Source organism: Mytilus galloprovincialis, chromosome 7 (assembly GCF_965363235.1).
Source record: "Mytilus galloprovincialis chromosome 7, xbMytGall1.hap1.1, whole genome shotgun sequence".
Classification (NCBI taxonomy): Eukaryota; Metazoa; Mollusca; class Bivalvia; order Mytilida; family Mytilidae; genus Mytilus; species Mytilus galloprovincialis.
The window spans coordinates 82142699-82209894 of record NC_134844.1 but is presented as its reverse complement, the minus strand read 5'-3'; the positions used below and the strand labels follow the sequence as shown (position 1 = coordinate 82209894).

General features: G+C 30.8%; 1 long non-coding RNA gene across 1 annotated transcript; it reads right to left on the bottom strand.

The window, feature by feature from the left end:
• Positions 1 to 11057: 11057 nt before the first annotated feature.
• Positions 11058 to 61673, bottom strand: LOC143083797 (uncharacterized). The gene is made up of 4 exons (XR_012980882.1): positions 61489 to 61673; positions 42294 to 42428; positions 14123 to 14254; positions 11058 to 12398 (listed from the first exon to the last, which is right to left on the bottom strand). It is a non-coding gene; the product is annotated as an uncharacterized LOC143083797 (long non-coding RNA).
• Between the last annotated feature and the right edge of the window lie 5523 nt (positions 61674 to 67196).

The window sequence follows — 67196 nt, the reverse complement described above, 5'->3', positions numbered from 1 at the left end:
ATAAGTATTTATAACATACATTTTGGGATTTTAATCAATTTTACGTGAGCGTTAAAATATTAAATGAATATTTACCATAAGATATCACAACAAAACTTTACCTTCCTTTTACAAAAAAATATAAATCTCTAATCTTCTACACAAACAAATAACATAATGGTAAATCTATTGATTCTAGCCTTATATACCTTAAATATTGAAGTACACCAAAATAGCAGTTCCTGATAACTGCCGCAGACATGTTCATGTGCGAGAAAGAAAAATAATTTCGTTTTGGATGTCTAAACTAGAAACGTCTTACCTGAAGGGTAGTATTGAGTATTTGATAAATTTCACATAAAGACATTGCATTTATATTAGAAAGATATATGATAAGTATTGCATAGGCCTGATATCGGATGTATCATATACATAATACAGTTCAATTTGTGGTAATGTTCTTTCCGATGAATTGTTATCATCAATTGAGTTAAGAAGAAAATTCTGTAATACTTTCTTTTTTTAAAACATTCGTATTGAAAAATGTTGGGACCGCCAAAAAAAGAAACATTTAATTCGACACTGAAAATATCGATAGATTCTTTTACGCCGTTCAAACATGATTGAAAGGGAGCCATATGAATTAGTCAAGTTAAATATATTTTGTTTATTTTATAATGATTTTTTTGTCTTTAGAGAATCTGATTTTATGAACAATCTTTGATTATATCTTTACGTATTTGTATCTTTTTCTCGACTAAATATGATCTGAAAAGTAAAATTACAAATACTGAACTATACTAGTCAACAAAAGAAACAATACAAGACTTTTTTTCAAATTAAAGATAAAGTTTTCCGTTTATAGGACCAATATTGAAAGTAGTAATACTTAATCATTATGGAAATATAAATCCGTTTAAAAAAAATATGTTTTTGCTTTCGTGACGTTTTTTGGCGATTTTTTTTTTTTTACAAAATTTACATAAAACGACAATTTGAAAAACAGAAGTTCCAACTAATGATGCCAACCTCTCATTTAAAGGTAAAGACAATGTTTGACATCAAATTGTTTTTAAAAATCATACAGTTTCTTCGTTTATTTGTTACGCAAAGTTCGGCCCCACGAGAAATCGTTAAAATGTATACATTATCAACTGATTTACCATAGACAGTATGTGTAAAGTGATATTCAAAAAGCGGTCACAATCTTAAAACTAATCCGAAAGGTTCCAACTTTACTGTGTGATGTTTTCATATCTAAAGCATTGATTTGAGACAAAAATAAAAAAAAAATTTGAAAAAACAATATTTTAACCCATTAGTTACAAAATAAAATACAACTTGATAAGCATATTGAATAGTTTTAAACAAATTTGAAATTTTATTTAGTACTTAGAAAATTACGTGTCGATTTGTCTTCAACTTTCCGCAAAACTAATTGGCACCCTATAATCGTTCACACGGAATTTAGATACTTTCCGACAAGTTTTGATTTTCATTAACACATGTGCATACATTGCAAATGAAAGCTTTTTAAAATTGTGTATCTCATTTTGTTTTATATTTAATACTTTTTGATAAATTTTATTTCAAAGTCGTGTATCGTTTCTTTTGTTGACTAGTATATAAGGAAAATTCAAATCGGAAATTATCTTATCAAGTAGCAAAATCAAAAGCTCAAACATATTAAATGAATGGAAAGCAACTTTTATATTCCTAACTAGGTATGAGCATTTCCTTAAGTAGAAAATAGTTGAGTATATCTGGTTTAAAAGTTAGCTAAACCTCTCACTTGTATGACAGTTGCATAAAATTTCATTATATAACAACAATTTGTGAACAAATCAAATACTCAAATAAACAACAATGACAGAAATAGAGGTACAACAGTCAATAATGTGTATATAATCCTTATCGCTATAAAAACTAACAATAATGTCAAAGCATATAGACATAACACATAAGCAAAAAAAATTAAGAAAAGACACATTAAAGGAATGTGTAAGTACCCAGCCACGCCAAAAGGGCATTACCAAAAATGGACTTCTAGTATAATCAATAAAGGTTGATAATTTACAAATAAAAGAACACTATAACATGTAATTAAGAGGATAAACAACGGTAGGACCTAGAATGTATACTTAAAAACCATCATGCATTATTTGTGAAATTGATTTATCAATGAAGTCTTAGTATCTTAAGCTTAAATGAATGTTTTTTTTTCAGAACAGGACGAGACGTTCTTTTACATAACCCTGATTCATAAACTTTTTGCTGGCATATTGCTACTAAAGGGGGATGATTGATATTTTTTTGTTAAAAGATTACCAAAATCGATGTATACATATAAAACTGAGACGGAGCAAACTGTGCATGTTGTTTTAATTTCTACTTCTGGAGGATACATTAATTTAACCCAATCAGAAAAGTTTGGGTTGTAAATGGAAAGAACATCATCAATATATCTGAATGTGACATTAAATCATCTTGCTTCGATGGTCTTTTTTTTTTACATGTGTCTGACGGAACTTCCACTCATATGAAAATATGAAAAGGTCGACAAGGAGAAACGTACAGTTCGTTCCCATAGGAATGCTCATAATTTGTTTAAAAAAATATACATCTAAATTCAACAAATATGTTGTCAATAAGAAACTCCATCATACTGATCACTTGTTTTTCTGTGTAGAATATTATACCCTGTTTTTCGCTATTAACAAAATAGCCGTATAGTATCCCACATGCTTTCATTTTTACATTAAAAAGCATTGTAGATTATTTCTTTTAGAAAATTTTTCAAGAACACACGAAGTTTTTATATGGTTGATACACTAGTCTATTGTTAAAGACCATAAGACAACCGTATTCTGTTTTTAAATTTGGTCGACCCATGGCAAAGATACTTGCCGTAAATTTTAAATGATGTTTAAAAGAAATAAAAATTAGTGTCTTAACATAGCCATCTATGCTGAAACTACAGGTAACAGCAAATATGTCTTGTTCTTAAAGATATCTTATAGGGTCACACGTGAAAAGAAGTTATATATTGTGGCTATCACAAATAAACATATATTTGGTCATCTGTGACTCAGGTTTGATAAAACGTTTCACTAAATCATGGTGATCCGTTAACATTTTGAAGTGATGATTTCAGCCTTACTATAAACAACCCTTTGTCTTTCTTTTCAAAACCATGCCGATTGTTTCTGATACGTTGTAAATATTAAAACTTTTTTGGTCTTATTTATTTCTTAAACGCTGTCTTTGTTCAAGCATGAATTCAATACTTCCGTCTGTTTACCTTTGAGAGAATGACGGATTTGTGGTTGACATATATATTCCCTTTCGTGAATGATTTAAGTGTAAACTTTGTTGTAAATTTAAAGTTTTTTAGAAGACAAACAATATACTGATTTTTGCATAAAAAAAAAACAAATAATGTTTGAATAGATAAAGGCAACAGTATGCCCTGTTCGAAAGTTATAAATCGAGTGAGATAAAAACAAATCCGGGTTACAAACTAAAACCTAGAGAAATACATACCCTATGAGAGGGAAAAAAGAAACAACAGAAACACGTGCACCAAAAAACCTAACGACAATGTAACATACACAGATACAAACTATATAATAACAACTGCCATTTTCCTGACTTGGTACAGGATATTTTAAGAACAAAATGGTGGGTTGGACTTGGTTTTTAGGTTAGCCAAACCTCGTGCCTTTATGGCAATGTTAAATATAATATATTGGTCTCGAAGAAATGATAAAACATTAGGAACCTCGACTTGTCTTCTTGAAATTGATAGAAATCGTTTGTTCATTATATGTTTTAGATTTCGAATGTGCATCATGAACAAACACGCTTGGTCCATTCACAGGTATTTAGTTTCGGTTCATCTGGGACAATATACCTAATGCGCCTCCAATTGGGTAACACAAAAGTTGTGTGGAAACAAAAAATCTCTGTGTAGTGGTATTTGACATGTTTCAATTTTGAATAAGTGACTGAGCTTAACCATTTGTGTTGATCTGGAAACCTTAGAATAAATAAATAAAATAGAAAATACTATGGAGTTATTATATGTACTCAAAGTATTTAATTTTCAAAGAAATTATTGTGTGAAAAAGGGACTTCTTACCATGAAGAGTCGCATCACCAAACGATTTTCGGGGTATACTAATTTACAGGAAAGTAAATCACACTTCGTACCCTGAAATTTTAACCGCATATGTTAAAATGTCTCAGCTTTGAAACAAGCTATCATACATATACAAGTTTACGATATGGGCTGAGCTACAGAAGAAAACGTTACCATTACCGCTTATTGAGAAACAATTGCGCATATTGCCCCATCTAGCTTTTATAGTCCACACCTGATTCCATCAGTATCATGAAGTTCTTTATCCAGTAGATGGGTAGCTGAATTCGATAGTTTAGGCCTTTGTCTATCAGCTCTCACATTGTTTCAGTCTCTTTTATAACGTGGCCAACAGGATTGTATTGACATTGGGACGATTAAAGAGCAATTTGATTGCATAATCATCTTTTGGTTAAAACTCTTGATTACAATGGGTTTTGATATAGGCATATGCAACGACAGATGCATTTATATTTTTGAAATTATGAGGTTTCGTATTGCAAGGAGAACATTATGTTTCTAAATGTTTTATATTGAATGAACGAACTACTATGAACATATTTCGCTTCATTAACTTATAAGCATACGATTGACGACTTCACGCTTAAATCTATGACAAACGGGACGATTTCAACTTCCCTATTATCAATTACTCATTTCTCAGCAGTAACATACCCTGGCCGTTCGTATGGTGTTTACATATATCACACTGGTATTAAAGAGATAATCATAACCGCAATTACGACTATCCCATTATGCCGTCGGCAGATATAGGTAAAATCTTTACAGTCATTTTTCTCAAATGTAGCATGTTTTTGTAAATAGTTACTCAGCTGCAATGTTTTTCTATACCATTACATCATATTTGAATCGTAACGGTGCACTGGAATTGTCTAAGCGCTTTGAAAATTGCCGTTGAAAAATTCGGGATGATAATCGTAACTCTAAGGCATTTTTCTTCTTTTCCGGATAATAGTAACTGAAACATAATAAATGTGTCTTTCAGCATTTCAATGGTATTATGTGTGTTAAAAATACAAATTTCCAGTTTAACGATGACATTAACGCATATAAAAACAAATAAAGAAACTTACAGGTTAACATCTAGGACAAATTTTCTTATATATCTCTATTTATAACTTACAACGATATGCATAACCTTTTAATATATACATGTACCTGTAAAAGATATGGAAAATGAAGGAGCTGTCGAGTCAGTTACTGTGGTTAGCAGATATTTTTAGTTTTTTTCAAAATTTTTCAATGTTGTGTGCGCGTTTATTTATTTTTTTTTTGGGGGGGGGGGAGAAAAAGGGTTGATTAGCTATATCCCATATCCAACAAGTGCAATCCTTTCAATTCATTGCTCAAAATGAAAGTCACGTACAAAGTATACCACATTTTCATATGTCATATGTTTTGGCTCCAATTTCACGTTTATACTAAAATTCTGCGCGAAATGAACAAAAGATTCCATTAATAACTTTTAACTGCATCATCGGATTTCACAGTTGATACTTTTATCGGTAGATATGAGTGTTCATATTTCCCTTTTCCTTATATTTCAATAAATATAGCCGTCCATATTTTAAACCTTGGATTAACTTTTTTCTATATTATACTGATATAATATATGATTTTAAAAATTAAATTCTAATGTTTTGATCAAATACCCATGCATTTTAGGACGTTTCTTTAAACAATGTGGATGGTAAAGGATCTAGAATAGTTACCAGTTTATTGTTACTATTGTTTATAATAATTGTTACTTTTGTTTTTGGTTTTTATTAGCCTTACCCTTAGTCTTACGAAGCATTTGACGGACTGTAAAAAAACACAAATATATATGATATATATGTATATTGATAAATTACATCAGAAGGCATAACATGTAGACCATCACAGTCGGAACTGGTTTAATAACAAAGATTTTTATAGATTTTAAAACAAATATTTTGTGCTTCAGAAAAATGCATGACAATTAGGTAAGGCTAATTTTTGTTTTCATTTAATAGCAAAGTACTAATTATATGACAAGTATGCAAGTACAAAAATGTTCCTTCAATATTTTTCTCTACAATATCTTCCATGCGCCAAGGCTCCGTGTTGAAGGCTGTACATTGACCTATAATGGTTTACGTTAATTTATAAATTGTTATTTGGATGGAGAGTTGTCTCATTGGCACTCACACCACATCTTCTTATATCTATATATATATGCCGCATACTTTTCATATATCAAGTATTTATGAAATTTTTAATTAGTTTGTTTCTAATATGGCGGAATATGCGTTATTTTTTTTTCAACGATGCAGTCATTCTTTGAATAAGTATTTCTAGTAAGAAAATTTAAAGCCACATCAATTTTATTTCTTGATTTTCGGGCTTTTGGCCAAACTATAAAAGAACACAAATCCATGTTTGCCAATTAACCCCACGTTAGAATGTGCTTAACTTCCCGGGGGCAGAAATAACACATATAGCCACCTGTAATACATGAATTAAAACAATATTTACTATATTTACTTTATTTTTATTCAGGATAAATTACTGTTTGTTTACCGTCTTAATCAGAAATCTGATGGAGGGTGACACATGCGTTTCGCCTGACAATTATTGCCATATATCATAAGTTCCTTTAAAATTGTTTCTTCGCTCATTCTCATATTTTGTTACATCCCTAGTTCTTGGAAAATTCCGTATGTTAACATAGTTCGTGTTTTCCCCATTTCCAAATTCCTTCAAGCTTGTTCACCCTTCCAGTTTTATGATATACTAGTATGTAGCTGTTTTCATTAGAACTATTAATAATATATGCATAAAAAGAAATGTCAAAAGATGTTGGAATGTTTCGTAATTAATTCATCGCCATAATTTCATCATATGCTATCAGATATACGTTTTTATTGTCATTTTTATAATATCAATAAAATACTTTCCAGTTACGATTATCTTTTCCTTTTTTAATACCATAATTACGATTATCTTTTTTCCGAGTTACGATTATCATCCCGAATTTTTCAACGGCAATTTTCAAAGCGCTTAAACAATTTCAGTGCACCGTTACGATTCAAAAATGATGTAATGGTATGGAAAAACCTTGCAGTTGAGTAACTATTGACAAAAACATGTTCATTTGAGAAAAATGACTGTAAAGATTTTACCTATATCTGTCGTCGCCATATTGGGATAGTCGTAATTGCAGTTACGATTATCTCTTGAATACCAGTGTATCAGTTGATACATTATGCTCGTAGTTAACTTCCTGTTAAACGAACACTTGTTTCATTTTTCGTGTCACATTTTTCTCATGGAACCACAATACAAAGATTTCAGACATTTGGTTTCAGGGTTTATATAAGTCAGCTATACCGTGTGATGGGTTTTCAGATTCATCACTCAAATTCCTCTTTACCGAAATGTTTAGGCGGGAGTATCATCAATACGCAGTAACTCACAGTTTTCTTGTTATGATATTAAAATGAGCTGGAAATATTACAGAAATTGTCCATTGACTCCTCCAAGAGTCTTGCTTAGTTCGTGTCCCCTAAATTAAAATTCGACAACATTTTGTGAAAGTTATCATGGAAGGTTGTCAATAAGTTGGTTATTAATGAAAATATGACGTGCCAAATGCATCTTAGTTTTTTTTCGATCCAGGAACATTTTTCACTGTTACACTTAACAATATTGTTGCTATACGTTAAGAAATATCCAGGGATTGATGAAAATAAAAGCGCCAAAAGCTTAACTCATCAGAAGTTATCTTCCAATGGACAATAATCGGGTCTATTTGCCACGTAAGCGATTGAAGGCCTTAGTTATTTATTGCTGTATTTTTGTTTGTTGATTTTCAATGTTTGTTGATTTGAATTTTGAATTGCTAATATTGTGATTCAAATACCACTTGCTTACGATGTTGTACGATGTTGTTTTTCTTTCATACACAACATCCACTACTTCATTTGGTTTTTAGTGTCTCATTGCCATTCATATAGAATTTTCATCAAAAAAATAATCGAAATGCTGCTTTAAATTAGAAAGAGCCTAGTGGTGATATAGGTTAGCATTAAAATAGGTGAACTGGGTGCATTGAGAAGTAACGCCTGGTATCTTGTGAGGTTGAATTACATGAATTTGTACGGGCTGATAAATATGATATAAAGTTAAGAATTCAAAGAGGGCATGGCAAACCATTTTTCACAAACCTATTGAAATGAAAAACCACACATTATCAAGTAAGACAACACACGCAACAATTGATATGTATCGGCATAAAATGTCAGGAAATAACAAAGACCACGTGACACATATCAAGTTTTCAAAGTTACAGAGAAATATCAAGAAATTGTAATGGAATGGAATAAAAAAGCAATAAAAAGTTGCATTAAAATACGTTTTTATTTATGTCGTTAAGAAGAAATAATTAAGTCCTTTCAATTTGATTACAAAATCAATTATTCTCAGATATCACAGTACACATAAATATCAGCATTCTCTCTACAAAATGTTGATAAAATGAATGATTAAGTATTATGACTGAAAAAATATATATATTACTAAAACTATTTCAACAGATATGCATGGAATAAAAAAAGGAGGGGAGTGGTTGTGATTCTTAATAATAATTAACTAAAACCCTATTTTGAGCAAACCTTTTGCATACATGAGAAGATTTATAACTAACAGTCATAATTGATACTAATTGATAAGTTCTTAGTCGTCAAAAGGTTTAAGCTTACAGACAACTAACAAATCCTTCATAAACATGTTGGTAAAATTTTATCAAAGAACAAACTCTGACCCGCAAATGTTTGTCGCAGAATACCCGTGTCGAAGTATATTTTCGGTTGAAATTTATAGATCTATATTTTTTTAATTATTGTAGATTTTAAATGGTTGCAAGGTAAAAGTGAAGAATTCAAATTGAAATTGTAGTGCCTAAAGGACCATTTATTATACTGAAAAACATATATTTATTTTTTATTTATATCTATACAAAATTGTTCTTTGACAATTATGGAGCAGATTTTGTGGATTATTTCTATATGTGAAAAAATGTAAATAATATAAGGCTTTTAAAATCAAAATTAAAAATCTCGAATTTAAAACAAAATTAAAAGGCCCTGTGTTGTATCAAAACAACCATGTTTGATAATATAACAGCAATATTCATTCTGATAATAACAAAACATTGTATAACAACAAAATTATAATTGATACTTAAACTAATAACCAATAAACTTAATAATGCTTGCATTTCAGTAGGAAGTCTTAATTTTTACATATTTAAGATATACCATGAACAGATCAAAGTGTATGGTATTCTTTAAAATCATATATTACATTAACAGTGAAAACGAGATATATATATATGCATGACAGAATTAATCTTAGAACTTAAAAAGACAGTGTAATTTAAATAAATACGTGAAGCAATATAAAACATTAATAATATACATCGTAATCGCAGATTCATAAAAAAAAAAACATTGATAAAAGTTTGTACAATTATAGACTAGCAAATTGGTAAAATATGTTTGTATTTTTCCGCAATTAGATTGATTAAAATGAAATGTAGTGTCTCTAAAACTTTCAAGATTAGACCTAATGACTGTTGTGAGAAGTAAAATTACAAAACAAATGAACTCCGAGGAAAACTCAAATCCCTAATCATATGGCAAAATCAAATAGTCGTATTCGTTCACCAAAGCGTCAATATAGAATCGATTCTTCATTGTTTAGTAAATATACAATGTGTACATTATAATAATATTTAACTTTTTCTGTCGATAGTCCGTACATTATACTTAACTCTCTCTGTGATTCACTCATACAGTAACAGTCACTAAGATCGAAAGGAAATTTCGTAAAATAGCGATAATATACGTTATGCAAAATCCTTCAATAATCGTGGGTATTTTTGTTGGTTAATTTGTTTAAGGATTTTTTTTCTTTCTTTATTAAAACCGACCCACCAAAGCATGGGGTTAAATTGCACGAAAAGATTATTATGGCATATTCAGAGCAACTTTCTGATATACCAAGTGATTATATTTCTCATTCTCCATATGCAATGTATTGTTCAACATATAAATTAATGTACTTCCAATGGAAAAAAGAGGGGGCCCCACTGTAGATTATGACACTCAGAAAACATATAAACCTTGCTTTTTATCCTGTGGGATCATCTACTCGAACATCGGTTACTAAAGGCAGTATGATAGTACTGTAACCTTTAAACTATAGATTGAAATACAATCAAACCTTAAGTAGAACTATATTAGAGATTGTGGAAAGAATATAGTGTTCTAAAGATTGATTTTAAAACAGATACTGCACATGTTAACATTAAAAGATCTGAGACAAATCCCACAGAATAGATTCTACAGGACTAACAAAAAAAAATCATAACTTCAAAAGTCAAGCATAATGTCTTCAACAATGTTTACCATAAGCTAAGCTCTAACTCTAGAACTTTTATATTGTATGAAAGGATTAAACAACAGATAGACTTAACAGATATTATAGAAAATGTACCATCTTTACCAAACAACCATCATAATTGGAAAATATTTATATATAACAAAACACAACCATATCGTAAGGGACGACCATTTGATTTCTTGGGTGGAGGTGCAGAATTTTTTTTTTTACCATTTTTACCTGTTGCTAGTATGGCTTATCTATTTCGCCGTACGATACTTTATTTCCATTCTCGTTAACAAATACATCCTGCTATTTTAGTGGACAGAATATTCTTTGACATTTTGTATTCTGCAAAATATTTTTCGTTTATTGCCGATTCAAGCAAGAATATTCATTCCAAAATCCTCTTGTACCCCCTTCCCCCTCCTTAAGAAAATCAAAGGAACTATGAAACCCAGTTTGATCTTCCAACACGGCATGAAAACACTATTATTAAGAAAATAAAACATAGAAATAATCAATTTTAATATTTTTAAAAGAATCATTTAGTTCAATATAAATTAAATTGTCGTTTTCTTTTTGAAGGGTTCGTGATAAGGCTTCTAAAGATTAAATAGACTATCTATTAGGCAAATTATCTGCCAAATTCAGGAAATCTTTAATTGATTTGTATTTGAATTATCTTGTCTGCAAAAAGGATTTTATGCTAATATATCAACTATGACAACGATAATATTTGAAGCATAACTTGTTAGTATATTTATATAAAGTATGTAGCTCAAGAATAAAATGTTTAACCACATTCATTTTAACAATAAAACATCTAACCGGTAGCTTAATTGTGTATATAAACTAAAACTTCACGGATGTGTTGTTGGAGAGTAGATTCCAAACAATAACATTTTATACTTAATTTAATTAGTTGTTTCTCTTGACATATTTACTTAAATTTGTTCAAAATTAGTGATAAACCATTATACAGTTTATCTACTAATATTCAATATTTTTCTTGTAACAAAGTATGAAGAATATCTGAAGTGGCGAATCGGCGAGAAAATATCATGAAATACAAGAAAATATCAGTGAATCATATAACAGAGCAATTTTATAATTATGTGTCATTCTAAGAGAACTTTAACTGAAGTACTCATAACTTGCATCAATATCAAAACAGATTTAAGCGTCGAATTAAGAGTATTTCATGAACATTCATCTCCTAAATAGCTGATTTATTCTTGCATTTGTTGGATTATCCAATACAAGTTAGTTACATAACATAGACTCCCGCATTTTAAGTAGTTATATCACATGCGATCTTACAAAAGTAATCGTCAAAGGTACGGTCGAATAATTACATATACACACATTAAGAAACATGTGGAAAGTTAGTCTATTGTATGTCTTACTTCGATCCTGTCAGTCAAAACTATTAAATGAAATCATACGTCACTAAATTAAAGCAAGTTGTACACTCCAATCAATAACGAGATGCCATTTTTTTGTTTTTAAAAAAATATATAGAAGGAATCCTTTTTAGATGCTTAAATATATGCCAATGTTCTATAAAGCCTTAAAATGTTCTTCGATATCTGATCTGAAGTTAGATCTTAACACCATGCACTGCCAGTAGCCAAGAATTAAGGACATTTGAAGAATAAAAAGCTCTTCCTTTAAAGTTTAAAATCCAGGTCTTTTGAACTACCAGATATTTTTTAACTGTAATCTGTACGTCATTTGGATTTTGTTCCCATGTTTTAATTGATTTCATGTTGATTTAAGCAGTTGAGCATTTATGAAATGATGAAGCCAATTATTGTTTCGAATTCTTTTTTCTGTATACAACCATCATCTGAAAGAGAAAACCGACAATGACACATATTACCAATCGCTGTCGTTGTTATAGAATGCTTGTACGGGATCAGAACGATTTCGAATCCCGTACTTTATAAAAGAATGAATGTGTATAAAAAACTACTGAAAATTAAAGTATATTGATAAGAACACCACCACAAATTAAAATAATTTAAATACTGAATAAAATAGATGCATTATGTGCCTGTTCCAATTCGGGTGGCTGTAATTGAGTGGTTCCTGTTTGTTGCTGTATATCATATATAATTTTGTTAATTATTTAGTACATAAATAATACCGTTCGTTATCTCGTGTTAATTGTTTTACATTAGTTTTGTTATTCCGGTTCTTTGCAGTTTATTAATCTACTGTGAACATTATTTATCAATGTCACAACCTGGTAAACCTCGGTAACAAACTTGAAAGTTAGTAACTTGTTAGTCAACAATCAATCAATGAAATATCATTTTTCGGATACACATTATAAATTTGTAATAAACGCGAAAAAAAACCCGTGCATACAGGACTTATTGAATATTTGCATGCATTGGATCAATAATTTTGACAACATTCAAATTACAAGAAATCCTTTAATAGTAATACGACATAGATGTTAAGTATTAAGTAACTTCGCAGATAGACAAATATCACTGAAATAAAAGTGTCTGTATTCACCTCAGAAACTAAAAAAACCTTTAAATAGACTTATTAAGAAAGGATATAGTTACGATACTGTAGTCAGGTCATTAAAGATTGCAAATTTTGGCGTTAAAATTGATTCACTTATAGGGTCTTTGCATCAGAACTAAACACATTTATTCAAAAACCAGTTGTTGGCACGGCACGGGTTATGTTTTTCTCATATATGTATGATGGTATGATACTAAACCCCTAACGGGAAGATTTGTACCTGATATTCATATAATGAAATCATAATCTTTCAATTAGTTTAATTGAAGTCTGGAGGTGGCATGTCAGTTGACTGCTAATAGTCTGTTGTTATTTATGTATTATTGTCATTTTGTTTATTTTCTTTGTTTATATCTTCTGACATCAGACTCGGACTTCTCTTGAACTGAATTTTAATGTGCGTATTGTTATGCGTTTACTTTTCTACATAGGCTAGAGGTATATGAGGAGGGTTGAGATCTCATAAACATGTTTAACCCCGCCGCATTTTTGCGCCTGTCCCAAATCAGGAGCCTCTGGCCTTTGTTAGTCTTGTATTATTTTAAATTTCCTGTGTACTATTTGGAGTTTAGTATGGCGTTTATTATCACTGAACTAGTATATATTTGTATAGGGGCCAGCTGAAGGACGCCTCTGGGTGCTGGAATTTTTTCGCTACATTGAAGACCTGTTGGTGACCTTCTGCTGTTGTCTTTTCTATGGTGGGGTTGTTGTCTCTTTGACACATTCCCCATGTCCACTCTCAATTTTATTTGCTCCCTTTACATGCATGAAATATTCATTAAACAGATACATTTCAAATCAGATGTGTTTACATATTGGTGTATGATCTTTGTTTAATAGTAATAAAATTGCACTTGTAATATTTTGTACAGTTTTATCAGTGTTTAATAACCTTTTCATGACATACAAATATATAAAATCCAATATGTACATGTACCTTACCCATTGGGTAAGGTATAGAATTACTGAAGTTAAAATAAGCAATATTTATATTATATATTTACTGATGATATGCATTTAGATACTTACCATTTCTGTCAAACATTTGAAATAACCTATCTATAAAATTATCTGGTCTGTATCTATAGTAACCATGATGTTTCCGTAATGTTTGTTGTAGCGTATCGTAATTTCGTTTCTTTAATTTTCCTAGCATTGATCCTGAAAAAAGAACTAGAACGTTTGACTAACAAACTATGGGCATTAATATGTAGTAACATGACACTGAAACATAACACAGGAGTTATTCAATAAAACATCCTTTCATGTTGGTGTAATAGGCTTTTTTTCTTTCTTTTGTTTCAACTGAATGTTGTACCGGTTGACTTTTAATTTCTGACATATAGTTTCATTAGCTACGCCACTGTCGAGCTTGAAAACAAATAATTTATCTTAAGCGGCAAAAAATCAACAAAAAAGGGTAAAAGTTGTTTTAAGGAGAAAATGACTCTTTTAGAGAAAAGTGATTTTAAGTAACTGCTCGTTCTAGACAACTGACTTGTGTAATTACAACCGGTTCAACAATATCCGGTCGCCATTCAAACAGTACATTAAGTCTGTGTCAAATATCATTAAATTTGTATTGAAATCAAACAGGTGACCGAGGAGTAGAAAATGATCATTTTATTTCATAGTGAAGTAAATACCGAATTCAATCGTAAAAAGAAATATTGGTAAATTGAAAAACAATGGCCGAACGTCCGGCCTGACGCTGTGACAGAAATATACGTTAAAAGGTCTGCCTGTATCTGTTCAGCATTTGCTGCTGACAATAAAATCATATTTATTCATACTGAGAGGACATTACCTTTATTTTCTCATTTCAAGCGACTAACGTCATATGTTTCAAGTCCATTTATAAATCAACAAAAAAATAAGCTATATTCAAACTTAAATGAAATGAATAGATACTAATAATGTTTATATAATCTGTTTATTCTATTTCGACTCTTCAAACTTCAAGAGTCTATCCTTCACTGAGGTTAATAATATGGCCATCCAAATACTATTTCGATTCCAATCAGCTCTGATAAACATTAATTGTCGAAATCCAGATATGGTATATTTATTTTTGCTCCTTATGTTTGCGGTATACCATATTTTCCACAAGTTTACTGTTTCTGTTTGGTATAAGATTAATAATTAAGATCCATTTTGTTACATCTGGCAAGGAATTATATATTTTAAAGCAATGGAAACGCGGCTCCAGATCAATCGGGATACCCGCAGAGCTTTAATCCATGTCTGACTCAGGCGGAAGTATGATGAACAATATAAAAAAATCATGACGGAGGTCCATTTCCTGTCATATAGATCAGTCTTTTAATTCATGGGGTCATCTTGCTTGAGACGATATAAATGAAAGATAAAGCCGAAATCAAGATTACACTTTTATTCCTTGAAAAAGGAAAGGCCTTAGGTATCATTTTAATGCCTCATTAAACATAGGTTTGTAATATCGTATTGAGTAAATTCTCATTAGAATAGACCCTCTGTCTTGAAACTTGAGGGACTTTCATCCGGATTACAAAACAAAAAATACTGTGTTTTGATTTTTTTCTAAAAACTCGACAACAACGAAGCGCAAAACAAAACAGATGATATCATTATGATACAGTTTGGTCTAAATTACGAATGCTAAATATAATTCAATTTGGTACTATGTAAATTATTTTATTTCGAAACATGTTGAAAATTTGAAGTTGTGCGTCAACAAATACATCGACACTTTGTATTTTGGTATGAGTTAAATAACTACTTGAAATAGTTGTGACATTGACATACAATTTAAAAGCTTAATCTTTTTTCTTTCAAATAGTGTTGGTTTTATGAAAATGGTGATAAAAACGAATTTGCTATGATTTTTCAAAATCCCATGTTTATAGTTCACATTGACGCCATTTTGTTAAGTCAAGTTCGACACCGACGAAGTTGGAAATAACAGACAAGAAATATAATACAAGACTTACGATTGGTATTGATTGTGCCTTTTTATATACGACATGTACGATGTTATTATTTAATTTTTTTGTCAAATACTTTTTTTAGATACTAAATCGTTGTTTGGTATGGTAATGCAGTTTGCCATTATTAAGCGTTGCCACAAATTACCATACGCAACAGCAAAACTGTTCCTTCCTTTTTTCTCGCAGAGCAGTAGTCTATAGGTCGCAAAAGTATTCCTTTGGTGTTAAAATAAATAAAATGCGAATGTGGGAAAGTTTTAACTGTTTCTAAGTAGAAAATTTATTGCATCTCTGCATAATTTAGCATTAATTAACAGGTGAGCTCGACGTTATTAATTTTTAACATCTTAAGTATGTAAGACACAAATTAGCTTATCATTGATACATGATATATTATACCTGCAAATTGGAACATCCCGCATCCCATTGTTTATTATAACACCTGTAATCTAAGTTCTTTTATCTAGATAATATACTGCAGTTGTTTACTTTTTTCTTCCCTTCATAATGGTTTATTACTTCTATCTTAATCAGTCATATTTCACAATTAAAAAGTCATTTAGTTAGTACATTTTTAAAATTTACTTTATTTTGCATGAAAACCATTTAAAACTCGTAAAATATCCGATATCATCTGATTGTGACATACCTTCATGAAATATCAAGATAAAAAAAAACTAGAATAAAAAGTTTTTTATAAGTAACTTTGCATGTGGTTGTATTGTTATATATTTTTTTTCTTGGATAAATTTATTTTTGGTTTCATGATTTATCACCTAGCTACTATACCACGTTCGTACTGCACAACGCAACTTGCACAATGTAAGTACCATTACTCTACAATGAAATATGTATTTCGAATTATCTTCTAAAAAAATAATTATGATTTATTTTACACCAAGCAAATTGAAACAGAATGCCCCTCAGAAGATTTAAGTTCATTATTTTTTATTACAGAAACATGCCTAAGAAGAAAAAAAATATAATTGTTAAGTGAGATAACTAGTGTCAGATTAAATGACCACGTTCGATAACTTCTACCAGATAAGTAATGAGCCAGTTAGAGAGATTGAGTGTAATTAACACCCGGTATAAGCAAGAGATGCATTATAATATTTTCTTTGAAGTCGGCCGCGTTTCCATTCCTTTTAAATATACAATTCCTTGCATCTGGTTATCTGTCTATTTGGAAATTCCCATGGCAGTCGGCAGTCTTGAGGAGTATTGTTGAAACTCTCAGATATATTGTTATGCACAATATTAATTAAATCTTTCTTTTGTATATTGGACAAAATGACTTCTTCTTAACAAATCTTAAATTGTTTGAATATAGGTTTCACTTCTGTGATATTTTTCTGTGCTTAGATAAAATCATATTCTAGTGAAAGACAATGAAGATAGTGGGAGTTATCAAAATTGCAATAAACTTGACGGTTCTGAGAGAACTGTATGGTTCAGTGTTCAAAAGATGTTATTAAGTTCTGAGGGTGTGTAATATTTTGGCATCAGTAATATATTTGACTTTCATAATAGACTGACACTCCTACAGACTCCGATAAAAGGAAATCGTTTCGTATGTCAAATCATAGACTATTACTTTCTGTCACTTTAAACCCTTCACATCAGAAACGAAACATTTACTATGTTCCTGACAGAAATTTCAATTTAAATGCAATTATTAAAAGAAATATCCTATATTATAATTGCTAATAATAGCTTATCGTGACAACAGATGGGAATTAGTAGATACAAGTTGGTAAGAATTGAAAATCAACCGCTTAGCTTTCTTACTTAATATCAGTAATTAATCTATCGTGAATAGATCTTCTATCATATGTTAGCTCTTCCTTGCATGTCCATCTAAGAATGAATAAATATGACAGGGACACACTTGTCTTTCGTTGAATACTCCGTGAATTTAATTTGTTTAAGATTACATAAGGGGCGCCTGTTGGAGTTATGATGACGAGAAAATTGTTAGTAATTGTCGCAGATGATATGTTTATGCAACAATTTGATTAAAACATAAGTGTCGTTATTAAAACATTTACGAAAGTACATATAGGGTTATTAATAATTGACACTTTTCAGAATATCATACAGAAGAGGTAGTATTTCACAATTTATGTCTCTCTATACCTGATTCGTGATTAACAATCAATTAAAAAGACTAGATTATATTTCATACTAAAAATAATGGCATGATTTTGTGAAAAATATCAGAAAAACACAAAGCTTCAAATAAATTTACTCATTTAGTGGATAATTCGGTCGTTTAGACTTTTTGATTTTACATCTGATTATATTTCTTTTTCTTCCATCACATTTGATTCTGAAATATGACTTTTGTTTCGTAGTATGTCGATTAGATCGTTTTAACTTACTAATTTAATCGAACACTTTTCCATATAGGAGTTAAATTTAAATACTCAGGATAATTTGCTATATTTGTCATTTGTTATAAGAGTTATTTTCCTTTTTGTGTTAAAAATGAGTAGTATTTCGAGAAATTGATAAATCTCCAATCAAATAAAACAAAAGCTTTTGATATGAGGTTTTTGGTCAGTAAGCTAGAAATTGAAGTCAATGTACATGTATTTTCTAACTACTGAACTGATCTGGTTATCGAAACTCCTCAGCAATTTCATGCAAATCATAGTCTTTCTTATGAACCAAAAGTAACATTTTGTAAACAAGAAATACCAACAGGTCTTCTTCATTACAAGCCAAAGTATAAAGAAACCATAATTTTTTCTAATAGGTGTAATCTAAAAGCTGTCATATAACACCGGAAATGACAATTTTTATACCGTAAGTAGTCAATTACAACCCTTGTTTTAGGTATAAAGATATAGATATAAAGATAAGAAGATGTGTTACGAATGCCAATAAGACAACTCTTCACAAGAGACCAAATGCCATAGAAGGTCACCGTTCGGTCAGTAATCTATTTCAAACTATATCTGTTTTGAATCAGTATAATAAACAGCAAAAGAAAATACATAGTACACAAAAAAAAGTCATATATATTTTTTGAAAAATAAGATTTCAGACCCAAAACTGAATATTTTACAGAAATTAGCTGATCATATTTTAATCCCCTTTCATGAGTGTGACCTACTGAATTAGACTATTTACCGGATTTGTTATCACATAAGCAACACGACCGGTGCCACATGTGGAGCAGGATCTGCTTACCCTTCCGGAGCACCTGATATCACCCCTAGTTTTTGGTGGGATTCGTGTTGTTTACTCTTTAGTTTTCTATGTTGTGTCTGAGTACTATTGTTTGTCTGTTTGTCTTTTTCATTTTTAGCCATGGCGTTGTCAGTTTATTTTAGATTTATGAGTTTGACTGTCCCTTCGTTATCTTTCGTCCCTCTTTTATTACCGTAAAATTTAGGATGTCAAATACCGTTTTTTTTAAACATGTTATAACATAATAGCGCGGAAATCACTATGTGATTCGTGTAAAATCATCGAAACTTTAAAGAAACTTTTAAGTAAAGGTTATCTTACAATATTGCAATAATATCTTTGAATATAGTTTACTTTGGCAAATGTCGATTTTGTCATCAGAATATTAAAACATAACTATTTTTTTTCAAACGGGGTTTATTTTTCTATAAAGACATAACTCTATCTATGTATAACCTTGTACTTATTTATCAAAATGTTAACTCCTAACTATCTTACTGCATGTTGATACTTTTACTATTGGCATTACACTAGTTGTCTGCTTTGACTGTTTATGACGTTAACATTAGATACCTGATCATACCCGGGATGTGTTTTAGTTGATATGAGACTCTGATGCAAAATTTTGTTTTTCTAATTAATTGTTTTAGTTTCCAGTAACTGCGAGTACTCTCAAATCGTAGTTTCGTGTTAACCTATCCTGTTTATACAATTTGTTATGCTTTTTTATCATTTAAGGGGTACATATTTAGCTTTAATTCTCGTTTCTCTATTTTCAATATATACCAGTTTTGATAAGTGTTTGGTATGACTATAAATTTCCACTTCTGTTCTCGTACTATGATCAACAAAACTATCTTTTTTGTAAAAACATGTTTCTGTATTTAATTACTGTATATCTAACAACAAAACAATTTCATTTACCTGTGTACATTATTATATTTGGCGGCATGTTGTTCAATGTTATGGTTGTTTTTCTGGTTTTGTTTAACATCTGACACCTTATTTCTTTTGATTTTGTATATACATTGTGTCATAGAACAGATTAATTTGTTCAGGATTGTACACTTGTTTGTGTTAATATGTCTTTTGATTGAGTTAAGCTCTTAAAATTGATATTTTACAGTGTGTCTTTCTATATTGTGATGTTACACTATTGTTTCAGGTAAAGGTTAAGGTTGGTATATTTACCTATTTAAATTTTAAACCCGCTGCATTTGTTTGCACCTGTCCTAGGTTGAGATGGTTCATAAGTGTTTCTCATTTTTTTATATAGATTAAACCGTTCGTGTTCCTATTTGTCATTTCCGGGGCCCTTTATAGCTTACTGTTCGGTGTGAACCAAGGCTCTGTGTTGAAGACCGTTCTTTGACCTATACTGATTAACTTTTACAAACTTTGACTTGGATGGAGAGCTGTCTCATTGGAACTCATACCACATCTTTATATATTTACTTACACTATTTTGCTACAAGCAAAGTTTTAGCTATAAAACAACATCAACTAGTTTTAATGTTTATGTTTCATTGGTGAATTGGAACTAGTTTTAATGCTTATGTATCATTGGTGAATTGGTTGACCATTTCAATATTTAAATATGAAACGACAGACTAGTTTTTAGAAATTTCAGTCGGTCTTTATTGTTCCTTCAGTTGGTTGAAAAAGTGGCGTTAAAAAACAAAAAAATGAAGAAAAAAAATAAAGAAAGGAGTAGGTTCAGTAAGACCCTTTTTTGGCCCCAAAATGTAGAAGTTTTAGAAAATTGTGAAAATGTAATCGTTAAGATATTTATTGAAAAGAAGAATACTTCTGCTACATAAATATGGGCTGTTTGTGAAAATACAATGCACATATATCGGGTACTATCATCATTAAGTCATGCTAAATTACTGAAATCTTCACAATTTTAGAATTTTAGTTAAATTTTAGACGGTTTCCGTTTTAAATGAAAGTGGCCGCATTCGATTTCATTCATTATATTGAAATGTAAGTTGCATTTGATGATAATTCACAATATATATGTAACACTCTCAAACGTGTCCTGTCCCCAAAACGTGTCTGATTCCCCCAAACGTGTCTATTCTCCAGAAACGTGTCTGTAATATCCATTATTCCCCAAATTGTTTGATTTTATAACCCCAAAACGTGTCCGATAATTGTTATTTCCCAAAACGTGTCCACTATTAAACGTCAGAACGTCTCACGTCTTTTAGCGCTAATACATGAATAAAATCAATAACGTTTACGGCAATTCTATAATGGGGGACACAGTTGATGAAGCGGTCATTTATTAGTATTAGTTGGTTCAATGCCGGTTGTTATTGCAAATTTAACCTGTAACATATAAATCAACTTTTGACTGAAATTGCTAACATTCCAGTTGCAAGTATTGTGCTCGTTTAGAGCGCACATACATGTACAAACAATTCTAGTTTAGTTGAATTAATCGTTTACTATTTAATTATTTTGTACTAATAAACTCCGATGATGCCTTTTATATTACAGCTAATTTCCTAATGCATGTAGAACAAAACTTTGGTTAGCTTGCTTGCTTGGTTTTTATATTGTACAATCCATAGGATAACACCTTATTAAATTCAAATATAACATATTCAGGTTCAACAATAACTATATATATTGTTTAAAGATGTCAATCTTATTTACAAAGCTTGTATTAACAATTATACAAACAAAGCAAGCAAGCCAAACAAAGTTTTACTTTGCAAGCATTAGGAAATCAGCTGTAATCCGCGAATACTGCACGGCGGGCTTTTAAAAGGATTGACTTCGTTTTTATTCAACAGTTCTGATATTTTAAAAGATATTCAAATCATAAACTGGTTATCAGGTATTTTAATAAATTTTAGGTTTCCAGCATCACTTCTAAAGTGAAGACATGCAAACAAGAGTCATAAGTCAAGCGCCAAATATTTCATGCATTATTTGAACGATATCATATTAACAATCAATACTATACATACGTTTTATTATCATACCAGGGATTTAGGATTGGGCCTAAATTTGTTTACGATTATTCGGGATTAACATTAGTTAAACTTAAAAATCTAAAGAGCCAGTAAAGACCGATTATTTTAAAACTTCACTAAGAAACTATTTGATTCTCTCAAAAAATTGAAAAAAAAAAACTATAAAAATTTCAGATTTCAGACCCAGAACTGAATATTTTAAACAGAATTTAGCTGATCATATTTTAATCCCCTTCCCTTTCATGAATAAATAAAGGTAACAGTAGTATGAATGTGACCTACCGAATTAGACTATTTACCGGATTTGTTATCACATAAGCAACACGACCGGTGCCACATGTGGAGCAGGATCTGCTTACCCTTCCGGAGCACCTGAGATCACCCCTAGTTTTTGGTGGGATTCGTGTTGTTTATTCTTTAGTTTTCTATGTTGTGTCATGTTTACAGTATTGTTTGTCTGTTTGTCTTTTTCATTTTTAGCCATGGCGTTTCAGTTAATTTTAGATTTATGAGTTTGACTGTCCCTTTGGTATCTTTCGTCCCTCTTTTATTACCGTAAAATTTAGAATGTCAAATACCGTTTTTTTTTTTTTAAATATGTTATAACATAATAGCGCGGAAATCACTATGTGATTTTTGTAAAATCATCGAACCTTTAAAGAAACTTATAAGTAAAGGTTATCTTACCAATATTGTAATAATATCTTTGAATATAGTTTACTATGGCAAATGTCGATTTTGTCATCAGAATATTAAAACATAAATATTTTTTTTTTCAAACGGGGTTTATTTTTATATAAAGAGATTACTCTATCTATGTATAACCTTGTACTTATTTATCAAAATGTTAACTCCTGACTATCTTACTGCATGTTGATACTTTTACTATTGGCATTACACAAGTTGTCTGCTCTGACTGTTCATGACCTTTACATACTAAATACCTGGGATGTGTTTTAGTTGATATGAGTCTCTGATGCAAAACTTTGTTTTATAATTAATTGTGTTAGCTTCCAGTAACTGAAATTGTAATAATAGAAAATTGTAATAATAATAATAACTGCGAATAATGGGATAAGGCCTAAATGTGTACAGTTATAAGAATTTACACTTTACGGTTATTTAGAATTTACACTAATCATAACTCGGAATTAAATTATTTCTTTTTGGAGCGGGAAAGGACAGGTGTATTTTTACGGAATATCAGTATAACAATCTTGTATTTCCCTTTATAGTATAGAACAAGTTTGGGGAATTGAGCACGTTTGAAGGATTGGGCACGTTTGGGTGTTTATTAAAAAAAAAATGGACACGTTTAGGCGTTTGCATAATACAAAGGACACGCTTTGGCGCCCTTTTTACAACTAGACATGTTTTGCAGTTCAGTGACGTTGATGTGGACACGTTTGGAAGTATGGGACACGTTGGGGGGGGGGGGGGGGGGGGGGGGGTACACGTTTCTGAGTGTTACATATATGAAGGTTGAGGATGAACACGGATGCGGCCACTTTCATTTTTGACAAAAACTATCTGAAAAGTGACGATTTTTGGCATATTTGATAGATTTTTCATATTTAAGCTTAATTCGGAGCGTTGTTAATGACTTAATCAGTTAAAACCTTTCACATAAACTAATTGAATCAATTGAAATAGACATTCAAGTGTTTAAGAAGTGTCTAAAATCTTTCGTTAGATGAACTTGAAAATTGAGGCCGAAATCGGCCCTTACCAGACCTACTCCTTTTGTTAGACAATTTTTAATCCTTCAGAGTAAAAAGCAATCAACTTTTCTAATTCTAATAGAATACTAAAACAGAACATTGTATTCTTTTCAGACTTCCAGGCGACTTTAAGACGCTAAACGGATTTCAAAATTAAGATTATATATGTCTATTGATGACTATCATTTTACAATTTTTCATACTGTTATGATATTTACGCCAATTTACAATGTGTTTTATGGCCTTGTAAGAGACCAAGGACTGACATTAGAAGATCAGTAAAAAAAATCTTGACATATTATACGGTTATCCCATTTCTGTTCTGTTCTGGTTATTATTGTGTGAATTGCTTAACAAGACACAGTAAATGCTTACTGGAAAATGAGTGTCAACACCAGCGACATATTATATATGAGGTAATGAAATTTTACACATTTCAACATGGAATTTTGATTTATGTGAATTTGTTGAGCGTGCGACTTTTGTCGCAGAAAACTCAATGGAGGGATAGTTACTGGCAGCGGCGTTAACTTATATCTTAAAAACTTTATAGTTTAAAAGGTGGAAGACCTTGATGAATCATACTCTATATATAGACGCCTCATGTTACGAAATTTCCGTCTGTTACATGTCAATTGTCCTTGACCTCATTTTCATGGTTTAAGATATTTTGTAATGTTAATTTCTCTCTTAGTATGATGATTTTGATAACTGTATATGGTATGGGCTTACTCTGCAAGGTCCTCATGCACTTCAGACAGTATTCAGTTGCCCTCGACCTCATTTTATGGATCAGTGAACAAGGTTAAGTTTTGGTGGTCAAGTCCATATCTCAGATACTATAAGCAATAATTAGTCTATTATGTTCGGTGTATGGAAGGACTATAAGGTGTACATGTCCAATTGGCAGGTTTCAGTTGACCTTGACATCATTTTCATGGTTCAGTGGTTGGAGTTCAGTTTTTGTGCGTTAGTCTGTTTCGTTATACTGTATGCAATAGGTCTTATATATTTGTTGTATGGAATCATCGTAAGGTGAATACCTCTAGCTGACAGATGTCATCTGCCTTTCACCTCATTTTCATGGTTCAGTGGTTAAAGTCAAGTTTTGTTTAGTTTTGGGTTTTTTTTTTCTAATACTATAGTATATGTATTAGGTCAACTATTTTTAGTGTATGGAAACATTTTGTGATGTATATGTCAGTCTCGCAGGTTTTATTTGGCTTGACCTCATTTTCAGTTTCATTGCCCAGCATTAAATTTTGGGTTTTGGTCTGTTTTTTTTAAACTATAAGCAATAGGTCAACTAAAATGTATATGTGTTGTATGTAAGAATTGTAAGCTGTACATGTCTGCTTTGCATGGTTCATCCGACCTTGTCCTCATTGTAATGGTTCGTTGATCAATGTTTAGTTTTCTTGGTTATAAAGTCTGTTTCTCAGAAACTATAAGCAATAGGTGAACTATTTTCAGTGTATTGCATGATTGTAAGATAATGTATTTCTTGTTTGGTTTATAATACATTGACCTCATTTTCTTTGACCATGTTAATGTGATAGTTGTAGTCAAGCTTTATATTAACGACTATCAACATGATATCAATTATTAGTAAAAACAAAAGGACATTCAAGCGTATGCACTCTTGTGAAATATGTTGCTGGGGGTTAGAGCTGTTGGTGAGGAGTTCTAACAATTAAACAAAAAATAAAACTGAAGAAAAAAAGGAGACGTATTATGAGTATTATAACAGCACAACAAATACACTAGCTTCCAAATCTTATATCATCAGATCAATGAGAAATATATGAAAAACACAGACCAGACCTGGCATGGTATATTTATATATATACATACAACACGTCTAAACATCAACCCAACAATGTTAGATCGGCATATTTTCTTTAGCAATTTTTTTGTTCTTCCCTCGTCGGGATTCGACAATGTCCCTTTTAAAATTGTTATACGATGATGACTGATGTACCCATATTTTGACTATTTTATTCATTGTGTCTATTTAGTTTACGGCATCTATGTAAATATAACGGAATTTGACGAGACTGTCATCAAAGTGAGAGGGTTAGCGCTATAAAACCAGGTTTAATCCACCATTTTCTACATTTGAAAATGCCTGTACCAAGTCAGGAATATGACAGTTCTTGTCCATTCGTTTTTGATGCGTTTTGTTATTTGATTTTGCCATGTGATTATGGACTTTCCGAATTGATTTTCCTCTAAGTTCAGTATTTTTATGATCGTACTTTTTTTCGTACCCATGCTACTAAGATATCGTGACACCGAATCGCCTGCACTGTAGACGGCGCGCAAGACATATATATATATATATATAATTATATTAAGTGCATGTTTCATCATAATACTTTATTCTGAATGGCTAACTGCACATCACGTGTTATTCCTAGAGCAAGTGCATCACTCAATAAAACTTTTCATTCATGATAACACGTGGTCCCACAAAAAAGTGCACAGGTGAATTAAATAAAACCATTATAAAATTCGTGTTTTCATGATCATACCTAAAAAATGTAATTATAAGTATTGAATGCTTCTTTTTATAACTTCATAGGGTTGTAAAAGCGTTGACCGTGCGCACATTTTTAGTATGAAGCGCTTCCGCGCTTCATACAAAATGTACTTCGGTCAACGCTTTTACACCCCAATAAAGTTACAAAAAGAAGCATTCAATCCTTAAATATATATAAATATATAAACGAGTCTAAATTGAAAACTACGTTCAAACCTATGATTGCGTTGGATAAAAACCGAAATTTTTATACGTGTGCATGTAAAACAAATTTCGTTGTAGAACGGTCTAAAAACAGCACATACAACATTTAGCAAAAGACTAAAAAAGTGAAAAAGTATATTTAAACAAAACGCATTTGACTAACTGATGTTCTTTAACCCTGCTGACTGCCATTGGCGATTGCAATTGATCACAAGATGTAACAAAATGGATCTTAATATACATTTAATACTAAACAGAAAACAATTAACTTGTGGCCACGAGGTTATGCCACAAACATACGGTGTCAATATTTTTTTAGTACACCAGATCCGGATTTCGACAATAAATGTCTCTTCAGTGATGTTAGGGATCGAAACGGTATTTGGAAGGCCATATAAAAAGTACCCTCATTTTTAGAAAAAGTACCCTCATTTTAAGATAGACTCTTAAATTTTAAGAGTCAATATAGGATGAACGGATCATATAAACCGGAGGGAAAATATGATACAAGCCAAAACGAAAAAATATCAACGAGTCTAAATTGAAAACTACGTTCAAACCTATGATTGCGTTGGATAAAAACCGCAATTTTTATACGTGTGCATGTTAAACAAATTTCGTTGTAGAAGGGTCTAAAAACAGCACAAACAACATTTTCCAAAAGACCAAAAAAGTGAAAAAGTATATTTAAACAAAACGCATTTGACTAACGGGTCGAACAACTGATGTTCTTTAACCCTGCTGACTGCCATTGCGATTGCCAAATAAAATTGATCACAAGATGTAACAAAATGGATCTTAATATAAATTTAATACTAAACAGAAAACAATTAACTTGTGGCCACGATGTTATGCCACAAACATACGGTGTCAATATTTTTTTAGTACACCAGATCCGGATTTCGACAATAAATGTCTCTTCAGTGATGTTAGGGATCGAAACGGTATTTGGAAGGCCATATAAAAAGTACCCCCATTTTTAGAAAAAGTACCCTCATTTTAAGATAGACTCTTAAATTTTAAGAGTCAATATAGGATGAACGGATCATATAAACCGGAGGGAAAATATGATACAAGCCAAAACGAAAAAATATAAACGAGTCTAAATTGAAAACTACGTTCAAACCTATGATTGCGTTGGATAAAAACCGAAATTTTTATACGTGTGCATATTAAACAAATTTCGTTGTAGAAGGGTCTAAAAACAGCACAAACAACATTTTCCAAAAGACCGAAAAAATGAAAAAGTATATTTAAACAAAACGCATTTGACTAACGGGTCGAACAACTGATGTTCTTTAACCCTGCTGACTGCCATTGCGATTGCCAAATAAAATTGATCACAAGATGTAACAAAATGGATCTTAATATAAATTTAATAATAAACAGAAAATAATTAACTTGTGGCCACGATGTTATGCCACAAACATACGGTGTCAATATTTTTTTAGTACACCAGATCCGGATTTCGACAATAAATTTCTCTTCAGTGATGTTAGGGATCGAAACGGTATTTGGAAGGCCATATAAAAAGTACCCCCATTTTTAGAAAAAGTACCCTCATTTTAAGATAGACTCTTAAATTTTAAGAGTCAATATAGGATGAAAGGATCATATAAACCGGAGGGAAAATATGATACAAGCCAAAACGAAAAAATATAAACGAGTCTAAATTGAAAACTACGTTCAAACCTATGATTGCGTTGGATAAAAACCGCAATTTTTATACGTGTGCATGTTAAACAAATTTCGTTTAAGAAGGGTCTAAAAACAGCACAAACAACATTTTCCAAAAGACCAAAAAAGTGAAAAAAAGTATTTTTAAACAAAACGCATTTGACTAACAGGTCGAACAACTGATGTTCTTTAACCCTGCTGACTGCCATTGGCAATTGCCAAATAGAATAGATCACAAGATGTAACAAAATGGATCTTAATATAAATTTAATAATAAACAGAAAACAATTAACTTGTGGCCACGATGTTATGCCACAAACATACGGTGTCAATATTTTTTTAGTACACCAGATCCGGATTTCGACGATAAATGTCTCTTATATATATACTTCTCTCCGTATATAAACGGCGCTACTAATTTGACTTCCTTCACCTGCTTTGGGTACACAAAAGGCAAACCTAATACTGGGAAAATGTAGTACTACCGTTTTCCCTAAAGGATCCTACAAATTAATGTCAGATACAGTCACAGAAAATAATTATATTTATATTAAAGTACGTCTGAGCCAGTGACAACTCTACAACAGATTTATCCATCGGATCACCAGCAGTGATGGTGATACATGGCTATGTACATTATGTATATACAACTCGTCTAAAAATCAACCCAACAATGTTAGATCTGTAAATTTGCTTTCGCAAATTTTTTGTTCTTCCCTCGCCGGGATTGGAACTCATGCTACTGAAATATCGTAACACCAAATCGCATGTACTGAATCCGGCGCGCTCGACCACTCGACCACCTTGGCTTCACAATAATAAAGCTTTTGGTGCTCGGTGGTACCTTTCCTCGTTAATTTTAATCCAGCGTTGTTATATAGTACATGATATATAAGGCATGAAGATGGTATTGTTACAGATCAACTGAATTATCTATAGTAAAGGATCCAACAGATTAATGCAAGATACAGTCACAGAAATAATTATACTTATAAGGACGTCTAAACCAGTGACAAATCTACAACAGATTGATCCATCGGATCACCAGCAGTGAGGGTGGTATCCATACCTCATTCCTATCAACAAAAAAGACACTAACTACAGATCTTAGAGCACTCGCAGTTACTGACAGCTCATGTTATCTAAAAGCAAATAGCAATAAAAAAAAACTCATCCAATGGATTAAGTGTAAAGACGTCATAAACAGCATGAAAAAGCACGACATTCTGCATTGCAGGACACTCAGCTACCATAAGTGTTCATAATTGCATAAATATTCATATATTTTTTTATTTTTTTTTATTTATAAAAATAAAAATTTGATGAAGATCATATTCAAAGATATTACTGTATTTTTATGTCGTTAACCTCAATCAGAATTACTTTGTTCAAAGTAATTCGTAAACATTGTTCTTTATTTACGGGCTCTATAAGCAACATGACCGTTAATATACGGAGAGAAGTCACATATAATACTCATGTTAAAGCAGGCTGACATAATCAGTTGACGAGGTATGATGAGCTGTTTTCTACGATGAAAGACAATAAAGTTCGCTGACAATTGCCAATTGTGTTATTTCAAATCTTGCTTTCCTCTTTTAAATCAACATTTCGACTTCGGATATTTTATGTTGGTAAAAAAATTTAACCCCATTTTACTGTGACAAAAACTGACATATGACAATACAGATTGTAATTAAATATATTTGAAAAGTCTTAGCATCATTAAAACTTTTAATACTGAATATCCAGTTGGGACGAAACTTTTCACGAGTAGGAATAAATAATTCACGACATCGCAATTGACATATGTAAAGAAAAGGATCGTCAATAGCCTCAAGGATCTCACACTGGTTTGTAATAGATGTATCTTAATTCATAAAAAAATTTGCAAAGATTACTTGTTCATGACTTACTGTATTTATTCATGAGACTTGGGATGTCCGAACTGAAATTTCTCAATTAGAATTGTTAAATTCAAAATATAATTGCTTTCAGCTTAATAATAGAACACTTAAAAATATTAATATCATCATCCAATCCATTTAGAAACGATGATTGTCTGCAGAGTGATTAGTAAAGGATGAAACTTGTCAAATATTTTGCACTAAGGACAAAGGAGTTCATACCTTGTGGACTTCTTATAACTAACTATTGAGAGATGAGTAAGAGAGTTTAGGATTACCCCTAAAACGTAACTTTGCACTATATATACATTGCAAGAAAATCTGGCTTTCAAAATCATTTTGTTCATATTTTTATCCGAAACTACAATTAAACAGTCAATAATTGGTAACATATCTTTATATAATGTCCACTTTATCATGGTGTGTCAACAAAATGTCATTGCCTCTAGTACATGTAGTAGCAATCTATATTTTATCAGAAATCATCAGAATTGTAGTGATTTTATGTTTCTGAATAGGTTGTTTATGAATCGTGTTGTTAACACTTTAATATATAAGACTAGTTTGTTTATACACTAAAATCTACAATGCTGTTATAACACTTGCGAAAAACTGTTAACTTGCCTTTAATTAATGAAGCATAGACAGTTAGAAACACATGCACAATGAAAAAAAAATCTGGTCAGGAAAAGTTTTCACTTAATCGCAGAGTTTCAATAAATAATTACCTTTATGTTATAATGTCTAATGCAGCCGACTTTAAAAAGCCTAACCTAGCATTTATAAAAAGAACTACTTGTACAGGATTAAAGATTTCGTAGACTTGAATACTTTCAAAAGTTAAATAACAGCCGTTATCAAGTTCTCATCTGTAAATATAATGGTTCAATTAAAGACCATGTATAATAGACAGTACTTTTCATCCTACCGTCTGTTGTAGTTGTTTTGTAAATAGAATGAAAAATAGAAAAATAAAAGATTTAATAATCTGAAAGTTCTAACATCCTTTAATATCAATGGCTTCTGGTGTCATACACTAAGTATTTCAATCATAATGGTTGTTTTTCCTAAATTCTGAAGAACTAAAACACTTATTAGTCTCTCACAAATACTGGCGATTTCTATTAAAGTTTCCGAGGAGATATCTTGAAACCTGTGAAGAGTTTTTTTTCTAATATTCTTTTCTCTCAAGTTGTTGCCAGCTACCTTAGGTTACTTAATAAAGTAATGTGCATAGGCACATGTTGTACGCTCGTACAACGAGACAATTATACACCAGAGTCTAAATGACGTAGATGTGATCAACAGTAAATCAGTCTTAAATAACAGGTATAAAAGGCTCCGACATTACAACAAGTTAATCAATTTAAACGATTTATGACGAAACAATCAGCGAAAAACAAATATGACAGACAGCAACCAACGAGAATTGAGCGCATGTGACTGGGACAGGTGCAGAATGAATGTTGCGTTTTAAACATGTTCTTGAGCGCTTATCCTTTCCTAACGTGGTACAATGGTGTGCAACAGAACAACGTATAAAGTAAATGTAAAAACCAGTTTTAAACGGACACAAAGTCAGTCGATCGGGACCATGTTTTATGTGTTGTCTTTGTTAGTTGTCTGACAGTGATACCCAGTCAGGCGATCGGGACCATGTTTTATGTGTTGTCTTTGTTAGTTGTGCTGACAGTGATACCCAGTCGGGCGATCGGGACCATGTTTAATGTGTTGTCTTTGTTAGTACGTCTTATCTCACAAGTTAAGAATTGTAGTGGTTTATTTGGTCTGTTGTACTGTCCAATATTGTATTATTATTCATATTGTCCATTTGTGTATAATGTAAGCACAAACTTTTGAATCGTTGACAATTATGTGTATATCATTGTGTGATTTATTCACAAAAAGAATTTAAGTAAATAAATAAATGAAAATATGACACTTTTAATCGTTGCATGATATTGACCATATAAATTTCTTTACTAAATCTAGGCGAAGAATTTTTCGACAGAGAATTATAATATTATATAAAATATATCTCTTAATCCTTTTTTGCTGCATGTTATTGCACTTGCACTAGTTCGTCAACATCATGTTGTCTAATTCTGCATTTTTTTAAAATCAACATCTCATTAACAATGCCAACTAACTAATAAATTATACAACTGTATGTTGTGTTTTTTTATATCTATTTATTCTCGTACTGAGGAGCATAATTAACCGTTTAAAACATTTATTGCTCACTGGATCTTTTCCGCTGCGTTTTGTAGAAAAATAACAATTAAGCACAGCAACTTCAATAGATGACGTCTACATTAACAAGTAGGTGTGATGTCGCGAACCCTTGACTAAATTTTCCAATCTCCTACGGATCAATAGGGGATCATCACTTGACGGTGATAAACCAATCACAAAGTGCTTATTTATCCGCGGTTCTACATTAATTAATATAATCTTATGCTACACCTTTATACCAAAATATTTGTTACATACAGCACTTACGTATTATTTGTTGACACAGCTTCATATTAGACTTTGTGTACCATAAAGACCTTACTTATTATCAATGCCACAGTTTTATATCAGACTGTATTCAATATAAAACACTAACTTACAATCGAGTGTTACAGTTGTATACCAGACTGTATTTTACACACAACACTAACTTATATTCGAATGTTACAGTTGTATACCAAAATGTATTTTACATACAACACTAACTAATATTCGAATGTTACAGTTGTATACCAGACTGTATTTTACATACAACACTAACGTATATTCGAATGTTACAGTTGTATATCAGATTGTATTTTATATACAACACTAACTTATATTTGAATGTTACAGTTGTATACCAGACTGTATTATATATAAAACACTAACTTATATTCGAATGTAACAGTTGTTTACCAGACTGTATTTTACATACAACACTAACTTATATCCGAATGTTACAGTTGTATACCAGACTGTATTTTACATACAATACTAACTTATTATGAGTGTTTTCAAATTATTTTTGCTTAATCGGTTACTCAAACAATCATTTTACCGATTTACCGGTAGCTTTAATTCTTAACTAGTATAGAATGCTGCAGATTCGTTCTATACTATGTGTTTTAAAAAAATCTTTACTTATTATCGAATGCTACAACGTCATACTATAAAGCGTGTAACATACAACCCTAATTATCATCGAATGCTACAGCGTTATACCAGAATGCGTTTTATATACAACCGTTACTTATCATCAAATTATCAAAAGAGGGTCGAACGATAACTGAGGGACGGTAAAACTCATAGAATCAATATAAACTGACAAGGCCATAGCTAAAAATGAATGAAAAAACAAACAGACATATGAAAGTTCACAAGATACAATATAGAAACCTAAAGACTAAGCAACACGGACATAAACTTCATGACATGCTTTGTTTTAAATAAAACCCAAACTTAATATTGAATGATACAGCTTCATATCAGATGTTACATACAACTGATACTTCGAATTCTACAGCTTCATACAAGAAGACGTGTTACATACAATCCTTACTTATTGGCAAATGCTGCATCTTCATATCAGACTATTTTAGATATAACCGTTACTAGTTAACGAATTTTACAACTTTATACTAGACTGCGTAAAGAATACAACACTACCAATTATTGAATGATACAGCTTCATACAAGACTGTGTATTACATTCAACCCTTACTTTTTAACGAAGTTACCGACAACCTTTAACCATTATTAATGAAACAGCTTCATACTAGCCCTTGTGTTACATACAACCCTTACTTATTATTGAGTGCTACAGCTTCATACTAGCATATGTGTTATACATACAACCCATACTTCAACTTTGTATTTACGTATTACCTATTGCTACAGCTTCATACTAGCCTTTGTGTTACATACAACCCTTACTTATTAACTATTGATACAGCTTCATACTAGCCTATGTGTTACTTACAACTCTTACTTATTATCTATTGCTACAGATTCATACTAGCCTTTGTGTTTTTGTTACAACTTCATACTATACCTTGTGTTACATACACCCCTTACCTTAAGTTACTATTTGATGGCTATTATTCGTTTGTTTCTCTTTCCTATATTTGCTCCCATTTATCTGTTCATTTATTGTAACCCTGTCGTGTAATGTTGTCATTTTAATGTTTTAATTAACACTGCCATTAAAGTGGGAAGTTTGGCATGCCATAAAACCAGGTTGAACCCACTATTTTTTAATAAAATGCCCTGTACCAAGTCACGAAAATGGACATTGTTATATTATAGTTCGTTTCTGTGTTTGTTACGTTTCGGTGTTGTGTCTCTGTTGTATCGTAGTTCTCTTATATTTGATACGTTTCCCTCAGTTTTAGTTTGTAACTCAGATTTGTTTTTTTCTCTATCGATTTATGAATTTTGAACAGCGGTATTCTACTGTTGCCTTTATTTACTTATTATCTATTGCTACAGCTTAATACTACCATTTGTGTTACATACAACCTTTACTTATTATCGAGTGATGTCGCTTAATACTAGACTTTGTGTTACTTACAATCCTTACTTATTATCTATTGCTACAGCTTAATACTAGACTTTATGTTACATTCAACCCTTACTTATTATCTATTGATACAGCTTAATACTAGTCTTTGTGTTACATACACATTTACTTATTATCTATTGATACAGCTTAATACTAGCCTTTATGTTACATTCAACCCTTACTTATCATCTATTGATACAGCGTAATACTAGCCTTTGTGTTACATACACATTTACTTATTATCTATTGCTACAGCGTAATACTAGCCTTTGTGTTACATACACATTTACTTATTATCTATTGATACAGCTTAATACTAGCCTTTGTGTTACATACACATTTACTTATTATCTATTGATACAGCTTAATACTAGCCTTTATGTCACATACAACCCTTACTTATTATCTATCGATACAGCTTAATTCTAGCCTTTATGTCACATACAATTCTTACATATTATTTATTGCTACAGCTTAATATTAGTCTTTGTGTTTTGCTATTGCTTCAAACTACTAGACTTTGTTATTTGCTATAGTTTGATACTAGCCTTTGTGTTTTTCTACATATTCATACTATACTTTTTTTTTACATACAACCCATACTGATAGTTGAATGCTACAGCTTGATATGAATGAATCATTTATCATTCTAACATATTAATACTAATTTCTTTTAAAACGTGTTTTGTCAACATTATGTTATTTGCAGCGTCAGTTTACAATTGTCTAGAGGGCTTTAATTTAGTTTAGATGTCAATTCAAGGAGGTTTGTTAAACGAGGGTCTGTAACGTTAATATGAGGATTGGTTATTAATCCTAGTGAAGACAGGTTTTTATTGGAAGATTAAAATAGCAAGTAATAAAATACTTTACCATACTTAGCTATAGTGTTTAGACTGAAAATGGGTTATAAAGAACCTTCCATTTCATTCTGTTTATAGTTGAAATCGTTTTGAGTAATGATCCAAACTTTGCTATAAATGTCACTGCAGGTTTTATAAATTTCCCGGCATTAAGTTTGGATATAAACAAATAAACATCAAATATAATTTACCTGTTGTGTATGGTATTTGAGAAAAGTACCTAACCACGATGTATTAATGTTGATCACTTAATCTTGAAATGAGACCAAGACCAGATGAACCTGTCGGACAACCTTGTGATGATTATATTGACTTTAGTTGGTGTCCTTAAACTCTTCATAGCTGAGAAAGTTAGGAGATAAAAAATACGATTCAATCTTAAAGGCATCCATTAAACAATAAAATTGAGTTAGAAAAAAAGTAAAATCCCAAAAATACTGAACTCCAAAGAAAATTCGAAACATGTCCTCCCAGGTCTATTTTGGCTCTTCAAACGTTTCTGATTTTAATGACACGTATGAGTCTTTTGTAGACGAAACGCGTCTGGCGTACAAAACAATAATCTTGTATCTTTAAATATTTTTTTTGTATCTTTTTTTTTACTTACAATAATATTATAGGTCCATATTGCATGTTCATCATTTACATTGCGCAAAATATACATGTTTTTATGATAAAGATTTTATTTTCAAACTATATGTTTACTTTTATAATTTTCTTAAAGCCCAAAAAAAGCAGAAACGATGTACCTTATATTCCGATACATCATAACAGTTTACACAATTCATTTTGTAAAACATATCAACAGATTAGATATTTTTAATTATTTTAAAAGGAACTGCATTTATTTTTGTGATACCAGTAAACAACGTATTTTCACACATGGCAAAATTGTATAAAACAAAATGATAAAGCAGGGGTAGAAATTAAAATCTCAAACATACTGAACTCCGAGGAAAATTCAAAACGGAAAGTCAATGGCAAAATGAAAAGCTAAAACACATCAAACGAATGGATAACAACTGTAATATTCCTGACTTGGTACAGGCAGTATCTTATGTAGAAAATGGTGGATTGAACCTTGTTTTATAGCTAGCTAAACCTTTCACTTGTATGCCAGTCGCATCAAATTCCATTATATTGACAACTATGAGTGAACAAAACAAACAGACATAATAGGCAAAAATGCCTATAATACAGCAGTCAACATCGTGTTATTATCCAAACATATCTTTTATTTAAATGAAATCAAACCGTTTTCACAGAATTCGATATTAAATTGAATTATGTTTACAAACATATTCTAAGCACATATCTCTTCTCATTTCTGTCCACAGAATTTCCGCGCCAAAACAAATCCAACAGATTGTCTACTTATGAAAACTTGTACAAATAGCAATTACTCGCCTTTTACACAGTTTATTTCAGTCACAATGAAAAAATATCTTCAAGATAACGGGAAGTCTTTACTGAGTTTGGTCGTAAAGTGCGATTCTGCACAGGAAAACCCTAAGTCTATTATTAAAGAAGCGAAATGCACTCTTCCACTGAAAAATTCAGTAAAAAAACTGTTTCAAATACACACTAGTTCTAAAATGCAAAAATAAGTTCGTTTTAACGAAATCTTATCTTTAAAGATAGTTCATTTTGTTAGTTAAAATAACGGTAATTAGACGGCTAAAGTTCGATTAAGCCGACGATCAAACATCCTAGTCTATAATACGAAACATAAAAAAGGAATATAAAACATTGCACATGAAATGCACTTTAACTTTTCACCCTTTCAATTTTTTTGGTGCAATATCTGGAAATACGGATTTTTTTTTGTATTATTAAAATTTGCTGTTACAAAATGTTAGAAATTATCATAAATTAAGGAATGTACCTCCCTCATGCAAAGCTCTGATTCCTTTCACGGATTTGGCTATACTTTTTGAACCTTTTGGATTATAGCTCTTCATCTTTTATATAACCTTTGATTTCAAATATTTTGGCCACGAGCATCACTGATGAGACATGTTTTGTCGAAATGCGTATCTGGTGCAGGAAAATTGGTACCATTAATGTGCTTGATATATTTTTTTTTGAAAGATCGTTATTTTTAAAGAAATATCGCACAACTTATTTCAATTGCTAACACGATACATGCTATGTAATTCATTATTATTTAAATAAATTTAAGCTGAGAAACTTGGTATCCCCTTTGACACTTTCGCAGTAAAATGTTTATTTTTTCCCAAAATGATATCGTTAGATGGTTTAATTCTACATGTAGTATTCAATGCATTAAAAAATATGCATCTTCAGCAAAGACAGGACTGTTCTCTCCTTTTTTCCACAAGGTAACAAACTCATATTTTCAAGTCTCCGCTTGAAAGCAATATCATTCTGATAATTCATGAAGTTTCAAGGGTATATCTTATCTGCAATGCACACAATGTAAATACTACGTATTCCATTCTAAATGTTTAAAATGTGCCCTTAATGCACTATACAATAAAGATATTTGCCGTTCAAAAGTATCAAAATATGAAGGAAAACTCAGCCGTTGTGTGTGCAATAAGTTACAAATTCCAGCTTTTAATGTAAATGTTGTCCAACTGATGATAATTTTTTTTTAAAACTATTTTTTTAAATGAATTAAAATGAAGGAAGAGAGAATTCATTTTCCTATTAATTCACGCAATCGTATATTTTATTTTTTGGCGCAAATTATACTTTGCAATTTTAAAACAAGTAGCTCAAACGTAGCATTAGAGAAGAAAATTGTGGAGCCAAAAAAAAAAAACCGCATTTTTGGCGCAAACGGGTTTCTCTCATAAAGATATGTTAACAATGTGTACCATCGAATTGGGAAAACATTGAAGAATTAAACGGTTGAACATGAAATTTGATCAGGAATTAATTTGAGTACTACTGAACAAAAATGAATCAGAAAACCACACCAAAGTTTGAATTGTTTCAAACATACAAATATAGGAATCTTACTTGCATGCTGATGAAGCTTTTCTAAAACGATTTCATTGTAAGTTTAACACAATTGATTTCTGTAGAATTAATATGGACAAGTTAAATCAACTGCTACAGTAATTTATCTGTTCTGTTATTGATTGAAATTTATCATACGAGTATATTTATAAATACTTGAAATTCGCGTGTGATGCATCAAATAACAAATATACATTATAATTTTTCGATATTGATAATAATGTATTGTCTTATACCATGCGTGATGGAAAAGTAAGTATTGAGGCAAATAGCTTTAGAATTTGAATTTCACAGGGTTAATTTCTAGGTTGAATATATTTTGTGGAATTTGGATGTCAAAAAGCCTACAAAGTCTTTTCGACAATTATTCATGCAACCATAAAACCAAAGTGCTATTTTGATATGTTTGGCATTGAATGTACTATTTGACTAAAACATCAATAATAAAAATATAATAATTTATATTTAAAAAGAAGGACATTAGTTTACAGTTTCTTTTTTACACTTAACAGGAGAAATTGCCCAAATCTTTTACATACGCCCTAGACGTCAAAAGCATAGCTTATTCCACAAATACAAGTCAGCACAAAATGCTGGTTATGTACTATTGAAAAAAAATAGACACTTTGATAAGGTAAAACACTGTGAAGATCAAACCAAACTTGCTGACTAATATTGGTTATCCTTATAATATTGGAGTGATGTTATCCTTTCATTTACACATGATTGCTTATATATACTTTATATCAGACAATTGAAAGTTTCAATTTCAGTTTTGTTCAGGCCTACAGCAAAATGTATCACTGAATACGGTTTAATGTAAATTAAAGAAATATATATTAAAGCCTACAGAGACATTTTTGTTCAATATAGTGGTTTTTATATAGCATTTTGTCACCTTTATTAACAAATTGCTAAGAACATATGAAACTTTAAATAAGGAGCAGTGCACATATATAAAGAAATATAGATTTCTAGACTTGGAAACCAGCCTGCTAGATGATTATTTACATGATCTTATAAAAAAAATTAAGCAACATTTGCTCTGACTTGAAAACGAATCCGTTATAGCTTACCGTCGTAAACTGTTGGTCTTATCGTTTTTATGATAAGCAGTTCAAAGTTAAAGAAAATAGTATGTAGCAATAACATCAACATCGATAGAAACAATTTTCAAAGATCTTACTACAATTCAAAATTATTTACATTTGAGAACAATTTTTGAATTCTTTCTCAATGTAGTTGATACATAGTTTGGTGCTAATATAATAAAAATAATAAACTGTGTGTTGAACAACTAGATTAAGTATACTTCTCGTCTGTGACTATGACTGTTGTAGACCCTAATTTCTGACATTTTTACCTCTACATGTATTATTTCTGTTTGTTATTTTCACACATGGTTGTAAATATAATGGAATTTAATACGAATGTCATACAAGTTAGAGGTGTAGCTAGTTAAAAACCAGGTTTAATCCGCAATTTTCTACGTAAGAAAACTCCTGTACCAAGTCAGGAAAATGACAGTTGTTATCCATTCGTTTGATGAGTTTGAGCTTCTGATTTTGCCATATATTACGGACTTTCCTCTTTGTATTATCCTCTGAGTTCGGTATTTTTGTCATTTTACCCTTTGCTACTAACATTCGGATTGTATTGATCTTCTTACGCCTTTTTTCTTATTAATAAGTTAAAGGTTCCTTCCATGCACCTTTTAAATGCTGATATATTTCACCTGCTAGATTTTGTTCAATCAATTATTTGAGAACATGAAAATGTAAAGTCGTATGTTTATGACTCTCATTTGACTTTAATGATGAACCATTTACACTATCACACCAAAATAAAGTTTATCCTATCTATTTATATGAAGTCTATACAAATATTCTATTCACAAAAAATCACCACATACTATATTTTTATGTTTTCCCTTCAACGGAAAAAAGAACGAGTTTTTTGTTTATTCAGATAACAATTACATTTGATATATCATTAATCAAATTCTTTACTGATTGTTTATTTTGGGAACGTTTCCAAATGCAACTGAATTGTTAATTTTCACTAAATATCATACACTCTGAACTTGTTAGCTTGTCGACAGTCCTAAACGAACGATTTCCAATTAATAATATTAGAAGACAGTACAGAACTCCTGCCTGTTGACTAAGTATGTATCTAGTGTTCTAGCACTTGCATGATTGATATGAGACATTTGAATGATATTCAATCTATAAGTTATAACTTAGGTTGTCACTATAACGAACACTATTTATCTTTAGTTAACAATAATGATATAACTGGTTTTGACTTTATATGCCAGTGGTATTTATATGTCTGGTTTTAAAACGTGTTCGTCTGAATTGTTCATGATAAACATTATTGCCTAGACACGTGTTGTGTGCACATCAATTAGTTTCATGCAAATTTTAATCCTGGTATCTATGATGAGTTTATTTTCAACTTTAGTTCCGATTAAGATTTTTAGCTTTACTGATAACGCAAAAAAGAAATGTCGTTGGAAATAGTGATTATATGACGTGAACATGTTCGTTATAATGTTCAAATCATAGACACTTCCTATATCTTTAGTATGTCGAAAATTTTTCGTTATATGATGAAAGTCTGACTTTATAATATTTTGTATCCTTCTGGTATGTCTACAATCTACATATCATGTGGAAATGATTATATATATTGACACTTCAAAGTGGTTTTGGATGTCAAATTCATGTCCACCGATTTTACTAAAAGTCTTTTTTATAACATACTAAAACGTATATCAAAATTTCAAAAAGCCTAAAAAAACAATTAACAATGAAAAGGCTTAATTATACAATATGTAACAACATTTCGTGTGTGTTTTTGTCTCGACATTTCAAATTAACCATTGAGAAAATCTTCGAAGACTGCTGACAGTCATTTAATCCGATATTAACATAAATATTTTTATAATTAGACCACGTGCAATTATTCTCTGAGACTGTTTTTAATATTGTTGGTTAAAAAATCTGTTAAACATGGTTTTCACCTGTGTAAAAATGATCTATTTGTGGATCGAATCATTCAACCGAGTGATTCACTCTAGTTTAAAATTCAATATTCCTTTTAATAGCTGAATCGATGCGAAACCTCTCTTCAGCTAACAGTTTATATTGAAGGTCACATGCATGCGGATTTAATTTTGTCGGATTATTCACATGCAAAAACTAAAGACTAAGCAACACGAACCCCTCCAAAAACTGAGGTTGATCTCAGATAATATGGAAAGGTAAGCAGATCCTGCTCCCAATGTGGCATCCGTCGTGTGGCTTATGTTATTACAAATTCGGTAAATAGTCTAATTCGGTAGGTCACATTCATCAAAAGGGAAGGGTATTGTAGTTACGACATACGGAACATATCCGATAGCATCTGTAAAACGGTTTGCTAAGATAACTCCATTCAAAACGCAATTTGACATAAGATTGTTTTCAGCGTTATACTTAGGGTATCAGACAGTACAATGACAAAATTATATACTTATATTATATAATGCAGAATATTTTGATTCAAGGAAAACCATTGCAAGGAATAAATCGACTGAGCTTACCTTTCAATATTAATCTAAGGTCTAAATCTATGTCGTCTTCTGTAGTCATCATTGGACGTATATAAAAAGATGAGGTTATTCCGAATAATGATATGATTAAGCAGCACAAATACACCAATATACACTGTTGCATATCTGTAAAACAAAGAAATACATAGCCATGTAATGTAGTTGACTTTCTTGTTTAAATATATATATATATATAATGTACATAAATTTAGCATACAACATGATGTTTGCTGAGGAAAGGAAAGTTAAATGTTAATGATACATTGTATTAATTCAAAATTTGAGAAGGGGTCATCGTATCGACTCGTCCAGGAATTGAACAGTCTTAGATGCCCGCTCATTCGTTACCAATTATAACTTTTATTAGAACAGATGATTGTTGAATTCCTGTTTTTTTTTTTTACTTCTATATGACTAAAAAAGATATAGAGGTATATCAAAGAGATTTTCATGAATAGCTCAAATAGCAAATCATATATTTTGAAAACTCAGACTAATTTCGTAAAAATAATATATACTTGCTATTAACAGCAATCCCACTCTTAAAGGAAATGACATCCTATCCTTACCATTCATGAAAATAATTCATGAATTCATTAGATAGAACATGTCATTTGTCAATGACAAAGTAAAAATTGCAATTAATAATTAATAGAACTATATGGTTTACTGACAGAACATTTTGAAAATCAAACTAGCCAACTGAGCAGTCTTCCTTAGGGAAAACTTGATATGACTTGAACATCAGAAACAATGACATTATGTAAATAAACCAACAGCTCCAGAGACGTTAAAACAATGGTGTATATGACATTCGATACAAACAGTAATAACAAAATAAAACATCGGGATATGAAAAGCTTACCAGTTTTGTTAATTATTATTTTTTTTAAGTACGATAGATTTTCTATCAAGTGAACTAGTTTTCGCAAAATAAAAAAAAAATATATACCATCCAATAATCCAAGTTAAAAGACATTTAAATTTATTTAAACTTTTTTGGATTCGAGCATCACTGATGAGTCTTGTGTAGACGAAACACGCGTCTGGTGTAAATACAAAATTTAATCCTGGAATCTATAATGAGTTTATTTACATATAATGTATGTTTATGATTTTTAGAGAATTAATAAAATTAAACAAATGAATCGTGTTCAATTTAATGTCCTTCCCCAAAGATTGCCTATCTGTAATGTCCCATCACCCCAAGCCCTGGAACATTCAAGGCTAAGTTCTGTCGTTAAATTACATATTTTACTTGCATCTGTGTATTAATTACAACCAATTTTTTTAATTAGATTTCATGCACACAATCAAAAGATGTGAGAGGATATTCAGCAAGAAGAGACCACAGATTCCAAAGCACCAACACTGAAAAGTATAAAAATATCGTCAAAGTATGACAACTACTCATAATGCTTAGCTCTCACCCGATATTGAATTTACTGACCCCATATAATTGCAGTAGGTCACTAGGACAAAATGTAACTAATAATATTAGTCAATGAAATTTCATAGGATGCAAATATCCAATTTATTATTATACTGTATGTAATCAAACATCTGGAATTAAAGAGACTAATTAAGGTGGTACCTAACACTACAGGGAGATAACTCTGCAAAATCAGCTGAACGTTTTAATTACGTTGTGTTATTAATGGAATATTAGGCTTCGCGTTGATCAAAATTAGTGTTTATCAAACTGCTATGTAACCAGTGTAATTTTTCTGATAAATTGGTTGGTTAAAATTTTTTGAAATTCTTATAATTTTTGTTCAATGTTCAAAGTAAATACTTTTGTCAAAATTTTATGAAAATTAAACGAATCAAATTAATTTTAGTGAAAGTGTTGGGTACCACCTTAACAGAAAAAAATCAAAAATCTGCATGAATGAGTGCGTATGGATGACTTCATGCAGATTATACACATGATTAAACTTGGGACCGTTTTCTATTTTTAATATACTCAAAAACATTTGTACATAGTTTTTCATGTTGCTCATTTATCAGATTTATACTACCAGATGCTATGGTTCTCTAGAGCCAACACAAGATCATCTGGTAACCAACTAAGATTATTTCTGAGAATGTGACGACGTGAATTTATATATAAAGGACATTTAAAGACGAAATGCTCAGAATCTTCACGGGGACATCCAAAACAACAAAAAGATTCTCATACAATATTTATTTGAAATAAATTTAAAAAAGAACAGAAGTTGCTGAACATCTAATTGCGTATAAATAATATGATATTAAGTATTCTTAGACCGAATGCATTGTAACTATGGACCTTTTTATACTATACTCTAAACTTCTTTTAAAATTATCCTTAAATTTTGATAAAGTTTCTGTTTTCCTCAAGGTCATGTTCTTTTCTTTATCCTAATAGTTGATGCGATGAATGAGTTTCTACTTATCGATAGTCTACACAAATATAACATGATAGCTTCACCATTTCTTTTAAATTAAATTTAAATAATTTCCATGTTTATCACCAAGAACTTCGTTTAAATATTCTTAACGCATTTTTTTTTAAATGTACAGGGGTGTTTGTGAATCCTATTTTAGATTAAATGCAAGTCTAACAGTTTTGAAAAACGATGATATTCATATTGTTTTTTCATATTTCTTTAGAAATGAAGTTGTTATATGTTATCAAACAACCACTTCATTTCTACATCATTTTACGCATTGCTTGTAAAGATATTTGAACGCACACGAATGACAATTGACTCTTAATCACACTAACAAAACAGACAGACAGAGAACTGGTCGGGATTATTACTTTACCATGGAAATAAATTTCTTCTTAAAGTTATGGTTATAATCGTACCCGTCTCATCATATGATATCTTAAAAATAGTTGACGTGAGTGTTTCGACTTGAAAAAGATGAAACACATACATGTTTATCTAGTCCAATAAACATATATAACCGTCTTATTTATTGCCTACCTATCCCCAACATTAACGCTCAAGTTGTAGTATTGAACGAAGACTTGATATGTTTTTTTGAGTGCGGATTTTTTTTTTGGCATCCGCAATGTATATTAATTGGTAATATAGGAGAACAATTACCTTTGTCGACTAAGCTTTTTTTGTTAGGCGACAAAATACATCCAAACAGGTACAAAATGAAGTTTATAACGACCTTGACTGACCCCAAATGGTAAGATTAACCCCCGAACAGATATCTAGAATTGACACCTTACATAAGATAAACCTCGGAACCTGCAAAAGAATTGTAGAAACATTAAATAGATATATTACACACTATTGAGTAAGGGTTGAACACGCCATCGGAAATTTAAAAAAAACAATTTTTTTCTGCATTTGTGTGTCGTCGTAAATAATTATTTTTAAGATAAATACATATTTATATGTATATCATTTAATTTAACTATAAATCTCCATTGGGTTTATATTTTACATGTTAAAAGTACCCCTTTGTTTTTCCTCAACTTTCATAGTAAGTATATAAGGGTAATCCCAGGTAATGACCTAGTTTCCACAAAAGTATACTATTAATAGGACCCCAAATTCTGCTACTGGGATGCGTTATCCTTGTTAGGTTGGTGGTGATAATTTTTAAAAATAATAATAATGTCTAGCAATGTATTGTTTGCTTGTGTCAATGATAGGTCACAATTTATGTCACCCGTTTTCATTTACCCCAAATGCAATATCGATTGCATGATTAAGGCCTTCCCAGCAATCATTATCTGACTATTGTGGACGGCATATATTGCACAAAAGGAATGTCTGACCATAACCTCTTATTTCAATAAATTTGGTTCTAAAGTCCAAGTTTTACAAGAACTGTCATATATTCGTTATTGAAATACTCAAGGAATTCTAGTTTATTTCTAGCACTGCGAGTATGTATATTATTAGTTACATAGTGTGTAATAGTAACTAATATGATATATACTGACCCCGTTTGCTCTCACCCAATATGGAATTTACTGACCCCGTATATATCATAAAAGGTCACTAGCACACTATGTAACAAATTTATCTTACCGACTATCTTTATTTGTTGAATTTAGACTAGAGTTGTCTCATTTGCTATCATAACACATCTTCTTATTTCTATATTAAGGTTCATGTGGACCCTTTGGCTAAAATGACCGTTTTTGAGCTCAAAATTTACTCTGAGTACAGAAAAATCTGTGTATCTAGAAAAGTTTTAAGGCATAGCATGCCCTAGATAAATAAATTTTGAATGAATTGTATGATTTAGAAAATTCATAACTTAACTGGATTTTGCTGTGCACTTTTTTTCGTCCCTGTAGAAGATGATAAAATTAACAAACAGTTGAGTTTTCCTTGATATGGTCCACTCAGGTACACAGTTTAAATCACCAATTATTGTCATCTATCTATTGTCCATCTATTGTCGATGTCAATAAATACAGCTCACTTCAATAATTACCTGTGGGGAAGTTCTCAAAAGTTTCACAACTAAGTTTATTTTGGCACCTTCTGGAGGAATGAAAAAATGTGAAATTCAAAATCCTGTTAAGTTTTTATTTTTCTAAAACATAAAACATATTTGAAATTTATTTATCTAGGGTATGCTATGCCTTAAAGGTTTTACAGATGCGCAGGTTTGTCTGTACTCAGAGTTAATTTTGAGGTGAAAATACGGCCATTTTAGCCAAAGGGTCCACATGAACCTTAAAGTGTTCAAGGGTTCAATTTTAAGAACCATCTTCAATTGGTCTGCACTAAAAACTAATGTAAACAATAACTTTTTATTAACAACAACCGTGATATAACAAAAATAACACAACTTTCAACACTTCTACATTACCAAACAGTGCCGAAGTTGTAACTTCACCACTAACCGTGTATTGAAATAAGCCCCGTCACCCTACTAACCTAATATGGAATATACACGGTCTATACGAGGACGCTTTTAACCGTTCATATCCCTAGAAATGTATATGAGGTAAGATAATACATACTGGAAGAATATTATCCGTATTACTTAAAGGTGTACTCGATATATTTACTTTGGAGCCTGGACTTTGTTTCTCTCGATATTACCAATATAACTAATAAAAACTGTAGTTCAAACAACAATACGCAATGTCGATATTCATGTTCAAGTTTTTGAAAAGAAGACAAAAAAAGACAAGAGATGAGCATCAAAATAGGTAAGTAAAATGTATATGCATTAATTATTATGTAGATTAATAATCCACAATGGCTCCTATTTCGTAGATTGAAAGTTCTAATAGCTGCCTGACCATGCTATTACCAATTTGGTTCCATAAAACCAGTATTGATGTTCACAAAGCAGCTATCTGAAGAAATGTTTACCAGCAAACCACACATATCATACACACAAAAGTACAAATCATAAAGAAAGATAGTTATAAAATGGTCAAATAATCTGTAAATTGAGAGAAGTAATAAGTGCAAAAAGAACCAGTCTATGTTAGACATTCTGTTAAAAAGGGAATCTGCGAAAAATCCAGAAATTTGGGGCTTTTGATATATAGATTGAACCAATTTGCAAAAAGAAAGCTTATGATTATTTCGGTCAATATATGAAAGTTATTAAATTCAAATAGGATCGGTCTTTACTTGGAAATTATAAAAGTGAAACCTTATCATGTCAAGACAAATGTAGATTAACAAGTGTTCATAATTTGAGATAAATGGACGAGTATTTTAGGCTAGCTTGAAAAAGTAATCAGAAAATAATCTTTATACAATCCTTTTAATTATATAGTCTGAAATTTAAAGTATGTTGTCACTTAATATAATGTTCAAAAGAGAAGAAGGGGAAAATTATAGAAATTTTGTTATAGACTTAAATTATAATTACAAAGATAGGAAACAAAATTAATAGAATACACATCTGAATATTCATCGAAATTTGGTATCGAAATTGAAATATATTGAGGACAGTTTTTGTCTAGATAGAAATGACTTTCGGTTTAATAAATCAACTTTGCAAATACACAAGTTTGTTTCTATGCAGTTATGCTTGATTAAAGAACTTGAAAATTTGTCAGTTTTTACATTATGCAGACTGATTCATTGATACTTACCTGAAACTGAATGTCCATACCTTACCATTGATTTCATTTTGATGATACTGAGTACCTTTGACCATTGATATCATTTTAATGATACTGAGTACCTTTGACCATTGATATCATTTTAATGATACTGAGTACCTTTGACCATTGATATCATTTTAATGATACTGAGTACCTTTGACCATTGATTTCATTTTAATGATACTGAGTACCTTTGACCATTGATTTCATTTTAATGATACTGAGTACCCCATTGATATCATTTAAATGATACTGAGTACCTTTGACCATTGATATCATTTTAATGATACTGAGTACCTTTGACCATTGATATCATTTTAATGATACTGAGTACCTTTGACCATTGATATCATTTTAATGATACTGAGTACCTTTGACCATTGATATCATTTTAATGATACCGAGCACCTTTGACCATTGATATCATTTTAATGATACCGAGTACCTTTGACCATTGATATCATTTTAATGATACCAAGTACCTTTGACCATTGATATCATTTTAATGATACCGAGTACCTTTGACCATTGATATCATTTTAATGATACCGAGTACCTTTGACCATTGATGTCATTTTAATGATACCGAGTACCTTTGACCATTGATGTCATTTTAATGATACTGAGTACCTTTGACCATTGATTTCATTTTAATGATACTGAGTACCTTTGACCATTGATATCATTTTAATGATACTGTAAACCTTTGACCATTGATTTCATTTTAATGATACTGAGTACCTTTGACCATTGATATCATTTTAATGATACTGAGTACCTTAACCATTGATTTCATTTTAATGATATGGATTACTTTTGACCATTGATTTCATTTTAATGATACTGAGTACCTTTGACCATTGATTTCATTTTAATGATAATGAGTACCTTTGACCATTGACATCATTTTAATGATACTGAGTACCTTTGACCATTGATATCATTTTAATGATACTGAGTACCTTTGACCATTGATATCATTTTAATGATATTGAGTACCTTTGACCATTGATATCATTTTAATGATACTGTGTACCTTTGACCATTGATATCATTTTAATGATACTGAGTACCTTTGACCATTGATATCATTTTAATGATACTGAATACCCTCGAATGTCGGTACCTGACTATTGATATCATTTTAATATAAATAATATATCAAATTTTTAACTTGTTTTCCTGAACTACTGTTCCTACTTATTGAATAGGTTTAATTAATTTTGAAAGATTGTATGTGACTGTTTTGCAGGACGTGTCATCTAAGCGGTTTTGTTGTCGCTATCCCAATGTCTAATTTTCTCATATTTGTTGAAATAATAATTTTAATATTTGTATGGTTTTTTTTGGTTTTTTTTTTTTTGGTTTTTTTTGCAATACTTAATGACCTAATGATGATTTAAATATACATGAAGCAGTTCAATGTGAGATGTTCCAGCACTTGCTATTAATTAATTGTGATTTTTTTTTCCAGACCAACTATATCCCATTTTTATCGTAAACATTGAAATGCTAATGATTATTTCCAATTGTGTGGACCAATAATGTTTGATTGTATCGTCTTTGTGAAATTACTAATTGAAACAAAAGCGATGATTTGTCCTCTCTAGGATTGCCAGCTTGTAACATTTGATTTTGTGTTTAGATATTGGATAATGTGGTCTTGAGTCAGTAGTATGACATTTGTCTAATCAACAGTGTAGCAGCTATATTGCATTATTTGCCATAAATATTTTATATCTTTTCAATTTGAAGAGCTTTTATCAATTAAGATAATTTTTCACTAATATTTTTAATGTTAAACACACTACGAGGTGCGTGAATAATTGATGTGAAGAATTTTAAAAGTACAATGTTCGCATTTAAAATGTATCTGTAATGATATTTTCGAATGCAGGATTGTGTGGGGTTGACCTTGTCAGATGAAATGCTAGTATGATATATAGCTTTTTGCAAGACAAATTGGCTTTTGTCAACACAATTGCCTTTTGTAGACAACATTATACTCTCTTTATACCCTGTAAGTCGTCAAATAACGATGTATCATATTTTTTATGATTGCTGTTTGATACTTGAATGAAACAGAATGTTAAACAAATTTATCATATTTTATTTTGCAATTATTGTTTTATTTCATTATGAGAAATTAAATCATAATATTAGTATGCATACTATTTATCAATAGATTGGGTAAAATCCACCTCTATGACAAATATAACCGACATTATTTGACTATCCTAGTTATTACAGGATACGTGGGTAATCTATAAAATTAAAAGTATTTTTGACAAAACTTGTTGATAAGCATTCAAATTTTCTTTTTTCTATTTTTCTTTTAGCAACTACATGTATTATTAATGTTTTGAATTATATATCAATTAGATTATGTATATCAATAAATAACAAAGACCTTATGTATATATTTGCTGTTCAAAGAATAAATAATAAGTTGGCAAGTATATTCATTGTAATGTTTAATTCAGAACTTTATTGTCTGATCAATTATAATTGTTTTAATTTTTTTAAAGAATCCTTGGTCTGTCCGTTTTTTAGTCCTGGTGTTCGTCTCTTCGTAAGAAAATGTCGAAACATATTACTCAGCCTCAATCTGTATTCAGGACATTAGTGGTCAGGAACTTAATGTTACTGTTTAATTGTAAATTGTACCGTATAATCGATTTTTTTTTTACGTTTCCTGGCAGTCGCTCCCTGTCTGGTGAAATATTTTTTGTTATACTGACCGAAAATTTGAAAAACACGATGAAGAAATGTTTAGTTTAATTTGCATTCGAAACGTTTTACGTCCAAAATTCTAATTCAAATTGCACTGCGCGTCAAATTTGCTGTGCTGTCCGAACGACGTTAGCTTTTAATTCCCATTAACAAAAACGCGAATTGGATAATGTGATTAAGCCAATTCGAATCAATGCGAATTAAAAAAAAAAGTGTGTGTGAACGCGATTAGAGAATTCGATTCGAATTTAATTTGAATTAAATGTACGTATGAACGAGACATAATTTGAATTGCCAGTGGGAAAAGGGTGTGTTCGATACGCACGGACATGTTACTTTGCAACAAGCAACAAAAGTAGTAGTACATAATGTTTATCAGGGAAAACTTATTTTGAAAGAGGGACGAAAGATACCAAATGAACAGTCAACGTCATGAATCTAAAATAAACTGACAACGCCATGGCTAAAAATAACAAAAAGACAAACAGACAAACAATAGAACACATGACACAAAATAGAAAACTAAAGAATAAACAACACAAACCCTAACCAAAAACTAGAGGTGATTTAAGGTGCTCCGGATGGGTAAGCAGATCCTGCTCCACATGTAGCACCCGTCGTGTTGCTTATGTGATAACAAATCCGGTAAATAGTCTAATTCGGTAGGTCACATTCATGAAAGGGAAGGGGATTGTAGTTACGACGTAAGGAACATATCCGATATCATTTGTGAAACGGTTATTCCGTAACGGTCAATAAACTCGTGATGGCATCCGTAAAATTTACGAAGGGATGATTTCAACTTCACCATTTTGGAACTCTTGGTTTAAGAGCTTCATTGTGAGCAGCAACCCTCTATCAAGAAAATCATGATAGGAAATGCAAGCACGGGAATATCGTATCAATTGGGAGATATATACCCCGTGTGCAGGTGCTACTGGAATGTTGGTACTTAGAAATGGAAAGTTCACAATTGGAAAGCTGAAATAATCTCTTTTGTCGTAAAATTTTGTTTTCAACCGACCCTCATTGTCAATTTCTTGATGTAAGACAAGATATGAGGCCGACTTTACTGTATCTGTAGTACACTTTATCTCTATGTCGATTGGATATATGCGTAGAGGATTCAAAAATGGCGATAAAAATTGTAATTTTGATAAATTGTGGGTAGCACTAGAAGTCATTTCAGTCCATGATTACTATTGGTTGTAAAATTGTTGTTTGAATGTTGTGCAGGGATTTGATATGTCACTTGATCTTACATTTCTGAATGTTTCCTCATTAAGATTATTAGAATAATTAAATAAAAGAATAATTTTACAAAATACGCGAAAATGTTCATACTTCTTTAAAAAAATGTACAAATACCAAAAGGTGTTTTATATCTTTTAGTAATTAAATCTATATTTGAATTAAATACGTTCCAGTGGATTGAAATGGCCATTTACTACACGCTTCAACTTGTAATTAGTTTCATAAAAAAAATAATCAACGGCTTAAAGATACCATTCTGGTTGTAGAATTATCCATTCCAAATATAGTTAGCTTCATATCACTATTAATATCTAGCTTTCATTCATGATTGATATTCTAATATAAACATTAAGTCACAAATAAATTTTATTATCCACCTCACAGTGTTTATAAGTATTAAAATGTTCTAATTCCATTACAATTCTAATATTAAAGTGACAAAGCAAATGTTATTGATGATGTAACAATAAAATTGATGTTAACCAGTTCAATTATACAGGAAAATGAAGCACTGGAATATATACAGATAGTATCAAAGACGAATTTCTACCTTTTTATATCTTTATTCTCAATAAACGAAATGTGTGTCAAAGGGGCAAATTGATCTATAGCACTTTTATAAAACTGTCTGTAATTCAAATTAGATATGACCAATCTTTTTTGCGGGACATATAATTTAAACTGAACTTCCCAGCCAAATTTTCGTAATTTCTTCTACAATCTTTATGAAATAGCATGGCTCAAATGAGTTAAATAACACCAAGAAGGGAGAAGAAAGTCTTCACGTATTCCGGTGGTATGAATGACCGGTAAACTAATTGTCAACTGTTTGCTCTTTCTTCGTTTTACTTATTGACATGATGTTTTATTTCCTCTATTTCATTTAATGATTATTTTTGTATTGGTCTTTGGTACCTATTTGAATGTTCGTAAAGCAGGTATACGGGTTTACACTCATCATTGCAATGAAAGTTTTACTAGATGAGTTACATCTGCAAAGTGATTACGTTAATCACGAGTTCTTTCTCATATAACAAATTAGTTCATGTTTATTATCAATGAACTTTCTTATTTTACAAATCATTAATAACAAAGCTGCCCATTTACCAAATAAAGAGCTTCCGAGTGAGTGAATTCTGCGAATGATTTTTTAAGGAATAAATATTTCTGACCTTTTGAGTACAACAATGATTAAGATCTATACAACAGGGTATCGTTTACTTAACATGATATTCCATTTTGTATATGCATCTGTTAATTGAAAAACTCGTTGTAGTCGTCAAAATTAATTCTTAGAGACAATATTCAATTGTCATTCAATTTGCACATATTTGACAATTGTTTTCATTTTACATTTACATTTTTGAGAGTAAATTCATTTTTATTTGTACGTTATTTCTTGGAAACAGTTCGTGTTATTTTCGAGTGCGTCCATGTTTTATCGAGTAAGAAAACACAAAAACTCAATACATTTGGCTTTAAGTTTAATATGTCAGTTCATTTGCGTTTAAAAAACAATGAAAATGTTCAAACAAAGTACTTTTGAAAACCGGTCTTTTGAAAGTACAAAACAGTGCATGGATTTTTTACTGTAAATATTTGGTAAAGTAAACAATTATATGTAACTCAGACATGTGAGAATGAGATGTACGTACACATTATGTGAGGAGCCAGTACAAAAACGAGTCCTGACATGAATTATAACAAATCTTTCTAAAAAAGAAACCTCCAAAGTGGACTGAGCAATAGAAATTTAAAAATTATGTAATTATAAAGTTGCATCATCTTCGTGTTAATCTTGTTTCTAAGCTCACAAACATTTTTATATTTGGCTATTTACAATATTGGTCTCGAGTACACAAGATGATTTCCAGAAACGTACCACTTAATCGGTAACACTAGTATCGGACCCGCCCAGTAGTCGCTGCTTAGATACTGCTATGATTTAGAGGAGTTTTTTTGTTGTTGTTATTTTCCAGTTCATAAAATTATTTAGCAATGAAGCTAAAACTAAAAGATTTGTTGTACGTCAACTTCTTTTTCTGTTATCTTCATTTTTTTTTTTCATATCTAAATAATTGAAATTAATAAAAGAATGGTCGATGTCAAATAATTTAGAAATTTACTTTATTCCATCTGCTTAATTTGAAAATGATAATGATAATAATAAAGTTGATGCATCAGAAGCGCTTTTCAGGAACGTTCACAATATTGTTCTTTGCAAATATCTGTCCACTATCATGATCAATCAAAGGGATTGCTCTTTTCTCAATAATGATCAATTTATTGACAAAATTACCGAAAGTTACCATTACACATAGACATTGATTTTTTTCACATGCGTGTATATTACATTTATAAATATATTTGTTTGTGCCTATTATACGACGTTTTCCACCTGCTTCAGTTATTTGAATATTATTTTCTAATTCTTGTAAATTTAAAAGTAATATGAAGAAAACGATAGAAACACAAACCAAATAACATAAACCATCGCCAAAAAATAAACATATAGAGATCACTTTTATTTTGTTTTAATAATGGGCAATTGTACACCCTAAATGGCTATTTTACACAGATACAAGCGAACGTCTGCCATCAAATCTAATAGCAGTTTTTACTTAGAATATCATTGAGTGGTATATTAAAAAAAACCAAGTGATGACTTTCTACCAATCTGTTGTATTGGTCAATGAACAATTTTACTGGTCAAGCGCGAAGAAAAATATTTTAAAAAATTTCAGAAGTCGACAAAAAACTACTTGAATAGTAAACGAAAAAGTATTTATATGATATTGATATTTAATGTTATTCTTGAATGCAGCTCTGAAAGTCAGTAAGGATCGAATACAACCTTTATGACCTTTATGACCTATTGGCTGTCATACTTCAACAACATGATGCAAATTACTACAAGACGAATTTGATAATATGCAATACACAGTTTAAATATGCTCAAATATAACTATATCAATGGTTAAAGGTATTATAGCATCTATATCAATGTTTGCAGGTAAAATAGCAAATTATATTTATGAAGTTGCACTCAGTTGGATCCTTGTTAACGAAAAAGAAAATAAATCCCCTGAACTTGTTTCCATCCAGGGCCATTTTCATCATTTCTGACAGTTTCATGTGGGTACATGTACTTAACTTTGAAGTTTTAGCAGAGACATATAATTTGATAAATAATTTATATGTCTCTGGTTCTAGTATTGTGTTTGCGCCTCGCCGTCTCAAAACCTTAACTTCGATAGATTTTTATAGAGCAAACAAATAGTGTAAGTATTTTGTCACTTATATTGCAATCGCTTCTGCTCAGAGAGGACATTTCAATTAAGTATTATGATTTTGTAACATATGCTCTCTGGGTATTTCATTTCATTTCAGAAACAAGTTCACGTTATTATACACAGTAAGGGCATAGACTGCAGCAAAGTGCACAATTGCTTATTCACAACTGTATATTATTAAAACATTACTAGTTAGTATAGTAACATCATCATAATGTATGTAAGTAACATATGATTTATCTTGTCTAATAGGAGACTGATAATTTTAGAATTATATCTTTTTGTGATGAAAATGTCTCCACTGGGATTTTATGTCCAATATACTTAAGATGTCGCGTTTGTTTTCTTCTTTTAAGAATATCAAATCCCTTGTCAGTGAGTCAGTAAATACATTAGCTGTTTTGATTCCTCTGTACTTTCTGATATATATATATACTAAATTGATCTAAGACTGTATTCCTCATAACGCTGGATTAAAAAATATTTATATTTATCATACATTTAGTAGTAAATAAAATAAAGTTCTGAATACTTGATAAATAGCCTGCTTTGATTCGCATCTTTATCGCACCCTTTATCACACCCCTACTCATTTTTTTTTTTTATTTTTTTTTTACATTAACTCCGTTTTTATTTATGCAAGCTTCTTCAGAAATTTTTTTCCACAAAATGGGTCCGAAATGAAAGGTCATGCGGGCGTGACGCAATTTAATAAATGACGTCATTGTTTGGAATGTCACGTCTCAAACGTCGAGTTTTCATATTTCTGACACATGGAATGCAGCTATAAAAAAGAACTCAATGAAATACCATACAAAACACGTCAAAAATTACAATAAACAAAATATTTTTAAAACAACAGCACGCAAATTGTAAGGTAATCCAGGTTCTTCGGATGAGTAATTGAGCATTTCTTTTAAAGCTTTTAAAACAAGACAAAAGTAGAACTGAAGGTAACCTAGGTGCTAGGGATCAGAAAGTAGTTCATATATACTCTCCTGGTGAAATATATGATAAAGCGTATAAAACATGGCAAAATCCGTATCACATGCCGTGTCACCCTCGACCAATATCATCCTTTGGGCCTAAAGGCCCTCTGTTTGATATTGGTATCTCGGGATGATACGGCATATGATACGGATTTTGCCATGTATTATTCTCTACATATGCAATATATATGAACGGCAATTTCATATATCACATTTTTTTCTACTGAAAAAAAAACGTATATTGTTAGATAGTATCATTCATTCCATTAATATAATTCATAAATAAAATTAACTTATCTTCATCAATAAGTAAATATATTTAGACAAGTATAACTTTGATAAATGATACAATAATACCACAGTTGTAGTCAAGTCTGCTTCATGTCTTGAATTACAACAAAATTGAAAATGATAGCCGGTAAAAAGGTCAACTTTACGACAGATGTTATTTCATTTTTTTCCATTATGAACTTTCAATGTGTGCGTAGCAACATCCCAGCAAAGTATCCTTTGGGAGTATGTATCTTCAAATCATTACAATATTCCCGGGCTTGCATTTTCTATCATGGTATTTTTAGTTCATGTTTCCTGAATACAGAAAAGTAGAAGTCATCCGAATGCACAACAACACTACTTTTGGTCGACTTTCTTCCACTTGTTACATCTACAATCCAGAGACATCGCCTAATGCGACGTAAGGAGGTTTGCTACTCAGTTTCAAAATAAAAAGCTTTTCATAACACTAGTATATATTGATAGGGGATTAATAAAGGAACCAAAAAAGGAAAAAAGAAGATTAAACCATATTTTTTTTTAAATGCATAAAAGTGCACTGACTTTTTTGTCTTTAAACATTATAATGTGTAGATTTTGAATTTCTACCGCCACATTTTGTAAAAATATAATCTACTAGAACGGCTTCTCGAAATTAACATTTAAGTAAGACTTGCACAACACGTCTTCTCTTACATAAGGTTATATCGCCTATTTTCTTGATATTGGTCGATGCTGGAATGTGTAGTGATATTTGGCGCCAAGATAAACCATTGAACTTGATAGATTATTGATGAACGGATGTAGTTAACAACATAGTCAATTATTACCATAGCAAACCGACATTTTTGACACATGTAACTATCAATTTCATTTTCCTTAAGTACATGATAGTGATTGCATTTTCTGGCTATTCAGTTATCATATAATATTATTGAGATGGAAATTAGATTTTATAAAAAGGGTACTGTTTAACATCTTCGGACTTTCTATGCGCTAAAACTTCTTCTATGCATTAAGTTTATCAATGAAGAAAATAAGAATTAGTTGGTTAAAAGGTTGAATTGGTTTATGTAAATAAATTGTTTGATACATATTTTCACGTTGAAATAGATGTACCAATTTAGGATGCACTTTTAAATTTGTCCAGTAAACCGTATGGCCATGTATATATTATATACCTCTAAAATTGTGTTACAGCTCATTTCAGTTCTACTTTCCATTCAAGACCTTAAAAATACCAATCTTCAGCAGGACAGGGAAGTTAAAAGAGTCAATCCCATAAAAAGATTGTGAGATTATTGATTGTCAATGGCAAATAAAAAATGTGTTCAAAAAGACAATTGTTGCTGTGTATAGTAACTAATGAGGAAATATAATTCCATTGCATATTGATAATATCACAATTATGTGGAATTGAACCGGATAACAGAATACCATAATAGGATGTCATCGGCAAGGTACTATGTATATTTACCTTTAACATATTGTTTTTATCTACTGAAGGCCATCAGGTCTTGCGATTTCAATTTATTTTATTTTTGTGGTCTTAAAAATATTTTGAAAGGGTTCGTACGGAAGCGTATTAGCGCCACACAACTTGTTTTTGTACATTTTTCTTCCTATGTTTGCAATATAACGCAAACATTTCAAGCCAAGTTCAACTAATTGCTTATGTCACCCAGTCTAATTAATCAATCAGTACACATCCAACGAATTAAGTATAAATATATCATAAACAGTTCGAGAAACACATGACCTTGTGCAACCTTTTACTGGTTTATTTCAATATATCCGAATAAACAAATGTTGTTTTTTTTTTTATTTAGTTTAAGTGTCCCGATTAAAGTGTTTCCGACTCACGAATGAAAACAACTTTATTGAACTTACCACTATTATCTTATTGAGTGTTGTACTTCGCTAGTTTTAAATTAAATGTGACATTTTGGATTTGTCAACAACCATGACTTTTTAGCATTTTGGCTTAAATAACACGTTTATAAATGTATGTACAAACAGCAGTGCGTGTAAAAGTGTCTGATTTAACATTCTTGTTAGAGGGTCCATTTCTAAGAGAGAGGGAGGGAGAGAAGATAACTTATGATAAATACACAGCGAATACGTGCAATTTGATTTTTCTAAATTAGTTTTATTTTATAGGTCTAGAAATGTGTTTATAGTCGTTTCTACCTGTATAAGAATGAGATTGGGTGGATCGAATCGTACATTTGGATTTTTCAAAGTCTGCTTGATTTTATATTAAAGGTTAAGCAATATCGTTTTCATCTGTATAAGAGTAAAATTTTGTGGATCAAATCGGTGTGCAAAATGATTTACTCTTATTGCACTTTTAATATCTACCTTCTATGCCTTTTAATAGCTGAACACGCCAAGTTTATGAGTTAGTCATCTCAAGCATAGGGGTTAAATTGAAGGCTACATAAACACGGATTCAATGAGGTATAATTACTCACTTGCAAATGCACAATTCATCCACAATGTTTCTGAGCCTTTTTTGACAAAATTGACTGCTTTAAGCGAATTATTATTTAACCGTTTCGTTTTCATTAATGAGCCAACAAAACGAAATCATATGTGTGTTTACATATATCGTAGCTAAAGCCCCTTTACACTTAAGAAATAGTTGATGCAAGCTATACTTTATTTTAGTTATAACATAGGTAGGCATTATATTCGTGATTATTTTTGCCCGAGCGATAGTGAAGGCTAAAATAACACGAATATAATGCCTACCCATGTTAAAACTACAATAAAGTATAGTTGGCTTCAATTATTTCGATTCTGAATAAGACTATTAAGGTAATTTCTATGCCCGATAAGTATAAGTGTAAAAGCGTTTGTGTAGGCTCTTCCATGAAACTCCTTTTTTTTTGTTTGTAGAGAAGCAAACGGCTGGCACTGTGATTTTTCAGAGGGAGGAGTTTGAACAGCCAGCATAAACGATTGTCGTATCTAGGTCAAATATATTTCGGAATGCAACACATCACAGTCATAATAAATGAATTAGTAACATCATGTGCACCATTTAATAGTTTGAAAGTGTATTAAAGTTAAGGAAATATATAAAGTTCATGATAATTTGATAAATTCATTATTCTGAAGAATTCAATATACGCATGTGCAAACAAATTTTGAACATGGGTTTGTTCACAAAGCGAAAGAAGAACGTCATAATAGAATTACTTTCAGAATATTGCTATATAATTTCACAGAGAAAAACATTTGTTTTAGCCTCAGCGTTTACCAAAATACAATAATTGACGTCCCGTTAAATTAGAATGAGAAGTAAGTGTACTCCAAAAAGCATTTTGTATTAGAATGAATATTTCTGCGTCTTTTAATACGAGATCATTCAAAACATACAAAAAACGCTGGAATAAGGTAAAATAGAATTTCAAATTAATCAAAAAAAAAAAAAATGGTGTAAAAAATAATAACATGATTACGCTTCAATTACATTGCAATAAGTCAATTATAGGAGAAATGGTATGCTTTTTTTTTATATAATTTCCATATGTTTACCATCGAAACAACAAAAGGGTGCATTATCCTTAATCAGGAAAATATATACATATACTATGTTTTGTTCGCTTCGTGTAATCTGGATAGTTGTATTTGTAGAAAGGGTTGTTGCAGGATAGCATTTCAAAAATGGGAATATTAGTAGATTTTTTGTGTACGCTTCGAAAACAGCATTCACTCATGGTCCGCTTTGTCCACATATTTATAAAAAGAAAACACGGTGTATGATCTAATCTGAAAATGTCGAGTGCCATTCGATATTACTGAACAAACCATACACACAAGATCATACATATATTGGAAAGACTTTATATAGATTAGGATTTTTAAAGTTTCTATTAACTGTATATAGTTATTTCCAGTCATTTCATGGGACTGTTGTCTCGTGTATATTACAAATACTCCGGCTTAATACTAATTGAGAAAACAGCACAAGGCGCATGTTTCATTTCATTTAGTACAAATGTATGTAGAATGCCACAACTGAAAGAGCTTAATTGAAAAAGATGAAAAATCCCCTACATAGAGCATTTGAGCTACTAGAAAATTATAATGTAATAAATGAGTCAACAGAATGAGAGATTAAGACATCAAATTGTTTTATGTAAGAAGTTATTTAATAAATTTTATAGATGAAGCCTATCTTAAAGGAGTTTCTTTTCAATTCTGTATAGTGGTTATACATTGTAAATATTTTTTATGAGACATCCAAAATTGGTTTTTTTTAATTATTATAATAGGTGTGAATTCAAATTCTTCAATTCATCATTAGCAATCCCTGGGTTAATAAATATCGGCATTCATCTTGGTTCCAAATCGTTGTTTCTTCGAAATATAAAATAAAAAATAGTTTATACTTAGAATTATACTTACATCAGTTACCAAAAAAAATTCATCAAAATTTTGATTATTGGCAAAATTCTAAAAGATGTACAAAAAGTCTAAAACATATAATAAAAGACATATTTTCATCAATGTAGTAATGTACAATATAATGGAATACAAGGATACATTAAACATACCTTTGAAATGCTACAACTTCTTATATTTCCTAAAACTAACGATGGCATTGGCGACAAAACTGTACATATGGAATCCTTTTTGTAATTAAAAACATGTGCAAGTAAAAATTTATATTCCTTGATCTTTTATCGGAAATTCCAAACTAGTTTAACCAGTGACACTATACTATGAAACCAAAAATATGCCCAAAATATTTCATCTATAAAGGTGGAATTTGTAACGTTAAGGTGTTATGACGAATTTCAGCGCATGCGTTAACTTGAAAAGTGGGGGTGGTGATATTTTAAATCAAACTCTTCTAATAAGTGAAAGTATCAAATATAGTTTACGGCTTTGTTGTTATATGCTACAGATCAATATTTGTTAATAACCGACTGAGAAGGATAGCTGTCTAACAAAGATCACTACATTGCCGACTTCCGTATCATCTTTAGCCAACGTATACCAGGTATGGAAACACACAGCAAATTACATTTACTACAATTGCTAAAACTTAAAGAGGAATATAATTGGAATATGAATAATAGAAGTCGTTGAAAGCAAAAATCGTTCATCAGAACTAAATTGTTCAGAAAGCATGTTTTTCATATACTAGTATATAAGGAATAAAAATAATGGACGTAGTATTTCTATACTGAAATTATTACACATAGGTGTTTTACAGTTCTGGATTTAATATTTATACATATTGGACTTTCAAAATGTTAATATTTTTTTTTTATCATACTAGCATTTTTCTAAATAAAGTACAAACATAATTAGGTTAAAACCAGGGATTGTCATTATATATCAAAATGAGGCCTGGAGAGGCTAACTCTATTCCATAGGTTTTTAATCGTTATAACATGATTTTTTCAAAGTTTCTTCTAAATACAGTTATCCCATCATTTGATTTATCAACTTATAGGATGTTAAACATGTTATTGTCCAGAATATACATGTTTAACTTTACATCTGCACACATAGGATAAGCTGAAACCAATCCAGTGAAATAGAAGTATATATTACTAATCTCATTGGGGATATCAAAATGATTTAATGTGAAGAAACAAGAAATTCAAAACTGATATGGTGAAGAACTGAATCGATGAATTAAAACATAGTTGTCATGATATTGATATTAAAAGCTTTCTGGTTTAATGTTTACTAATAACTTAGAAACAAAGACACTACTAAGGAGATTGAGATTCAACAAAGTGGAAATATCAACACAGTATAGTCCCAGCGATACTGTCTACTAATATATACTGAAAAGTTTTATCTTACATTTTTTAATTTATTTTCCCGTATTATCATTGACTTTTCATGTATTTCAAAATAATTTGATTATTTTACATTGAAATCGTCATACATTCTTAATATAGGGGGAGTTTATCTTTTAATACATATCTTTACAAATGAATATGTAGCATATTTACCTGACGATATCGGGTTATCGGTTTTCAGTCGGATCTTACATTTGTAACATGTACTTGTGATTTGTATCAAACCGGTATTTTCAAAAATAAACAAACAAATGTTGAAATGTTCAGGACTTAATTAAATCTGTACTTGGGTAAGATGATGCAAGCATACGATTTTTATTGCGTCTTACACTTTGAGAAGCAAATAATTATCTTTTACTACTTTATTAAAATAAACTCATCATAGATACCACGACTCAATTTAGTATATACGCCATACGCGAGTTTCGTCTACAACAGACTCATCAGTGACGCTCGAATCAATAAAAGTTAAAAATGCCAAATAAAGTACGAAGATGAAGAGTATATAGTGTTAAAAGTTAATTATGAGCTATGAAAGTCAAGTGGCTCGAGCATTTTTCTGAGGAAGTTTTAAAAAAAATCAAAGAAATATTTTTACAGTGGGTTAGCTTTCATTAGTCTTCACTATCCTATAGATTAACAACTTTTGGTTATATTTATAATTTGATATCTTCAATGAAGGTGGAGCACGAATGCACAGTTAATTAATTATATGTATGTGCCATATTTGTTTGCAAGAGTGACATTCCTTTGTATTTGCTGATTCGAAAAAAGTTATGCGAGTATTGTCTGCCTTTAACATGTTCATTATTTTATAATTAAGTATAGGTTTCTGATATAATTTTGAACAATTACAAAATGTATTAATTTGATATATTTCAGTTTCTGTTATTGGTGTATCAAAAATATTTATGTACGAATATATTTTCATAAATTTGAAACGTTTAAAATGATTGCATACCAATATAAAGAACCGTTTATCATTTTTGAAAAAAGACTATAAATGAAAGTCGAATTATCGAATTCATGATAGATTGATTGGGAAATTAACCTGAGTTATCTAATATTAGTCACAGAGAAGGACTAGCAAGTAATTTTTAAGTGTAGCTTATTTAACGTTAAAACAATTTTCTTCTATAAACGAATGTTACTTTCTACAAATATAAGGACCTTTGTTAGCTAAATCTACAAATTTTATAAGATATTATGAATTTTCATTACAATAGATTAATATGCTAGAATGTGTGCAAACAAAAATGCGTGTAACTCGTAGTATTGATCGAATTAGATCTTTTCGTTTTTACTTCAATACATTTAAAAATGCGAAGTTTCAACTAGGCTTGTGATATTTTGAAGACTCATCCACTGGCCGTGATAAAGAGGCTCTCTTATGACTAAAACGTGCCTTATGATGGTCTTAGGATACGTGTTAAGTCTTAAGTCAGTTTGTCAAAAGTCTGCTAAAATCTGATATGTCCTAAATGTGGATAAACATACGTGTCTTATAATGGTCTGTTGATAGTCTTATGTCGAAATAATAACTACAAAAACGGCCTCCGATCAGTACTTGAAGAATTAATTTTTGTGAAGCAACTATTCCATTTCTTCTTTTTGATGTTATTCGTGATAACATTTGATAGCTTGAATAAAAAATTCAGGCTAATTGATCTCGGCAAGCAGAATTTATTAACTTGCAATATTTCATGTGGTGTTACATTCTCCCGTATTCATTGGATATTGATCACGTGTTTCAAATGTTATTCAATGTATACATAGCTGCCATGTATCTATTTTTTGTAAAATGTGTACTCCCGCTAAGTTTTTATTTATACGTATATTGACAGTCAATATTAAAAATCTTGCTAAATCTAGATCCGGACCAAAATTCCTCTTCGTTCTGAAGTCACATGAAACAATCATTGAGGAAGCGCCTTATAAGACAAAAAGAAAAGCAGTAGGCCCAGTAAAACCCCTTTTTGGCCCCAAAAGAAAGTAGTTTTACAAAATTGTTAAAATGTAAACTTTTAGCTTCTTGCTAAAAAAAAGAATACTTTTGTTACATAAATATGGGTTGTATTTTACAATATAATACGTGTGCATGTATCGGTTACTAGCATCCTTAAGTCATGCTAAGTTTCTGAAATCTTCGAAATGTCAGCATTTTGGTTAATTTTTAGACGGTTTCCGTCTGAAGTGGAAGTTGTCGCATTTATGTTCATTACTTAATATTAAAATTGAATTGTATTTGATAATAATACATATCATATATAAAGGTTGAGAATGAAAATGGTTGCAGCCACTTTCATTTTAGCCAAAACCATCAAAAAAGTGACATATTATGGCATATTAGATAGATATTTCATATTTAAGCTTGAATCATACCGTCTTAAATGACAAAATCCGGTCAAATCTTTCACATAATAAAAAGTAAGATCACAAAAATACTGAACTCAGAGGAAAATCAATTCGGAAAGTCCATAATCACATGGCAAACTCAAATAACAAAACACATCAAAAACGAATGGACAAGAACTGTCATATTCCTGACTTGGTACAGGCATTTTCAAATGTAGAAAATGATGTATAAACAACGTAAAGTGAACGAGTTGAGATATATAAACAACGGAAGACGATACCAAAGGTACGTCTTAATCATAAATACCAGGATTAAATGTTGTATTTACACCAGACGCGCGTTTCGTCTACAAAAGACTCATCAGTGACACTCGAATCAAAAAAGGTTTAAAAGGCCAAATAAAGTACGAAGTTGAAGAGCATTACGACCAAAATTCCTAAAAGTTTTGCCAAAGACAGCTAAGGTCATCTATGTGATAACAAACCCGGCAAATAGTCTAATTCGGTAGGTCACATTCATGAAAGGGAAGGGAATTGTAGTTACGACGTAAGGAACATAACCGATATCATTTGTGAAACGGTTATTCCATAACGGTCAATCAACTCGTGATGGCGTCCGTAAAATTTATAACGAAGGGATGATTTCAACTTCATCATTTAGAACTCTTGGTTTAATAGCTTCCGTGTGAGTAGCAATTCTCTATCAAGAAAATAATGACAGGAAATACTAGCCCGGGAATATCGTATCAATTGGGAGATATATACTCCATATGCAGGCGCTGTTTGAATGTGGCTACATACAAATGGAATGTTTCACAATTTGGAAGCTGAAATCATTTCTTTTGTCGTAAAGTTTGTTTTCAACCCACCCTCATTGTCAATTTGTAGATAATAGTCAAGATATGAGACCGACTAAACTGTATCTGTTGTATTTTTTTATCTCTAGTTCAATTAGATAGATGTGTTCAGCATAGTCATCACATTTATTTAGTGACAAAAAATCATCTATATATAGCGGAAAGTAAAGTTAAAGCATATTACTAACTTCTTATCTTTCTTCCTAAGAAGTTCCTTTATGAAGTTAGTCTCATAATGATAAAGAAACAAGTCAGCAAGAAGAGTGCCACTACTGGTTCCCATTGGAATACCGACAGTCTGTTGAAAAACACGTCGTCAATCAAGAAATCAAGCATCTTGATAATGTCAGAGTCGGAGATTTTTTTGTTTGAATCCTTTACAAAGGAACTTTATCCTCCCCTTAGACAAGATACTTGTATCTACGTTGTCCATTCTTTTTTATGAAACAAAACAATATACCAACTCTTTCAATATGTCTTTTAGTTTGAAATATGGAATACTTGTGTAAAGTGCAGAAAAGTCAAATGTATTAATACTAATACAAGATGAAAGATTGTATGTATTCTAAAAGATCGTTGGAATTTTTTAGTATCCACATCTGATTCACGCCACCGCTAGAATAGGCAGTTTCACAATAGTTTTGAAGGCCAGCTTTGATTGCTGATAAAATAGATGATAATAACTTAGAAATAGGTTTCGTGGAGCACTTGGGGACCATGCAATATACTGATGTTTGTAAGGAAACTTATGTAGTTTAGGTATCCAATACAGTGATGGAAGATCCAGTTTTTCATTTTTGGTTGAAATTCTAAAGGAACATAGAACATACCTATGACTATCCAGGATTTCCTCTTTGGTAAGTGTCGTGAGGGTATATGTTGAGTTTCCAAGTGAATTGGCAATACCAAATTCGTTTAAGCTAACAAGTTGTCATAGCCGACATTTGTTTTTGTAGACAAATAGAAGTAGGTTCCTAATACTAACGGTATTGAACACTTGGACACATTGATAGGCCACTAGTCTAAATACCACATATTAAGATAGTCGGTTAGATAAATTCGTTACATAGTGTGTATGTGACCTAATACGATATATAAAGGGTCAGTAAATTTAATATGGTTTACTGACCACATATATATTGTATTAGGTCACGAGCACACTATGCATCTAATAATACATATAGGTGGCTCAATATTATCAAATATGGAAGTATAAAGTTTTGAAAGGGT